The sequence below is a fragment of the Chiloscyllium plagiosum genome, unplaced genomic scaffold (assembly GCF_037043375.1).
Source record: "Chiloscyllium plagiosum isolate Xiang-an unplaced genomic scaffold, Cpla_swu_hap1 HiC_scaffold_2, whole genome shotgun sequence".
Classification (NCBI taxonomy): Eukaryota; Metazoa; Chordata; class Chondrichthyes; order Orectolobiformes; family Hemiscylliidae; genus Chiloscyllium; species Chiloscyllium plagiosum.
This window is the reverse complement of record NW_028270140.1, coordinates 151,982,476-152,054,564: the sequence shown is the minus strand read 5'-3', so window position 1 is coordinate 152,054,564 and position 72,089 is coordinate 151,982,476. Positions and strand designations below refer to the sequence as shown.

Here is a 72,089-nt window from a genome sequence, read left to right as displayed (position 1 = left end):
GATTAATATAGGATATCTGGCTGGTATGGAAGTGTTGGACTGAAGGGTCTATGGCCATGTTGTACGTCTCTATGACTCTAAAAACATTTACGATATTATACATTTCAATCAAGTGATCCCTGTTGTGTGTAAATTACTACAAGCTTCATTTAATTTGGATACATATTAAGAAATCTTCGAGACAATGAAATTTTGAACGACATTCTCAAAGTTTATTGCATATAGCAATAAGACTCCTTAAAAAACGAGTTAAGCCTCATGATTCAACTTAGCTAGTCCCTGATTTTTAGTGGAATTTAGTCTACGATTCTAACCAATAGCGTCTGTCTCTGATTATCCAAGGTCCAATCCTTTTGCTGAATTGTTCTCTGGAGTTCTGCTCCTGAAAAATTCTGAAGGTGAATTCTTAATGGATTTTACTTCATGTAGAGTTTCAATGTGACATTATTGAGTATCCGTTAGATCCTTTCATCCACAAAATCCATGAGTGATCAAGTCTTGAACTTGCCTTCTTATCAGGAGTAGCTTCCTTGTTCCTTGACACATTTGGTGTTAACTATCTCCTGTCTCCAGGAACTACATGTTGATGTTGCTTTGACTCTTTCTTCCTGGGGATGGATAATTATCATGTTGCTTTTAACTCCTTGAGAACAGTTCCTCCTTGTCTCTTTCATCTCAGGGCCAGTTTATTCCAGAGAGAGTCATTGTTTATTTTTTCAACCCCTGAACAGTTAGTAAAGTTTGAAGTTTACAGTCTCACAGTCCCTCATTATTCTAAACTCCAGGGGAAACAAACCCAGCCTGTCCTCCCTCTCCTCATGAGACAACCTGCTTCTCAATCTCAGAAACCTCCTTTGAGCCAGCACCAATATCCTTCATTATGTCCAGCATTTGAGATATGGTCTCAGAAATACTCTGTATAACTGAAACAAAACATTGATACACTTATATCCAATTCCTCCTTTATTCTAGGATAGAATGCTGTTAACCTCCCTGATGACATGGTGCAAGTAAGGACTGCAGGACTTGATTCTCCTGCTCCTCGGATGCTGCCTGACCTGCTGTGCTTTTCCAGAACCAGACTCTTGACTCTGATCACAATGGTGCATCTGTTGACTAACCTTTTGTGACCTACCTCCCACCACACCTCAGAATTCTGCAGTCATTCTCTAAATAATTCTCTACTTTTCCCCATGTTTAGTGTGTCTGCCCTGCCAATGTCTGTACTCTGTGATCAATACAGGCGAATCCAACTCTCCTGTTCAGTCCTTTAACCAGATTATGGCAACATTATCACATTGTCTGCGACATCTTGCAGGAATGAATTAGTTGACTACCAATATAAAAATAGAGTGCTTCATCTGCTGTAAAGGGTTAGTGAGTTTGGAAGATTTGTAGCTCAGGCTGAGGACAGAGGACTCCTGTCCAAAGAAATGGGCACAGAGGCAAAGGCAATGAAAGAAGAGATCAACACCATGTCGTGTCTGAACTTTGGTGAGGTGGGAGTGCAAAGTGATTAAAACTGAGACCTTTGCTGAGTGCAGAACATTCAGCATCGGAGAAGGGATAGTGAATGTCCAACAAGAGGTGGAGGGAGGAGAATGGGGAGAGACAAGTGGGACAGTGGGTGGAGGAAGGTTCCAGAGGGGTGGGGGTAACTCTGAGTTGTTGCAGCTTGTGTTAATGCCTGAAAGGAAGAGAAAAAGTTTCATGTTATCTGTTGAACGAGCCAGAGAATGAAGTCGAACCTGGGGCTGAGGACAACTTTGAGACAGTGTGAAGGGGTGCTGATGGAGAGAGAGGTTAAGAGTGTGTATATGATGGCACATAGCACTGAGTGTGGGTCTCAGGATGTGGTGAGAGCAGCTGTCTGAGGAGTGATGGACATCATGGGTGATCCTGGGATCCTGGGTGGATTCAAAACACAAAGGATGAAACTCTTTCACTGTTTGTGTCAATAAATGACTCCGTCCCCTCACACCAATCCCTCTCATCCCTATAGCCTCGGTGCTAACACATGCTGCCTGACTACCAGCCTTTGGCCTTATCGAGAGTAGTGGGGACAAGGTAGGAGAGCAGAACTGAGCCAGAACCAGATCAGTTATGGTCTTAATGAATTGCAGAGGAAACTCGATGGGCCATAGGGCTTGCCCCTGCTGTGAAGTACGATATACATATCTTCTTTAAATTGAAGCAGATGAGGTTCAAAGTTACTGGCTGTGTGGTTTGGAAATTGGCTTTGGGCCAGGAAGCAGAGCGCTGTGGTCTGTGGTTTTATTTCAGACTGGAGGGAAGTTTGCAGAGCTGGTGATATAATTCTCTTCTTGATCTTTGTGAATGATCTGCACTCAGGGATACAGGACAAACTCCAATGTTTGCAGATGACACAAAATTCAAAAACGCAGTGAAGAGTGAGGAAAGTGCTCACAGGCTCTGGGGCATATAGGCTGGTGAAATGGCCAGCCAAATGAAAGTTAACACTGGGAAAAGTGAAGTGACACATCATGATAGGAAGAACAAAGAGAAGTGCGATAAATGGTGCAATTTTACAATGGTTACAGGAACAGGAAGTTAGCAGAAATGCACATTGAGAAGTCTTTGAAGCTTGGAAGTTTAATGAAATGGATTAAAATAGGCAAAAGAAATGTTTGTTTTTGTTGAATAGCATATAGAGTAGAAAAGCAAGGATGGACATTTCCAAAACATCAGTTCGAGCCCAGCTGGAGAAACATGACCAATTCTGTGCACTATCCTATAAGGACGATGTTTTTGTACAAAGCAGATGAATCGAATGGTTCCAGAGAAGAGAGACTTCAGTTCTTTGGAGGAACTGGTGTTGTCTTTACAACAGAGAAGATTCAGGGGAGATTTGATTGGGCTGTGCCAATTCAAGAACAGTCTTTCGAAAGTAAGTCATGAGCAACTGTTTCCAAAGGCAATCTTTCAGTTGCATCACATTTGCTATAAATTCAGTGTCTTACGATCTGATACTCCACAACCACCTGACGAAGGAACAGTGCTCCGAAACCTAGTGCTTCCAAATAAACCTGCTGGACTCTAACCTGGTGTTGTGTGATTTTTACTTCTTGAACCACTGCAGTCCACGTGCTGGTGGCAGACCCACAATGCCTTTAGGGAGTGAATTCCAGGATTTTGACCTAACAAGAGAAAAGGAGTGATGCTATATTTCCGAGCCACTATGGTGAGTGCCTTGGAGGTGAATTTGCAGGTGGTGGTGTTCCCATTTATCATCTGCCACTGAACGTTTAGCTGGAGGTAGTAGTGGGTTGGGAAGGTGCTGTCTGAGGATTTTTGGTGAATGTTAGAAGTTTATCAGGGATGCGAAGGAAACTTTTTCACTCGGAGGATGGTGGGAATCTGGAAGTCATTGCTTGTAAGGGTGACACAGACAGAAACTCTCTGTTTAAGAAGTGTTTAGATGTGCACTTGTGATGTCGATGTATTCGGCAATGGGGCAAGTGCTGGATAATCGAATTAGAATAGGTGATGGTTGGTTTTGACCAGCATGGAATCAATGGGCCAAAGGGCCTTTTACTGTGCTCTAGATCTCTATGACTCTATGATTAAGACCATAAGACCATAAGACATAGGAGCGGAAGTAAGGCCATTTGGCCCATCGAGTCCACTCCGCCATTCAATCATGGCTGATGGGCATTTCAACTCCACTTACCCGCATTCTCTCCGTAGCCCTTAATTCCTTGTGACATCAAGACCATTAGGGGTTGTTGTAGTACAGTGATAATGTCCCTCCTTCAAAGCCAGGAGGTCTAGATGAAGTCCCACCTGATCCAGAGGTGTGTAATAATATCTCTAATCATTGTGTTTGGAAAATATCTCCAGGAAAGTATTACTCACTAGAAATACCTGACAATGGGCATCAAAGTGTCACATCTTAGCATGGTGAGGGGATGGTAAATGGGATCTGGAAGGGGTAGCATAAAAGGTATGCCTTAGCAAGGGAGGAGAAAGTGAGGTCTGCAGATGCTGGATATCAAAGCTGAAACTTTATTGCTGGAACAGCACAGCAGGTCAGGCAGCATCCAGGGAACAGGAGATTCGACGTTTCGGGCACAGGCCCTTCTTCAGGAATGAGCAGAGAGTGTTCAGCAGGAGAAGATAAAAGGTAGGGAGGAGGGATTTGGAGGAGGGGCGTTGGAAATGTGATAGGTGGAAAGAGGTCAAGGTGAGGGTGATAGGTCGGAGTAGGATGGAGGCGGAGAGGTCAAGAAGAAGACTGTAGGTCAGGAAGGCGGTGCCGGGCTGGAGGGATTCGGCTGAGACAAGGTGGGGGGAGGGGGGATGAAGAAACTGGTGAAGTCCAAGTTCATCCCCTGTGGTTGGAGGGTTCCCAGTCGGAAGATAAGACGCTCCTCCTCCGACCGTCGCATTGTTGTGGTTTGGCGGTGGATGAGTCCAATGACCTGCATATCCTCGGTGGAGTGGGAGGGGGAGTTGAAATGCTGTGCTACAGGGTGGTTGGGTTGGTTCGTCCGGGTGGCCCAGAGGTGCTCTCTGAATCGCTCCGCAAGTAGGCGGCCTGTCTCCCCAATATAGAGGAGGCCACACCGGCTGCAGCGGATACAGTAGATGATGTGGGTGGAGGTGCAGGTGAATCTGTGGCGGATATGGAAGTTTCCTTTGGGGCCTTGGAGAGAAGTGAGGGGGGAGGTGTGGGCGCAAGTGTTGCACCTCCTGCGGTTGCAAGGGAAGGTGCCGGAAGTGGAGGTTGGGTCGGTGGGGGGTGTGGATCTGACAAGGGAGTCGCGGAGGGAGTGGTCTCTACGGAAAGCTGATAGGGGAGGGGAGGGAAATATATCCTTGGTGCTGGGGTCAGTTTGGAGGTGGCGGAAGTGACGGCGGATGATGCGCTGTACATGGAGATTGGTGGGGTGGTAGGTGAGGACCAGTGGGGTTCTGTCCTGGTGGCGGTTGGAGGGGCGGGGCTCAAGGGCGGAGGAGTGGGAAGTGGAGGAGATGCGGTGGAGGGCACCGTCGACCACGTCGGGGGGGAAATTGCGGTCCTTGAAGAAGGAGGCCATCTGTGTTGTACGTATTTTGAACTGGTCCTCCTGGGAGCAGATGCGGCGGAGACGAAGGAATTGGGAGAATGGGATGGCGTTTTTGCAGGGGGCAGGATGGGAGGAGGTGTAGTCCAGTTAGCTATGGGAGTCGGTTGGTTTGTAGTAGATGTCCGTGTTGATTCGGTCGCCTGAGATAGAAACAGAAAGGTCGAGGAAGGGGAGGGAGGAGTCCGAGACTGTCCAGGTGAATTTGAGGTCGGGGTGGAAGGTGTTAGTGTAGTGGATGAACTGTTCAACCTCCTCGTGGGAGCACGAGGTAGCGCCGATACAGTCATCTATGTAGCGAAGGAAATGATGGGGGGTGGGGCCAGTGTAGTTGCGGAAGATGGATTGTTCCACATATCCTACGAAGAGGCAGGCATAGCTGGGGCCCATGCGGGTGCCCATGGCTACTTCTTTTGTTTGGAGAAAGTGGGAGGATTGGAAAGAGAAGTTGTTCAGGGTGAGGACCAGTTCGGTCAGTCGAAGGAGGGTGTCGGTGGAAGGGTACTGGGTGGTACGGCGGGAAAGGAAGAAGCGGAGTGCTTTGAGTCCTTCGTGATGGGGGATGGAGGTGTACAGGGACTGGATGTCCATGGTGAAGATGAGGCGTTGGGGACCGGGGAAGCGGAAATCCTGGAGGAGGTGGAGGGCGTGGGTGGTGTCACGAACGTAGGTGGGGAGTTCTTGGACTAATGGGGACAGGACCGTGTCGAGGTATGCCGAGATGAGTTCGGTTGGGCAGGAGCAGGCTGAGACGATGGGTCGTCCAGGGCAGTCAGGTTTGTGGATTTTGGGCAGGAGGTAGAAGCGGGAGGTGCGGGGTTGTGGGACTATGAGGTTGGAGGCGGTGGATGGGAGATCCCCTGAGGTGATGAGGTTATGGATGGTCTGGGAGATGATGGTTTGGTGGTGGGGGTTGGGGTCATGGTCAAGGGGGCAGTAGGAGGAGGTATCTGCGAGCTGGCGTTTGGCCTCAGCGGTGTAAAGGTCAGTGCGCCAAACTACTACTGCGCCTCCCTTGTCAGCTGGTTTGATGGTGAGGTTGGGGTTGGAACGGAGGGAGTGGAGGGCTGCGCGTTCCGAGGGTGAGAGGTTGGAGTGGGTGGGAGGGGTGTGGGAGTTCAGGTAGCGGTTAATATCGCGGCGGCAGTTTGCTATGAAGAGGTCGAGGGCAGGTAGGAGGCCAGCACGGGGTGTCCAGGTGGACGGGGTGTGTTGGAGGTGGGAGAAGGGGTCGTCAGAGGGTGGGCGAGAGTCTTGATTGAAGAAGAAGGCACGGAGGCGAAGGCGGCGGAAGAATTGTTCGATGTCACTCCGTGTATTGAATTCATTGACCCGAGAACGTGTGGGAACGAAGGTGAGACCTCTGCTGAGGACTGATCTTTCATCCTCAGAGAGGGGCAAGTCTGGAGTGATGGTGAACACACGGCAGGGCGGGGAGCTAGGACCTGGTGTGGGACTGGAGCTGGATGTGGGGGCGGGGTTAGGCCTGGGGGCAGGGACAGAGTTCGGCATGGGGGCGGAGTTGGACATGGTGATGGAGACCGGCGGGGGGGGCGGGGTTAGGCGCGGTGACGGAACTGGGCCGGGGGGCGGGGTTAGGCGCGGTGACGGAACTCGGCCGGGGGGCGGGGTTAGGCGCGGTGGCGGAACGCGGCGTGGGGGCGGAGTTAGGCGCGGTGACGGAACGCAGCGGGGGGGCGGTGTTAGGCGTGGTGGCGGAACGCGGCCGGGGGGGCGGGGTTAGGCGTGGTGACGGAACGCGGCGGGGGGGCGGGGTTAGGCGCGGTGACGGAACGCAGCGGGGGGGCGGTGTTAGGCGTGGTGGCGGAACGCGGCGGGGGGGCGGGGTTAGGCGTGGTGACGGAACGCGGCGGGGGGGCGGGGTTAGGCGTGGTGACGGAACGCAGCGGGGTGGCGGAGACACATGCGGCGATGTGGTCCAAATGTAGATTGCTGACGTCACTGGGGGCGGAAGTAGCTGCGGCGACCACGGAGACAGAGTTTTTCCCCATACTCGCGGAGGTTTCCAATCTGTTGGCGATTGTCTTCATGACGATCGCAGAGCAGGTTGTCTGTGCGGCGATCCCGGAGGCGGTTGTTTGGGCCGCGATCATGAAGGTTGCGAGGTCGGTGGGGGCGGAAGTGACGTCATCGGCGGCGGCGTCTGCGGCTATTGCCGCGGGCGCTGTAGCGGCCGCGTGTGTAATGGCGCCGGACTGGTTTGGGAGGCCGATGGAAGTTTCTGGAACGGTTGAGGAATCCGGAGTTTGGGGGTAAGTGCATGAAAGGTTTTGGTACTTACTGCCTTTAATTTCCGATATGGCTAGAAAGAACTGTTTGTTCAGTCTATGGATTCTTCTGTAAATGAAGAACAGTAGAGGTCCTTTACAGGTCTGTGAGAGAGTTGTCCTGAGCTGGGGTAGGTCGAGTTGCAGGGAATGTAGGTACCGGCGCATGGCTGCAAGCGGGGAGTGGAGGATCCGGAGGGAGGTCCGTTGCTGGAGGCTGCGGATTTGTTGCAGGTACTGGTTGTCCTGGTTGGGTCCAAATTGTGTTGGTCGGAAGGTGATCTGGAGTCCATGGGGGATCAGTCGGTTCCGTAGGCAGGTGCTGAGAAAGGAGATATGGCTGTGGTAACGAGTCTGCTTCAGAATATGGCTGAAGAGCTTCTGTGCAGAGGAGATGACCTGGGGTGTGCAGTGAGAGAGGGACTCACTGAAATCTTTGTAGAGAGAGGCAGAGAGCTTCTTCAAGGAAGGCATCCTTGTAAGAGGATTCGCAGTAGGTTGAAATCTTCGAGGAGAAAGTGAAGTCTGCAGATGCTGGAGATCAAAGTTGAAACTTTATTGCTGGAACAGCACAGCAGGTCAGGCAGCATCATGGAATCAGGAACCCCCATGGGAAGGCATCTGAGACTTCCCGACTTGGAGAATGTGGAAAGATCGTTTATGCTCTTCTTTTTTAGAGAATTTCTAGATACAAACATAATTTGTGATCCCACACCTTGTAAGTTAACTCTGTGAGACCTGAAGTCATCATTCTGCACCACACTCTTTCTCAGGTCAGAATATCCTTCCCAAAGTGTGGTGCCCAGAATGGCTCGTGAGTTGAAAAAGGCATAAAATTAAAGATTGTCCTTCTCAGGTTCAAATTCTTCCACAGCATTGGGTCTGTCATCCTCATATACTCACAATATTTCCAAATCTGGCCCCTCCATATCCCTTCCTGTAAATGTAAACTCACCATAGTCCCAGAGGGCATCGGGCTGTTCTCTCATTAGAGAGAGATGTGTGGTGGTGGTTTCACCGGACTGTAATAGTAACATCACTGGGATCTAATTTTCAATCTCCAAGACTGTGAGAATCCCTGTCCAAACCTCTCCAACTCTCTTTCCCCCACTTAAGTCGCTCCTTAAGACATGCGTGTTGGAACACCATCTGTCCAAATAACTCCGAATATGGTTTGATGTCTGATTCTCATGCAGTTCATCGAACATTTTCCAATGGTAAAGCTGTGATGTGAATCCAGGATTCTGTACGATTCTTTGATTCTAGAGTCAGAAAGCTAATGCAGTAAGGCAGTTTCAGAGTGGATACTGTTTGTATTACAGCTCAGCCTGATTCCTGTACCTATGCCAGCATCGTGTTTGACAGCAATAGAAAAGGGAACCAGCTACATACTTTTTTCCACATTGATGTTTCTAAACATTTAAAATACGTCCTCCTCACTAACACACTGTTCTCTTTCAGTTCAAGGTGAGAAGACTCTCCTGGTTGCTGATTCAGAAAAGAGTGAGTCAGGTTTGTCATGTCAAAATCCTAATCCTAATCCTTTCTCATTTCCCAATCCCGAAAGCCCGTTCTCCCATGTGTGGGACAGTGCTAGTTTGGCTTCGGTGATCCATTTTCTTGTTATTTGAGATCCCAACTCTGGGTGGCTGGTTTATGGAGATTTAATCACATGACCTTAAAGCCTCATTCCCTCCCCACGATCCTGTTGTCATTGGCCGATCAACCTGTCCATCTTTCTTGTGGTGTGATTTTACTGCACCAATCAGAAAGCAAACAGACTCTCTGTTACCCTATTACATAATACATAACTGTCTCTCAAAAGGTTTGTCTCTCCCAATGTTTTTGTGAGGGTCAGAAAAAGAATGAGGGGAAAAATGTTCAACTGATGAAGTAAATATTTCCTTTTTCCCAATTACTCTGACACTGACTGATGTAATTACTGTAATTACTCTCAAACTAAAATTATAATTATAATCAGTTCGATTTATGTATTTTTCCAGTGGATGTAACCTATGCAGCTGCGATGAACACACATTAGGAGTGAATAAGTACTGACCCTGTGTAACTGAGATTGCATTGTTTCCCAGATCAAATTCAAGGAACTTCATGGGATTCACCAGCTTGAAAACATGACATTATTATGCTTCAAAAGTACTTGTTTTAGTTCTGTGCCTTTTTATCTTGGTGTAATTTTAATTGTGGACTGAAACATATCAGAATTGTTTGAAAGCCAAGGATTGTTTAAGGGTTACTGCATGTTTTTGAAAGCAAGTAACCTGACACTCATTATGCGTACTGTTTACACAGCTGCTGGGTCAGACAGTAGCGGAAGAAGGTGTAGATGAGCTGGACACAAAGGGTGTGTACAAATGGAGATTCAGCTGGCAACAAGTATCTGATTGGTCTGTGGACGAATGACCAGTAATCACTGACAAAGATCTTCTTGCTGCCAAATACTTTGTGATTGGTTCCAGGTAACTAAACAGTTTGTGGATATGAACAAGACAGTGAGAAGCCATCAGACCTCCACCATCTGAGGAATTGTTTATCATCAGCTCCATTTCCTGCAGTAAAAGCTACTTTAAATTGAAGGAAAACAACTGATCTTCCTTTACTCCAGTAGTTGCAGTAAGCTCTGACCTTTAGTGGGTAAGTATGACCTTTTATAAGCCACTCTGTATACATTGTAAACCATTGGCAGCATCCAGAGAAGGAAGACAAAGAATGAACGTTTTGATCTATCATGAGAATCATTTCGACAGATCCTATGTATAGGACCACTGAAACTACCTTGTACACATGCACATTTAAAGTGGGGTTTATGAGGATCTTAGAGTTGTGATAAGTAGTTGTTAATAGTTTGTTATTATTTCTCTGGAAGTAGAGTGAATTTATTTGTAATAAATAGTAATCCTTGTAAGTACAGAAACCTGGTCTGTGCTTTCTGTCAACTTGGATCGAAAACGCCAAGTAAATTGGAGAATGTTGTGAACTTCTAAAAAAAGCTTCACCATTTTGCATGACCCCAGAAAGAGTGAGGCTTGATTTCCAATCTGCTACCTCAGTGAGGTGTAACGATCTCCATCTATATGTAATATGGGATTGACGTATGTGTGTGCTGTATCGGTACGTTCTATATACATTTTCTGTATCTCTATCAATGTCTTTCCCTTGATGTGGGTCAGCTTTTATTGCTTATTCCTTGAGAAGATTGTGCTGGATATCCAGCTGTGTCGAGGGTGTTTTTAATAATGGTTTTCTGGATCACTCAGGGAGCATGAAGAAATGGAAACATGCACATTTATATCATGTTAATGAGCTTGACCCTCAATCTCTCTGCCCTAGAAAGGCAATAATTAAAATCACTGAGTCTCATTTTGCAGATTTTAAATTGTTCCAGACAATTTGCAAACTTCCAATTTAAGTTTAAAAAAACATTTATTCCTTTCAGTCTCTTTCTTCTGTTTTCATTTCTCAACAAACAGCAATATGCAAACAACCAGTTATTAGTTTTATTGACAAAAGGGTAACTAGGGAGAGAACAGGGCCCCTCAAAGATCAGCAAGGCGGCCTTTGTGTGGAGCCGCAGAAAAAAGGGGAGATATTAATTGAGTATTTTGCAGCAGTATTTAATGTGAAAAAGGACATGGAAGATATAGAATGTGGGGAAATAGATGGTGACACCTTGCAAAATGTCCAGATTACAGAGGAGGAAGTGCTGGAAGTCATGAAAATGCATAAAGGTGGATAAATCCCTAGGACCTTATCAGGTGTGCTCTAGAACTCTGTGGGAAGCTAGAGAAGTGATTGCTGGGCCTCTTGCTGAGATATTTGCATCATTGATAGTCACAGGTGAAGTGCCGGAAGACTAGAGGTTGGCAAACGTGGTGCCACTGTTTAAGAAGGGCGGTAAAGACAAGCCAGGGAACTATAGACCAGTGAGCTTGACCTCAGTGATGGGCATGTTCTTGGAGGGAATCCTGAGGGACAGGATGTACATGTATTTGGAAAGGCAAATACTGATTCGGGATAGTCAACATGGCTTTGTGCGTGGGAAATCATGTCTCACAAACTTGATTGAGCTTTTTGAATAAGGAACAAAGAGGATTGATGAGGGCAGAGCGGTAGATGTGATCTATATGGACTTCAGTGAGGCGTTCGACAAGGTTCCCCATGGGAGACTGGTGAGCAAGGTTAGATCTCATGGAATACAGGGAGAGATAGTCAATTGGATACAGAACTGGCTCAAAGATAGTAGACAGAGGGTGGTGGTGGAGGGTTGTTTTTCAGACTGGAGTCCTGTGACCAGTGGAGTGCCACAAGGACCGGTGCTGGGTCCTCTACTTTTTGTCATTTAAATGACAAAATACTGTCATAAATGATTTGGATGTGAGCATAAGAAGTACAGTTAGTAAGTTTGCAGATGACACCAAAATTGGAGGTGTAGTGGACAGCGAAGAAGGTTACCTCAGATTACACCAGGATCTGGACCAAGTGGGCCAATGGGCTGAGAAGTGGCAGATGGAGTTTAATTCAAATAAATGCGAGGTGCTGCATTTTGGGAAAGCAAATCTGAGCAGGAGTTATACACTTAATGGTAAGGTCCTGGGGAGTGTTGCTGAACAAAAAGACCTTAGAGTCCAGGTTCACAGTTCCTTGAAAGTGGAGTCAGAGGTAGATAGGATAGTGAAGAAGGCATTTGGTATGCTTTCATTTATTGGTCAGAGCATTGAGTATTGGAGTTGGGAGGTCATGTTGCAGCTGTACAGGACATTGGTGAGGCCACTGTTGGAATATTGCATTCAATTCTGGTCTCCTTCCTATCAGAAAGATGTTGTGAAACTTGAAAGGGTTCAGAAAAGATTTCAAGGATGTGCCACGATTGGAAGATTTGAGCTACAGGGACAGACTGAACAGGCTGGGGCTGTTTTCCATGAAATGTCGGAGGCTGATTGGTGACCTTACAGAGGTTTACAAAATTATAAGGGGCATGGATAGGATAAATAGACAAAGTCTTTTCCCTGGGGTCGGGGAGTCCAGAACGAGAGGGCATAGTTTCAGGGTGAGAGGGGAAAGATATAACAGAGACCTAAGGGGCAACTTTTTCACACAGATTGTTGGAACGTGTATGGAATGAGCTGCCAGAAGAAGTGGTGGAGGCTGGTACAATTGCAACATTTAAGAGGCATTTGGATGGGTATATGAATAGGAAGGGTTTGGAGGGGTATGGGCCGGGTGCTGGCAGGTGGGACGAGATTGGGTTGGGATATCTGGTCAGCATGGACGGGTTGGACCAAAGGGTCTGTTTCCATGCTGTACATCTCTATGACTCTATGACTCTATGACAATGATTCATGGATAAACATTGAGCAGGTCACCAGGGAGAACTTTGAATAGTCACCACTGGTTCATGTGGGCCTCCCCCTGTTGTCACAGCTAATGCTGCTGAGATTATGGGTGGAATCTTACAGGGGCCTGAGTGATGAGCCAAGGTCAAATTTGTGGTGGAATCAGATGAGAAGTGCGTTGAGGTCTATCCCAGTATCGGGAGCATCTCGCTGCATCTTTTATGGATTTGCTGAGCAGTGAGGCAGGTCTCTCACTGGGCAGGAGCAAATTAGGAATTAAGGGGCATTATAACTTTTTAAATGTCTTATTACTGCCCGAACCTTACTGACTAACATTCAGCTTCCTGTCTTACCAAACATGCCGAACAAGCTAGAAGGGCTTATGGCCGAAACGTCGATTCTCCTGTTCCTTTGATGCTGCCTGACCTGCTGCGCTTTCCCAGCAACACTCTAATCGAGACCCTGAATCCTTAACATGGAGGACAGAGCAGGTACCTGGAGACTTCAGCTCACCATTAGCTGTGAGGAGCCTCCCCGCTGCTCACCAACAAATAGCGTCTCAGGGAATGATCCACATGCATCGTCCACACACATCATCCACAGACATTGGCATCCCGACATTTACCAACCCCTCTCCATCTTCATGGCAGCTCTCTGATACATTGACGGGTCACTTTGGAAGCACAGACCCACATTGAGGGCAATTAACATTGAAAGATTATTGCAGGCAGAGGGACAGGCACGCAGCTCCTTGATTGGACCAGGCTCCATCTCGGGGTTTAATCACCAAGCCTTGTTTGCAGATGGACTACGACCACAAATAATCCATGGTCAGCCACTAGTGGTCCCCATTAGCAGCTGTTTATTCTTCCAGGCTGACCTTTACCATTCCATTTGCCTGTCAGATTTCTCTCTCTCTCTCTCTCTCTCTCTCGGTTCTCTCTTCAGCTATCATTTACTCCTTCTCCTTCCCTCCACCCCTTCGTTGACAGACATACCAACCTTTTCCCAGCTTTAATCAGTTCTGAACAATGATCATTGGCCCTGAAACATTAACTCTGCTTTCTCTCTACAGATGCTGCACCCTTCAGTCTAACACCTGCAGCATGTGCCAGCTGCCCACACAAGCAAACACACTGCATGTCTATTGAACTAGATGGCCTTGTCAGAAACTGAGTGGGGCTGGACCTCAGGCCAGTTAAATGAAGGAGTCACCTGCTCAGGCCAGGCACCATTAGCAAATCTGTCTGCCTGCAGTCCAGGGAGAGGGTGACAGTCAGTGCTGTGGAGCCAGCAGCTTCAGTCAGGAGAACCTCGTGTTGTTAGTCCGGGAGTGGTTAGGGGTCTGACCAGTCATGCTCCAGGGGCTGTCAGTCAAAGTCACTCAGAGATTTTGGGGTGAATACAGTCCTACGGACTGGTCCATTGATCGTTCTGGAGGCACAGAGATGGAATCATTGCTGAAAGGGGTGGGGGAGTTGAGGCCTGGTGGGGAAAGGCAGAGGGACCTGTGGAGGTTGGGACAAGAATGATGGTCGGCGAGGGCATCTCAAGGTGTATGGGGGGAGGGGGATGAATATGGATCAGCACCAGAGGGTATGTCAGGCCATGGGGTGGGGGAGTGGCTCACGTTGTCAGTGACCACCTTCATGGCCTCCACTGGGGGAATGTAGAGGGGCAGAGTAGACATCACTGAGGTGTAATGTCAGGGCTCGGGGCAGGCAGGACAGTCATTGATGAAGTTCATTGTGGTGGGGCTTCACATCTGAAAATGTGTGGACAGGGTCTGTCAGGTAGTGTGAGGTATAAAGGGGACATGGAGGTGTGAAACCGTGTACCTAGTGATCTGGCAGAGCCCAATGCTGACAGTGTCCACCGTGAATTGCATTCCCTGCCAGCACTTACCACTCTCTAAATATGAAATGGAACTGGGAAATGGCTGGGCCAGTGACCCAGGATAGATGGGGACAATGTCACTCTGACAGTAAAAGCCTGGGATCCACCTCTACTGGATGCCAGGACATTGAAGGATCAATTACATGAAGCAGGTGTTTGCAAACTCCAGTTACATTTAATTTGCAGTCATTTCATCATCCGTTTGCAAACCACGCAGAGCACACATGGAGAGGGGTCATCTGCTGGGTCAGAGTAATTGGCACCTTGCCTTTGGTGTTGCCAATTGAACACTGGCTCCTCAATGATGCAGATGCTAATTGTCACAGACTTAGAAAGAGGTGAATGTTGGCCAAAGATGAACCATTATTTGTGCAACACCCAATGGTGCTGACATCATCTCTCATGTCAGTGTAACAATAGTCTGAGAAAGGGTCACCGTACCCGGAACATTAATCCTGATTTCTCTTCACAGATGCTGTCAGACCTGCTGAGCTTTTCCAACAACTTCCCTTTTTGTTTCTGATTTACAGCATCCACAGTTCTTTCAGGTTTTATTTAACAATTGTCTGCACTGAATGTGGTGAGGGCACATGGGATCCTGGTCTTTCAGTGGTTTCCTGGTGAGTGGTGAGTTGTTTCAGGAATAGCTCTTGGTAAAATCGGGATAGAATTGGATGTGCGGGATGCCACAGGAACGGGGTAGGTAATGATGTGCATTTGGTAAGATGAAGTGAGAAGTCTCACTTGTCCTCACAGCGGGAGTCTCTCCAAAAATCCTGAGGCAACTTGTACACCAACAAAGCAATGCAAGATTCAGCTCAAACAATTAACCACATTGTGTCGAACCAAATCCAGACACAGGCCTGACCTGGGAAAGACAGCAGATTCCGTTCCTTGAAGGACATTCATGAACCTATTGGTAATAAATGCTGGCCCAACCCACGTCCCATATCCCATCAACACATAATAAACATTTTCTGAACACGTTTTGTAAATCCTGGTATTCGACAGCGATCCCTTTCTCCATGTTGATTGTCACTTCCTTAAAGAACTCTAATAAATTCATAAAACATTATTTCCCTTTCAACAAACCATGTTGACTCTGCCTGATTGCATTGTGATTATCTAAATCCTGATACCACCTCCTTAATAATGGATCTCAGCATTTTCCCATGGACAGCATAAAGTCTGAACACCCAGACACTTTCAGCAAATTAATCTTTGTGCTCTTTCTTTTTGACAATCCATGAAATCAAATTGATTTAATTAATAACCCAAGAATGTTGTAAAAATAAAAACCAAATCTCCAAAGGAAGTGTGCTGATTGTCATTAAAATGTCATCCCCTGAATGATGCACTGCAGCTCCTGCAATGCCGAGTGTTCAAAGCTGGCTGGACATATCGCTGTGGGTATTGCAATGTCTCTTTATACTCGTTGTTTTAAAATAATCAATATAATGTCATTGTGGTGGAGATAGTGCCCTCCCACCTGTCACAGTTAGCATTTAACACAGGAACAGGAAGCTTGTTACAGCTGTCAGCCATCCTCAGTTGAGTCAGGGAGACAGCCTTTCTCAGGGGCTCCTGGTGCACCCAGCCGAGTGCAGCCTCCGATCTGTCCTGGCCCTGCTTGGGGCAGTCAGAGTCAGGATGCTCTCCACATAAGGGATGAGGAACCGAATGATCAGCAGCACACTCTCCGTCTTGACTCTTTCTGCCCCTTTGCAGGTTGTTTTTCTCCTGGAATGAGAGAGAGGCAGGTAACAATGCTCAAAAAAACTTAGTGCTGCTTGGACTTACCAAAATGACACAAGATACAGCCCAAAGCGTCAGGTGTCTGAGAAGGAAAGTATGGAAACTAAAGAAATAACATGCAAACCACACACTGGCTTCAGCATCCACAACTGATTTCTTTGTTCTATTTAGACCTGTGCTTGGTTTTGAAGTCAAACCAGACTCACTGAATTTGTATCTTTCTCCACATGGATTAGTGATTAACTCAGCAGAGATCTGTGACCCTGGCTCACCCCTTATCCCCACAATGTGTGCTCAGGATGGACAGTCCAGGATAGCAGCCTCCATCTGTGTCCCCAGTCACTGTCCCTTCAGCAATACGGGGGGATCTGGGTTACCAGGGAGAAGGAGCGAAACTCTTTATCTGATCCTGTGCTCTTCCTGTCCTGGGATTGTTAGATGGGGACATTTTTAAGGAATCTTTATTTTCCATTTCCTTTCAGTTTTGAAAGAGTAGGGATTGCCTCATTCTATATCAGACCTTGTGATGTTCCTGCCCTGGGAGTGTTTGATGGAGATAATGTCAAGGGTGCTTTCCTTCAGGTTATTTTCAGTTTTAAAAAGTAGAAGGAACATGACTCTGTATCCAATCCTGTGCTGGGTTTAAACAGAATTATAAAACTTTATAATAAAAACACTGAGAGAAAACATTGAAGAAATGCTTGGCATATCTTGTCTCATTAGCTAAAGAGTGTTAACAGTAGGAGTAGGTACAAAATTTGAATATTGCAAATTTTATACCAGAATCAAGTGTATTTTATCGAAAAAGAAGAATAAAATTTGATAGAGATAGCAAATACAATGAACAATAGAATTCAAGGAGTTCTCAGAGATCAACAAACCTGGGACATGACCAAAAGAGAACAGCTATTAACTTTGGAATACAACATTGAAAAATCCCCAGCCTAGAGAAAACAATGATTGTTAAAAGACAAAGGAAACCCAGGATTATCTCGAGGAATGCCCATCATTGATCAGGTGTTTTACAGGAGTGGTCCGATGGAGGGGAATGGGAGGACACAGCAACTATTTTGGGTATGATCATTGTAACATATTGTACAAAAAGACTGTTTTTGACTGCAAAAATCAGAGTGTGTCATTGATCTCTCTTCCGGCCCGAGCTGCAGGTTAAGGGATCGATTGTGTTCTCACGTTGAAGCCAGATTCGGGGATGATCCTTTGGCCCTCTCCGTGCATTCACCAGTTTCTGATTGAATAAAAGTCAGCCACGTCCCTGAATCCTGTCTGCCTCCTGACTCTGTCTCCAGTCTGGGTTCTCGCTCCTACAGATTGACGAGACAACGAGGAATCTCAGCTTGAAGCCGGGATGTACCACCCCTCTTAGATTATGGTGCATGAAAAGCCAGGGCAAAAAAAACGTTTAATTGGAGTGAGCAGGCGGAGACAGAATTACAGGTCGGGGTGGACAGGGGGTGCCCGGCACGCGACAGCATGAGACAAAGAGACACCAAGAGACTCGGGTGGGAGAATGCAAGATAAAGAGAGACCAAGAGTCTTGAGCAAGGGACAGTGTGAAAACAAAGAGAGCAAGGGAGACCCTAAGGCATGAAGAAGTAACAAAGAGGATTGATGGGGGCAGAGCGGTAGATGTGATCTATATGGACTTCAGTAAGGCATTCGACAAGGTTCCCCATGGGAGACTGGTGAGCAAGGTTAGATCTCATGGAATACAGGGAGAACTAGCCATTTGGATTCAGAAAGAGGAGGGCGAACAACCAGAAATCATGTTACATATTGGCACCAATGATATAGCCAGGAATAGGATTGAGGATATAAAATGTTAGGGTGGAAGCTGCAGAGCAGGACGAATAGGGTAGTGTTCTCAGGTTTACGACTGGTGCCATGAGATAGCGAGGCGAGGAACAGGGAGCAGGCACAACTTAACCCATGGCTGCGCAGCTGGTGTCGGAGGGAGGGCTTCAGATATGTAGATAATTGGGATGTCTTCTGGGGAAGGTGAGACCTGTACATGAAGGACGGTTTGCACCTGAACTGGAAGGGGACCAATGTCCTGGGTGGAAGGTTTGCTCGAGTGGTTCAGGAGGGTTTAAACCAGTATGGCAGGTGGGGTGGGAACCTGAGCTATACACCGGTGGTGAGAGCTGATGGAGATGAGGCAATAGCAAGAGGTAGCACAGCCAGTGGGAAGGTATTTCCTGGGAAAGAACCAAGGGATTGGTTAAAGTATGTTTGCTTTAATGCAAGGAGCATCAGGAATAAAAGTGATGAGCTTAGGGCATGGATCAGTACCTGGTGCTGTGATGTTGTGGCCATAACAGAGATGTGGGTTTCTCAGGGGCAGGAATGGTTGCTGGATGTTCCAGGGTTTAGAACATTTAAAAAGAATAGGGAGGGGGGAAAAAGAGGAGGGGGTGTAGCACTGCTAATCAGAGAGGGTATCACAGCTACAGAAGTTACCATTGTCAAGGAGGGTCTGCCTATTGAGTCAGTATGGGTGGAAATTAGGAACAGTAAGGGAGCAGTCACCTCATTAGGGGTTTACGACAGGCCCCCCAATAGCAGCAGGGAGATTGAAGAAAGCATAGGACGGCAGATTTTGGAAAAGAATGAATGTTGTCGGGTTGTTGTAATGGGTGATTTTAACTTTCCCAATATTGATTGGAACCTCCTTCGAGCAGAAGATTTGAATGAAGCTGTTTTTGTAAGGGGTGTTCAGGAGGGTTTCCTACCTCAGTACATTGACAGGCCGACAAGGGTAGAGGCCATTTTGGATTTGGTGCACGGCAATGAGCCGGGGCAGGTGACAGATCTTGTGGTGGGAAAGCATTTTGGTGATAGTGACCACAACTGCCCCACATGCTACATAGCTATGGAGAAGAAGAGAAGCAGGCACAATGGGAGGATATTTAATTGGGGAAAAGGAAATATGATACTATCAGGCGTGAGTTGGGGAGCATGGACTGGGAGCAATTGTTCCATGGAAAGGGCACTATAGACATGTGGAGAGTGTTTAAGGATCAGTTGTTGTGAGTGATGCATAAATGTGTTCCTCTGAGACAGGCAAGAAGGGGTAAGATAAAGGAACCTTGGATGACGAGAGCGGAGGCGCTTCTCATCAGAAGAAAGAAGGCGGCTTACGAAAGGTGGAGGAAGCAAGGGTCTTGCTCAGCTCTAGAGGATTACAGGCAGGCGAGGAAAGAGCTCAAAAATGATCTGAGGAGAGCTAGGAGGAGGTATGAGAAAGGCTTGGCAGGAAGGATTAGGGAGAATCCAAAGGCATTTTACATGTATGTGAGCAATAAGAGAATGATCAAAAAAAGAGTAGGGCTGATCAGGGATAGCATAGGGAACTTGTGTATAGAGTCTGAGGAGGTAGGGGAGGCCCTAAATGAGTTTATGCTTCTGTCTTTACTAAAGAAAAGGACCTTGTAGTGAATGAAATCATTGAGGAGCAGGTACACATGCTGGAATGGATAGAGATTGAGGAAGCTGATGTGCTGAAAATTTTGACAAACATGAAGATTGACAAGGCGCCAGGGCCAGACCAGATTTGTCCTCGGCTGCTTTGGGAAGTGAGAAATGTGATTGCTTCACAGCTTGCGAAGATCTTTGCATTCTCGCTCTCCACCAGAGTCATACCTGAGGACTGAAGAGAGGCAAATGTAATTCCACTCTTCAAGAAAGGAAATAGGGAAATCCCCGGCAATTACAGACCAGTCAGTCTCACGTCTATCGTCTGCAAGGTGTTAGAAAGGATTCTAAGGGATAGGATTTATGACCATCTGGAAGAGCATGGTTTGATTAAATGCAGTCAGCATGGCTTTGTGAGGGGCAGGTCATGCCTCACAAAACTTATTGAGTTCTTTGAGGATGTTACGAGACAAGTTGATGAGGGTCGAGCAGTAAATGTGGTATATATGGACTTCAGTAAGGCTTTTGATAAGGTTCCCCATGGTAGGCTCGTTCAGAAGGTCAGGAGGAATGGGATATAGGGAAATTTAGCTGTCTGGATACAGAATTGGCTGGTCGACAGAAGACAGCGAGTGGTAGTGGAAGGAAGGTATTCTGCCTGGAGGTGAGCGGTGTTCCATAGGGCTCTGTTCTTGGGCCTCTACTCTTTGTAATTTCTAACAATGACTTGGATGAGGAGATTGAAGGATGGGTTAGCAAGTTTGCAGATGACACAAAGTTTGGAGGTGTTGTTGACAGTATCGAGGACTGTTGTAGGCTGCAGCGTGACATTGACAGGATGCAGAGATGGGCTGAGAGGTGGCAGATGGAGTTCAACCTGGATAAATGTGAAGTGATGCATTTTGGAAGGTTGAACTTGAAAGTTGAGTACAGGATTAAAGACAGGATTGAGTTTAAGAGCCGTGAGATCTTGTTGCAGCTCTATAAAACTTTGGTTCGACTGCACTTGGAATACTGTGTCCAGTTCTGGTCGCCCCATTTATAGGAAAGATTTTGAATTAGTGGTGCTGGAAGAACACAGCAATTCAGGCAGCATCCGAGGAGCAGCAAAATTGACGTTTCGGGCAAAAGCCCTTCATCAGGAATAAAGGCAGACAGCCAGAAGCATGGAGAGATAAGCTAGAGGAGTGTGGGGGTGGGGAGAAAGTAGCATAGAGTACAATAGGTGAGTGGGGGAGGGGATGAAGGTGATAGGTCAGAGAGGAGGGTGGAGTGGATAGGTGGAAAAGAAGGTAGGCAGGTAGGACAAGTTGCCTGAACTGCTGTGCTCTTCCAGCACCACTAATCCAAAATCTGGTTTCCAGCATCTGCAGTCATTGCTTTTACGTATTATAGGAAAGATGTGGATGCGTTGGAGAGGGTTCAGAGGAGGTTTACCAGGGTGCTGCCTGGAATGGAGGGCTTATCTTACAAAGAGAGGTTGACTGAGCTTGGACTTTTTTCATTGGAAAAAAGAAGGAAGAGAGGGGACCTAATTGAGGTGTATAAGATAATGAGAGGCATAGATAGAGTTGATAGCCAGAGACTTTTTCCCAGGGCAGAAATTGTTAACATGAGGCGTCATATTTTTAATGTCAAGGTGCTTTCCTTCTGGTTAATTTCAATTTTAAAAAGTAGAAGGAGTTTTACTCTGGATCCAACCCCGAGCTGTGGCTGTCCTGGGAGTGTTTGATGGAGATGGTGTTGAAAGAGCTTTATTCTGTCTCTAACACTGTCCTGCCCCAACTGATGCTGAAGCTGTTGATTTTGAGATTTGTGTTGGAAGCTGATGTAACATCTCCCTTTCTCAACGGTTGCTGTGGTTGGCGCCTCAGTTTTATAATAGCTTTGTCATTCTCTCAGCTCCTACTGACCGTACACAGACTTCCCGTTTGTTGTTCGTATCGTGTATGATTGCCTCACATTTATTTGGCAGGAAGTCAAGTAACTTCTGTATTTTTCTGTAAAAGGACAAGAGTAAGCGAGTGAGAAGGATGAAATGGTGAAGTATTAACGATGAGGTCTCTCTATGTTTGTCTTTCTGCAGTCCTGCTGTCAGTCTCAGTACGGGGTCACAGTAAGTACTTTCTAATACTGACCTTTCAAATCCACTTTGTTCATCATGGAATTGCCTCCTCCTTGATGGTCTGTTGCTGTCTGGTATTTAGTTCCCAAACTGTTCCTGCTCAGCACGATGTGCCTTTTCCTTCACTGCGGTTTCTACATCAGGGAGAAATCATTTGTTTTATCAAAAATGAAAGCAGTGACAATTGACTATTCCGAGCGTGATGATTTATTCCTTCATGTTTTCCTTGTAGATTCATGAATCTTAGACATTTACAGCGTAGAAGGAGGCCATTTTGGGTCATCATGTCTGTATCAGTCAACAATGACCTCACTCGACTTCTCCCATTTTGCTGCTCTCCATCTAAAAGCCTTCTTAACCAACTTATTGAGGGCTTTAATGAAATTAGTGGAGTGGAGATCGCGGTGGGAGGTGGGACTCAGTTGGAGGGAATTTTGAAAATAATAAAAAAGGGATGCTGTTCAGAGGGTCAATGTGGATTTGTTGGGTCAAATCTCCTGTTTTCACACTGCAGGGATTCGGAAAATAGAAATGACAGAGCAGAGGTGCAGGCTACTGAAGAGGCAAATAGAGATGCAAATGAACATTGAAGTACAAATGTTAGCAGCGTTTGTAACTCAACCGCCCTTTCAGGCAGTGTGTTCCAGACTCTTATTAACCTCTCCATGAGGAAGAATCTGTTAAGTCTCCTCCCACTTCTATCTCCGACCTTAAATCTATCTTTCCTGTTTACTGACCACAGTATGAATGAAGAAAGGACCTTCTTGCCTATCCTATTTGAGCACTCATAATTATCCATATTTTATTAGTTTTCCTGTCAACCAATCAAAAAAAAAGAGAGAGCAGATAATGCATGGTAGTGAAGAGGTGAATGATAATCAAAGTGTGATGGGAAGGGGTCGGAGATGTATGGACAAAGATACAAGAGGTGAGGCCACATTGGATTTGGTACGAGAGAGTCATGTATTAGGTGTAGACAACTGGGATCAAGTGAATCTCTTGAAGAGTATAAGGCCTGTAGGGGCATTCTTATGAGGGATATCAGGAGGGTAAAAAGTGGACATCAGATAACCTCAGCTGATCAGGCTGAGCATAAGTCAAAGATATTCTACAAAGTCATTAGAAGCCAGAGAGCATCCAGGGAGGGAATAGGGCCTCTTCCAGATCAATGAGGTCATCTATGTGTAGAACCAGAGGAGAGGGGGGGATATCCTAAACAAATATTTTGCATCAGTTTTTACTGTGGAGAATGAAATTGACGCAAGGGAACTCGGGCAAATAAATATTAATGTCTTGAAGGAATTCACTTTACTGAAGAGGAAGTGTTGGAGCTCCTGAAAAACATAAAAGTGGCTTTGTGCAGGGGAAATCATGTGTCACAAACTTGACTGAGCTTTTTGAAAATGTAACCAAAAGACAAGTGAGGGCAGAGGGGGAGATATTGTTTACATGAACTTGTGTAAAGCTGTTGTCAAAGTTCCACATGGTGGACTAATTAGTGAAGTTAGGTGGCATGGGATTCAGGGAGAGAAGGCCAGTTGGATACAAAATTTGCTTGATGGTAAGAGACAGAGTGTCGTGATGGGGTTTGTTTTTACATTGTACCATGTGACCTCATTTGAGGAACATTCTAAGATATCATCCATCTTCTGTCAGTGATTAACTCCTTCATCAATGTTGCAACACCCCCTCCTCTTTGACATTCCCCCTACCCCTACATGTCTAATCTCACAGTGCGATAGCCCAGAACATTGTGCTGTCAATCCTGTCACACCCTCAACCATGTCTCTGTGATAACAACAATATCTCATCCCCACTCATTAATCTACGCCCTCAGCTCGTCTGCCTTACTCAGAAGTAAATGCCATCCAACCATGCCACACTCCCTTATGCCCTCACTTGACGATATTCACACTGCCTTCTGGATTTACTTGGATTGCCTTCTCATCGTCAGTTAGCTCAGTTGGCTGGACAGTTGGTCTGTGATGTGGAGTGATGCCAACAAGGGATGTTTAATTCCCATATTGTCTGAGGTGACCATGAAGTTCCAATCTTCTCAACCTTGCCCCTTGTCTGAGGCAGAGTGACCCTCAGGTTAAATCATTACCAGGCATAACTTCCGTGAACGAGACAGGAGTTCTCTCGCACAATGATGAGTTTACCTTTTTACTTCAGTTTACTTTCTTCCATCTTCATGTCTCTCTGTATCCACCTCCACCCCCACCCCCACAATGCTTCCACTGCATCCCCCATCCCTCTGCTATGACTGATTAATGAGCCAGTTTGCTGAAGGCTGGCTCGGTAATAGATTAGAAAGTGATGGGCCATAGAAAACGTTCTGCAGGGAGGGCCCTGAGTCCTGCTCTTCAGATAACTCTGGGTCTCCTGGAACAATGGAGAGTTCAGAAAACTCTCAAGCACCAAACCCTCTCTTCAACCAACAGCAACAACCCCCACAGTCTAACCTCAGGATGTTTACAAAAACCACCCAAAGCCCTCTGTTGTATCCAGCCTGGAGCTCATTCCACACTGTCACTAGTCTGTTCAGAAATCACAATTGTATCATATCATACCTTTTCTCACGAAATAACAGATTCAATGTTTTACCTCACTGTTTAGTGTCTGTGCTGATGTCTTATATTCTCTCTCTCTCTCCCCTCACAGCAGATTCTGGTAATGGCTGGTCAATGACAATCGCGGATGGAGTGAGGGCTGAAGAAGGAGGCTCCGCTGTCTTTCCCTGCAGCTTCACCCACCCTGACACTCACCTCACACTCACCGGCTCCATCTTATGGTACAAGGAGGAAACACAGGCTTTAATCTTTAAGTGTACGTCTCCTGGTCCAGACCATTCCCAGGGTGAGCTGTGTGAGAATGTGATACAGCGGGACGGTGGGAATCGATTCAGATTCGTGGGGAACCTCAGCAACAAAGATGCCTCAATAATGATGGAGGGACTGAGCTGGGAGGATGCTGGGTCCTATTGGTGTTGTGTGGATCTCAATATTGACAAGTTTGGATCTGGAAAAGGAACACGCTTGAAAGTGAAAGGTGAGGAACAATGTTTGGATGTGTCACTGCCCTGACAGCTCAATGGGAACAGGCTCCACCTGGTCTGGGAGCTCTCGGGTTGGCTCCTTCTACTGGGCTCTTCCAGTTGGTGTCAGGGAGGAGGCAGTGAGAAGGACAGAGACAGAGAGGCACAAAGAGAGAGAGAGAGAGAGAGAGAGAGACAAAGAGAGAAAGAGACATGACTGGGATTTAGAGACCATTCCATCACCATCTTTGAAACCTCCCAAAGTCACACTCATTCATTATCACGTTCAAACTGGCTTCATTGCTCTGGGATGGGGAACAGAGAAAACATCACTGACAATCCAAGCTCCAAGATCCCCACCAATGAAGGTCCAGCTTTATCAGCATTGGGTGAGGACAAGAGAGACCTGGCACCTCCTGAACCCTCATTGGATGAGCTCATCTCAGGGTGAAGGAACTCTCAGCTCACATTGGCCGAGAACCTCACTGTTGCTATCCTCCACCTCTATTGGCTGAGGAGAAAATGGTGGGAGCTGTCCTTGCCAGAGGCTAATGTCCTGGGGATTGTGGCAGTTTGTGAAATTTGAATTTGAAAATATCTAAAACTGAAAACTAGTCTAATAATGACCGTGTAACCATCACCATTAAAAAAGAATCTGGGTTAATCATGTCCTTTTGGGAGGGAAATCTGCTATCCTTACCCGATCTGACCTACATGTGACTCCATACCCACAGTTATGTGTTTGACTCTTAACTGCCCCTCAGTTGTGGATAAGGAGTGAACCCAGGAGTGCAAATGAAACTATGGCTGCAAGAGCAGGTCACAGGCTAAGAATCCTATGAATTAATACACCTCCTGACTGCAAAGCCTCTTGGCCAGTCAGGAGTGTGATGAAATACTTCCCACTTGCCTGGAACTGTGCAGGAAAATATATCACTGCTCTGTCATTATTACTGGGTCAAAGACCTGGAAATCCCACCCTAACATCATTGTGGGAATAAAAATAACTATCAAATGCACTGCAGCAAGACAGCAACATTCCCTCCACCAGCACCTTCCAAAGTAGGGACCTTGAAGACCTCAGTGAAAAATGAAATCGGATACAGGCCATCCTGACTTGGAACTGTCTTTTCATTTCCAAGGGGATGTGAGTGTCCCATGCACAGTCAGTCTTTACTGGCCAGCCCTGGAGAAGGAATGGTGAGCTGCCTTCTTGAACTGCTGTATTCCCTCAGCTGCAGAGACATTCACGATACGGTTGGTAAAGGATTTCCAAGGCTTTGTCCCAGTGACACTGAAGGAATGATGAAATATTCCCAAATCAGGATGGTGAGTGTCTTGGAGGGAAGCTTGTAGGTGGAGATGTTCTCCTGTATCCCATGTTCATCAGTGAACAACCATCCCCACTTCTGACCTTATGGTGGAGGGAGGGTCATTGATGATGCAGCTAAAGATGGTTAGACCAAGGACACACTAACCTGAGGAACTCCTGTAGAGATGTGTTCTGGAGCTAAGATGACTGATCTCCAAGAACAACAACCAGCTTCCTCTGTGCCAGGTCTGACTGAAACCCACGGAGGTTTCAATCTGGATTCCCACTGGATTCAGTTTTGCTCAGGTTCCTTGATGTACACTCGCTCAAATACAGCCTTGATGTTAACAACAGGCACATTCGCCTGTACCTGTCTTTTTGTTTTTTCCGTTGTTTACCTATTATTTACTATCTGTGCTACTTAACTCTGTGATCTGCCTGTACTGCTCACAAGACAAAGCTTTTTGCCGTGCCTCGGTACATGTGACAATAAATTCAATTCAATTCGATTCGATTCAATTCGATTCGATTCAATTCAATTCAGTCACTGACAGCTTCCAGCAGTTTAATTGGCCAAATTGAAAATATGTAACATTTCACTGCAAACGAGATACCTCAGTTGTTTTGAGCATGATTTGAATCTAAACAATCCGATTAAATTATCCCCCAGAATACTAAAACTCAATCGAGTTTGAATTTATTGTTTTTTGCCAACCTCAAACTAATGAGACAATCTGATGTTTGGGGTATAAAAAAAAAGCAGATATGTTGAAAGTTCGACAGAGAGTAACTGCCATTGAGAGACTGCCGTACAAAACACTCTCAATCAAAGGGACCTTCTTCACATGAAACATCTTTGCAGTGAAAGACAGAAGTCGACCCAGAAGATCTTTAGCTGAAAGAAGAAACACACTGACAATAACAGCCACTGTGTGGTTTTGTAATGAAGCTGATGTAATGTTAATACAGGTGGTTATTGGAACAGTATATTGTTATAGAGTTGGAGGCAGATAGCAAGCAGTTGTGGGAAAGTTAAAAATCACACAACACCAGGTTATAGTCCAACAGGTTTAATTGGAAGCATACTAGCTTTCGGAGCATGGGATACAGGAGAACATCTCCACCTACAAGCTTCCCTCCAAGACACTCACCATCCTGATTTGGGAATATTTCATCATTCCTTCAGTGTCACTGGGACAAAGCCTTGGAAATCCTTTACCAACCGTATTGTGAATGTCTCTGCAGCTGAGGGAATACAGCAGTTCAAGAAGGCAGCTCACCATTCCTTCTCCAGCGCTGGCCAATAAAGGCTGGCTGTGCATGGGACACCCACATCCCCTTGGACAATGAAAAGATAGTTGTGTTGGCCTGGGATGCACAAAGATGTTGTTAACTTTTGCCGTATGTGTCATACAGGCAAGTGGTCGGTGAGCCAAAGCAGTGAACCCAACACCTTTGTTGCCAGTTCCCACATTTGAAGAACCTTTCACGTGGGTTATGATGATTGTGTAGGTTCCCTCCCTATAACTATAAGTGGGAACCAGTACTTGCTAAACATAATGGGTGTGCCTCCCAGATTTCCGGATGCAATTCCATTACGGAGCATTAAGGCAAAAAGGGTGGTAGAGGAGTTAGTAGCTTTCTTCACTTGGTATGAGCTACCCAGAGAGACTCAGTCAGATCATTGTCTAATTTTATTGCTCAGCTGTTGAAAGAAGTCATGGATAGATTAGGCATAAAGCACATTAAACCAAGTGCATATCATCCTGAAACTCAGGGAGCTTTGGAAAGGTGGCATCAGACCCTGATGACCATGTTAAGAGTGTGCTGTCAGGATTACCTGAATGATTGGGATGAAGGTATCCCATTCATATTGTTTGCATTAGAGATGGCTCAAATGAATCAACTCAGTTCACTCCCTTTGAGTTAATATCCGGACATGAAGTGAGAGGTACTTTGAAATTAATTAAAGAGAAATTGACAGGACTGAAGTCGGAGGTCACACACTTGGATTATGTATCAGAGGTGAGAGAGAGATTAAATCAGGCAGGTGAGTTAGCTAAACAGCACTGAAAGAGGGTGCAGTGTAGATTGAAGCAGGTGGCAGATAAACACTCCGAAATTCAGACATTTTCCCGTGGGGATGATGTGTTAGTATTGTTACCAATAACAGAATATCCTCTCAAAGTCAGGTTCAGTGGTCCGTGACAAATTGAGAAAAAAGTTGAGTCAGGTAAACTATCAGGTAAAGATGCTGGACAGGAAAAACAGGGAACTGGAGGAACAGTGTTAGTTACTGCCCCACAGGGTGAGGAATCAAATCTCATGTTGTGCAGTTTGATTACCTTAAAATGCCTGAAACAATGAAGAAGTCCTTGAGGAGTGGGATAGGTGAGTGAACAATCTGTCCCAGGGACAAAGAACCAGTGGAAAGGATTGTTGCAGCAGTACAAGGACATATGCAGGAATAAGATGGAGAGGCCTGATCCTCTTGTGCATGAGGTAGAAGTAGGGAATGCTGTTCCAATAAAACACACCTACAGGCTTAATCCTTTCAACGCCACACAGGTCCAGAAGGAAGTGGATGCAATGCTCAATGAAGCTATCATCGAACTGAGTCAAAGCAAGTGGAGTTCGATGATCGTTTTAGTTACCAAACCTGACGGGATTCAACAATTTTGCGTTGACCATTGGAAGGTTAAGGCCATTACAAAAGCAAACTCAGATCAATACTAAAATTGGAGGACTGTATAGAGAAAGTTGGACAAGCCCCTAACATCACAAAGTTGGACTTACTGTTTGGGTATTGTCATCCCTTTATCAGAGAAAGTGAAATAAATTTCTGCGTTTGTCACCCCAAATGGGTTATGTCAATTCAAAGTGCTTACCTTTTGAATGAAGAACATACCAGCCACATTTAAAAGGCTCGTGAACAGAGGTGTGGCTGTGTTAACAAACTGTGCAGTATATCTGGATGATGCAGTGATCTTTAGTGAGTCATGGAAAGATCACATGGTACAGTTGGCACACAGTTCTTTGAACGATTAAGAGAAGCAAAATGGTAATAAAATTAAAGAAAACACAATTTGCGAAGGCAGAGGAGACATTATTGGGACATAACATCGGTCATGAAATGTTGGCCCTCAGGAATGCAAAGACAAAGACCATCGAGGAATTTCCACAAACAACCTCAAAGAAAGAAGTGCTTTGATTTTGGGGACTAAGTGGATTCTACTGGAAGTTTGTTCCAAATGTCAGCAGGGTAGTGACTTCACTCACGGATTTCCTAAAGAAGACCACGACATTTCGGTGGATGGAACAATGCCAGGAGGCACTTGACAATGTAAGAGTTGTATTAACTGTGGCACCAGTTTTAGCTGCACCAAATGTTGCAATCAAAGTTGCAATCGATGCTCATGATATTGGACTTGAGGCTGTACTGCTGCAGGAAGATGATGATGGAATTGAATAGCCAGTCGGTTACTTTTCAAAGAAACCCAATACCCACCAGAGAAAAATATTCTACCATCGAAAAGGAATTATTAAGTTTGGTACTGGCCATACAACATTATCACAAATTTAACGGATAAATTTTAAATAATGTTGAACAGATAACAATGTTATACATATGTGTGTGGAAATCAATATGAACTTAAATTAATATCCTATGTATTTCACTTTCATCGGGTTAAGAATTAGGCAAAAAATGGAGACATCTTTTCATTATGATGGTTCATTTTTTTTCTTCAGGGGAGTTGTTATGAAGTTGAAGCTGCGTACTGTACCTTTAAGCGAGAGTGAAAGCTGTTCTACACTGAGAATGTGCAGGCACCTAACATGTGACTAACGAGCAGTCTCAGAGTGTACTGGAAAATTGAAAATATGTAACATTTAGCGGAAAATTAGATACCTCAATTGTTTTGACGATAATTTGAGTCTAACCAATCAGTGTAAATTATGCCCCGGATACTAAAACCCAATCAAGTTTGAATTTATTGTTTTTGCCAACTTCAAAACAATGAAACCACCTGATGTTTGGGGTATAAAAAAAGCAGACATTTTGAAAGTTAGACAGAGAGTAACTGCCATTGAGAAACTGCCATTCAAAACATTCTGTACCAAAGGTACCTTTCTCATATGAAACATCTTTGCAGTGAAAGACAGAAGACAACTCAGGGAGATCTTGAGCTGAAAGAAGAAACACATCAATAATAACAGCCACTGTGTGGTTTTGTAATGAAGCTGATGTAACTTTAATACGGATGGTTATTGGAACAGTAGATTGTTATAGAGTTGGAGACAGATAGCGAGCAGTTTAGGGAAAGGAGGCTAAGAGTTGGAAATAGTTGTTGTTTAATGTTCACTTCTCGAGTCAAAGAATAAATTGATTTTTAATATAAAAGTGAATTTTGGGAGTCCTCTCTTCCTCATACTTTAACAGATGGCGATGCGAGGTGAGCTTTTCTGGGTGTTTGGTTTAATTAGCAGAAGGCTTCACCGCCGTCTCGTAACAGCAGCTTCACCTGGGCAATCAGGATGGACAATACATGCACATAATCCGGGCCAGTGACACCCATGATGGAATAAAACAAAAGCAGAAATAAATTAAACAAAGAACATCCTGAGGAAAAACCAAAACCAAAACTGCAGATGCTGCAAATCGGAAACAAAAATGGAAATTGTCAGAAAAGCTCAGCAGGTCTGGCAGCACCTGTGGAGAGAAATCAGAGTTAACGTTTCAGGCAGAGTGACCCTTCCTCAAGATGCTGAGGAGTTTGACAAGACAGATTCTGAGAGGATATTTGGTCTTGTGAACAGAAGTCAAACAGGGGAACAATTGCATAATAATGGAATTTCTATGTAAATTGAGATGAGGAAACATTTAACCTCACAGCTCCTCTTTTAAGTTGATGAAGCAAAGAGCCACATGGCTGATTATCCCCCTCCTCCTGCACCTAAATATCTTACTTAATATAGAAAACTTTAATCTGGACTCTGAGCTTAAATTAACCTGTGCTCATTTCAAAGGTCACAGCTTGGTGCTGGTGAATGGTTACATTAGGAATGACACCAGGGGGTTCTCCTTCTCACAAAGTGTGGTCAATACTTTGAATGTGTTTGCTGGACAGAGTGAGGGGGAAGGCTGTAAAATCCTTGACCTCGTTTAAAGAAAATTAACTTTGAGCAATGGGTGGAGGGTTTTGCATGAATGAATTCAGGAGGGTTCAATGGATCCGATCTGTGAGTATCTTCAGCAGCCACACGGCACCAGGTTATAGTCCAACAGGTTTATTTGAAATAACAAGGTTCAGAGCACTGCCCCTGCATCAGGTGAAGTCTGGTGCAGTGTGACTTCTGACTTTGTCCACCTCAGTGCAACACTGGCACCTCCACACCGTGTAAATATCTTGTAACCAAGATTTGGAGATGCCGGTGTTGGACTGCGGTCGACAAAGTTAAAAATCACACAACACCAGGTTATAGTCCAACAGGTTTATTTGGAAGCACTGCTTTTGGAGCGCTGCTCCTTCATCAGGTGGGTGTGAAGTATAAGATTGTAAGATACAGAATTTATAGCAAAGGTTTATAGTGTGATGTAACTGAAATTACATATTGAAAAAGATCTGGATTGTTTGTTAAGTCTCTCATCCTTTGGAATGACCATGTTGGCTTCAATTCTTTTATATGTAAATCACAAAACATTTTTAAAAAAGTTCCATTCTCAAATGAACTTTAACAATTGGTGTCTGTCAGCCCAGACAATGTATTGAAGGTGTGAGCTCCCCTGGGTGATACTGTCTGTGCCACAACGTTTAGACTGATTCTAATCTTAAAAAATGAATTTATAGAATTTTACATGGATTTTTGAGCAAAGTAAAATGTTACTCTGGAAGTACAAATTCACCCCCACAAACATATATGTGCATGCGTGCATGTGCGCATGTGCATATGTGTGTGGGGCGGGGATGTGGAAGGAGGGGAGGGGGATGGTTGTGAATGTCTGTGAGGAGTTGTGCCTGTGTGTGAGTGTAAGTATAAAGTCTGTGAGAGGGTGCATGTGTGAGTGTGGCAGTGTATGTGTGAGCGTATCAGAGAGGGTCTGCATCAGTATGTGTGTGTGTGTATGTGTATAGTGTGATGGGATCACCTGTAGTGTGACATGAACCCAAGATCCCGGATGAGGCCATCCCCATGGGTACCGAACTCTGCTCGGCCACTTTTCGTTGCTGCCAGACCCGATGTCCGCCTTGGAGGATGGTCACCTGAAAGTCCAAGGTTGAATGTCCCAGACTGCTGTATGTGGCAGGTACTCATGCAACTCAGCCAACATTGTCTCTCTCTTTCGCTGCAGGCAAGGATGCCCTGAGGCAAGCTACATTGGTGAGACCAAGCAGAAGCTACGGCAACGGATGGATGTGCACTGTACAACAATCAACAGACAGGAGTGCTCCCCCCCGCCCACCGCCCCCAGTCAGAGAACACTTCAGCGGTCCTGCACACACGGACATACACACAAGTATACAGAGACACACACAAATATACAGAGACACACACATACACAGACACACACACTCCTCCAGACACACATACAGGCGCAGATGCTCTTTCATAAGCTCACAAATACACTCCCACAATCACACATTCATCCTCTTTCAGACTTATACCCCTTTATACTCATACACAGACACTTGCGTGCACACTTTCACAGACACTAACAACCACCCCCTAACAAACACACACACACACATGCACACAAACACATATTAGTTTGTGGGGTGAAGTTGTACTTTCAGAATTTCATCAAACTTTGTTCAAAAAACTGCATGAATCCATGTAAGTTTCTATAGTTATTTTTTAGATTAGAATCAGTCTAAACATTGTGGCACAGACAGTATCACACAGGGGAGCTCACACTTTCAATACATTATCTGGGCTGACAGACACCAATTGTTAAAGTTCACTTGAGAATGTAACTTTTAAAAGAAAATTGTGATTTACATTTTAAAGAACTGAAACCAACATGGTCACTCTAACGGATGAGAGACTGAACAAATTATCCTGGTCTTTTTCAACATATAATTTCAGTTACATCACACTATAAACATTTGCTATAAATTCTGTGTCTTACAATCTTATACTCCACAATCACCTGATGAAGGAGCAGCGCTCCGAAAGCTAGTGCTTCAAAATAAACCTGTTGGACTATAACCTGGTGATGTCTGATTTTTAATCTTGTAATCAAGGTTTTCAAATTGAGTGGCGAGGAGACATTTTGATCAGGGTGACTCTTCCTGGGGAATGTCGAGGACAGACCTGTTAGAGATATGAGTGGAGTCTTTAATTGTTCATTTTATTGTGAAGTTGAAAGGAATGTAACATATTGAAATAAGACCTTCTGCACACTGACCTCATCCATTCTGATGTTTGTCCTTTCCTTTGATGCTCAAGGAGATGTCTCAGTGGTGAGTGGGACAGAGGGAGATTCAGTTACTTTACCCTGTATCTTCGAGACCAGATCCTACCCTCCCCTGACCACTGTTACCTGGATGAGGAAGGAGCCCTACCAACACATCATTACATTTACAGCCCAATCACAGGGAAATTGGACATCTGTACACGGTGGAAATCGGTACGAGCTCATCGGGAACCCAGAGGAGGGAAATGCCTCGACCAGGATAAACCAGCTGAGTGTGAGGGACAATCACACTTACCTGTGTCTGGTGGAATACAGGTCAAGATTCAATCTTTTGTATCTGATCCAGAAAGAGACTCGGTTGCAGGTACATGGTAAGAAACCGTTACCACATTCTTCAGCCTGTAGAAGGTGCACGGTGAGAGTGGAACAGATTCTGTGAATGCTTTGTGATTTGATTTTCTGGTGAAAGGACATGGAACTAAAACATGAACACTATTTCTCTCCATCGGTATTGTCTGCCCTGCTGAGTGTTTGCAGCATTTTGATGTTTATTTAAAATGTCCAGCATCTGTAGTATTTTAGCTTTTGGTTTCAAATTTAATTTTTTTCAATATTTAATGTTCTGTGATGTGCTGATATTTTTTAGGCGCTTCTGATGTCAGTATTGAAAGACATTGACACACTCAGAATATTTAGTTCAATCTCCAAATGACCCAAAGTTATACTGACATTAAGATCATCTCCTTGAACAGGAAGGTGCTACAGACTAATGTGTCCCTCTTGGATCCAACCTTCATCAGGAACAGTTCCATCAATGCAAGTACATTCCCCCAGTGTCCATCTGACTGTGTGAGGCATCACAGCCACGTGGGACCTATCTTAGCCCTGCATTCACCCTTGTGCTATAACAGGAATTGGTGATGTACTGTTACTGTTACTGTCACTGGGTGACTAATCCAGACACCCAATCCGGGGGCCATGGGTTCAAATCCCACCACAGCAGCAGGTGACTTTTTTAAAAAATCTGGTATTTTAAAAAAAAGCTAACCTAATGGCTGCATTTGACCATTGTTGAAATTTGGAAAAGCTGATCTGATTCAATCGTACATTTTAGGGAATCTGGGGTTTGGTTCAGTTAGCTGGACGGTTGGTTTGCAAAGCAGTGTGATGCCAATAGTTTAGATTAGATTAGATTAGATTACAGTGTGGAAACAGGCCCTTCGGCCCAACAAGTCCACACCGACCCGCCGAAGCGAAACCCACCCATACCCCTACATTTACCCCTTACCTAACACTACGGGCAATTTAGTATGGCCAATTCACCTAACCTGCACATCTTTGTGACTGTGGGAGGAAACCGGAGCACCCGGAGGAAACCCACGCAGACACGGGGAGAACGTGCAAACTCCACACAGTCAGTCGCCTGAGTCGGGAATTGAACCCGGGTCTCTGGCGCTGCGAGGCAGCAGTGCTAACCACTGTGCCACCGTGCCGCCCACAATAGTGTGGGTTCAATCCCCACATTGGCTCAGGTGACCATGAAGCACCCTCCTTCTCAACTCTCCCCTCACTGAGGTGTGGTGGCCCTCAGGTTAAACCACCACCAATTGTCTCTCTCTCTCAAGAGAAAGCAGCCCATGGTCTGGTAATAATATGGCAACTTGATTTAGAGAATGAAATCTGCCATTCACACTCAGTGTCATGTGTTGCCATATGCACAATCTTGAGCCCTCTCTCTCCATCAGCACCACCTCACACAGGCTCAGGGCTGCTCATAATTCACCAACTCTGCACAGTCCACTTCTAACTCTGTATTGGGAAAACAAAACACAGACTGGGTGATTACTTTGCAGAACAGAAATGTTCTCCCCACAAAAATGATTCTCAGCATCCAGTTGCCTGCCATTTCCACACACCACTCTTTGGGGACCCAGTGACCTTCTGGACTCAATATTGCGGTGAATAATTTCAGGGCCTCAGCACCTTCTCCTACCTCCTTCCCCCAACCCCCACACACCAGGCCTTGTCATCACATGGGCTGCTACCAAAACAATCCATTGTCAGTGACGAATGGTCCCCATCAGCCGCTGTTCATTCTCCCAGGCTGACCTTTCCCCTTTCGTTTGTCTGTCCAATTGTTTTTGTCTCTGTCTGGGATCCGTTTCCACTGAGTGTTTACTCCTGCCCCCTCACCCCCCTCCCCATCTTCAGCATCTATACCAACCTTTTCCCAGCTACAATCAGTTATAGAGTCATACAGCACAGGAGCAGACCCTTCAGTTCAATGAGTCCACACTGACCATAATCCCATACTAAAGTAGTCCCACCTGCCTTCACGTGGCCCATATCCCTCCAAACATTTCTTTTTCATGAAATTATCTAAATGCCTTTTAAACGCTGTAACTATCCCCAAATCCACCATTTCCTCTGGAAGTTCATTCCACATGTACCACTCTCTGTGTAAAATGAAAACTGCCCCTTACAGGCATAGAGTCATAGAGATGTGCAGCATGGAAACAGACCCTTCGGTCCAACCCGTCCATGCCGACCAGATATCCCAACCCAATCTCGTTCCACCTGCCAGCACCCGGCCCATTTCCCTCCAAACCCTTCCTATTCATATACCCATCCAAATGCCTCTTAAATGTTGCAATTCTAACAACCTCCACCACTTCATCTGGCAGCTCATTCCATACACATACCACCCTCTGTGTGAAAAAGATGCCCCTTAGGTCTGTTTTATATCTTTCCCCTCTCACCCTAAACCTATGCCCTCTAGTTCTGGACTCTCAGACCTCAGAGAAAAAATCTTGCCTATTTATCCTATCCATGCCTCTCGTAATTTTGTAAACCTCTATAAGGTCACCCCTCAGCCTCCTTCCTTATGTCTTTTTAAAATCTTTCTCCTCTCACCTTAAAGATATGCCCCAGTCTTGAAATCTCCCACCTGAGCAAAAAGACACCTGCCATTCACCTTATCTATATTCCTCATGCTTTTATCGATCTTGATAAGGTCACCTCTCAACCTTGTACGCTCCAGTGAGAAATGTCCTAGTCGCTCCAGCCTCTTCCGATAACTCAAGGCCTGCTTTATTTCCAACATACCGGTAAACCTCTTCTCCAGCTAAATGATATCCTTGCAATAACAGGGTGACCAGAACTGGACACAATAGAGGCCTCACCAGCATCCTGTCCAACCTGAACATAACATCCCAACTCCGATTATCAAAGGTCTGAGCAATGAAGGTAAGTGTGCTGAACCACCGTATATATAGATAATGCAAATTTGGAAGAATTCTGTACCTGAATCCCTAGGTCTCTGTTCTACAGCACTACCCAAGGCCCTACTTTTAATTGTGTAAGTCTTCCCTTTGTTTGTTTTCCCAAAGTGCAATACCTCACACTTATCTTAAACTCCATCTGTCACTCTTCAGCCCATTGACCCATTTGATTATGATCTTTTTGTATTCTAAGATAACCTTCTTCACTGTTCAATATTCTATCAATTTTGGTATCAACCACAAACTTGCAAAACATGCTTTTTGTAGTCTCATCGAAATTGTTGATATAAATGACTGACAAAAGTGGGCCCAGCCCTGATCCCCGTGGAACCCTGCTGGTCACAGGCCTCCAGAACAAAACCCTCCCTCCACCGTCACTGTCTGTCTTCTGCCTTTCAGCCAATTGTGCATCCACTTGCAAAGCTCACCCTGAATCCCATGGGATCTAACTTCACTAATTAGTCTACCATGCTGAACCTTGTCAAAGGATTTACCAAAGTCTAAGTAAACAATGTTAACCCCTCTGCCCTCATCAATTTTCTTGTTTACTTCTTCAAAAAACTCCATCAAGTTTGTGAGACACGATATCCCTCGCACAAAACCATCCCAAATCATTCCTTGCCTCTCCAAATTCATATAAATCCAAAATTTCGGAACAACTTACTCACCACCGAAGTCAGACTCACAGGTCTGAAGTTCCCAGGCTTCTCCTGACATTCCTTCTTGAACATTAGCCACACTCCAGTCATTCAGCACCTGACTGTTATTTATGGATGATACAAATGTTCCTGCAGGGGGCCCAGCAATTTCCTCATAACTTCTGACAAAGTCCTGGGATTGAGTAGATCACGTCTCAGAGATTTATATTTATATTTTCGAAGACCTCTAACAATTCCTCTTCTGTAATACAAGCTGTTTTCAAAATTTTAATACTGATTTCTCAGAGTTCTCTGGCTTCCACTTCTTTCTCCACAGTAAAAACTGACACAAAATGTTCATTTGATATCTCTCCCATCTCCTGAGGGGTGGCATGATGGCTCAGTGGTTAGCACTGGCACCAGGGACCTGAGTTCAATTCCAGCCTCAGGCAGCTGGAGTTTGCATGTTCTCCCTGTGTGGTGAGGGTTTCCTCCCACAGTCCAAAGATGTGCAGGTTAGGTGAATTGGCCATGCGACGTTGCCCATAGTGTTAGGTGAATTAGTCAGTGGAAATGGGTCTGGGTGGGTTACTCTTTCGAGGGTCGGAATGGGTTTGTTGGGCTGAAGGGCCTTTTATCACATTAGGTTAGATTAGTTACAATGTGAAAACAGGCCCTTCAGCCCAACAAGTCCACACCGACCCGCCGAAGCGCAACCCACCCAGACCCATTCTCGTACATTTACCCCTTCACCTAACACTACGGTCAATTTTAGCTTAGCCAATTCACCAAACCTGCACATTTTGTGGACTATGGGAGGAAACCGGAGCACCCGGAGGAGACCCACGCAGACACGGCGAGAATGTGCAAACTCCACACAGACAGTCGCCTGAGGCGTAGAATTGAACCCGGGTCTCTGGCACTGTGAGGGAGCAGTGCTGACCACTGTGCCACCGTGCCGCCCTCATTGTAGGGAATCTAAAACACAAAGGCAACCTCTTTGTTTTTTAAGGAGACTTACACTCTATCTCTTGTTGCTGTCTTGGTCTTAATGTACTTATAGAATCCCTTTGGATTATCCTTAACCTTATTTGCCGAGGCTACCCATATCCTTTCTTTAACTTCCTGATCTCCCTCTTATGAATGACCTGACACTCATTATACAGTGCAAGAGATCCATTTGGATCCAGTTGTTTATATTGAGTATATGATTCTTTTTTATCCCTGACTGGAACCTCCATCTCTTTAATCACCCATTGTTCCTGAAAGCAGTACAGTTGAAACCATCCTTTGTGAATGGTCTTTTCTGTCTCAGAAGAGATCGCAGTGATCCAAGAATCTGAATCCCTGAACATTACACACCTCTTCAGCCATTGATTTGTCTCCTTTATCCTTTTGTTCCCTAATCTGAGCTTGGCTCAGGGAGTAAACCAGAGATTACTACTTTTGAGGGTCTGTTTTTTATATCTTCTACCTAACCTCTGATATTCACTTTGCAAAGCCTTTACTCTTTCCCTAACTATGTCATTCCCATCAATGTGTACAAAAACGTCCAGTGTCTCACTCTTCTCTTTAACAGTATGTGTCAATCATTTTGCAATGTCCTTAATCCTAGCACCAAGAAAACAGTACAATATCCTAGATTCATGCTCACTGCTGCAGAACCTCCTGTCTGTGCCCTTGACAGGAGAGTCACCTACAATAATTATTCTTTTAAATTTTGTCAAACCCCTCCAAATATAAGATTCATTCTTACAGTCCCTTCTAATTTCCTCTGAGAGATTATCCTTTCAACAGTATGAGAGATTTCTGAACTACCTTCTTACCTTTCCTGACAGTCATCCTTCTATCTGACTGATCCTGCTGTGTTATCAGCTCTCGAAATCTACTGGCCGTCTAACTCTGCGTCTCTTGTATGCCCTCAATGTCATTAAGTCTAAAAAGAAGCAACTTACAACAGCATATTATCTCTAAAATAAACTACCTTTCTTTATCCAAAGAGTTAATATTAAGCACAAGTGGTCCAGCAGACAGCTATCAATGTCCTGATTAAAAGGAAAATCCCACGTGTCAGCCTGTCCAAGAGCTCTGTAAACACAACTTGGTTTGAAACAAAACATTCCTCAGCAATTTAAAAAAAAATGCTTCAGTGAGTTTAAAAACATCTCTCTCATAATTTCATAGTGGAAAAAGACTGAACAGTCCACATGTGGGCCTATCCAAAACTTCCATTGAGAAAACTCCATTTCATAAAAAATTGTGTCAGTTTTTTTTGCTTCTTTTGCATTTTTGACGAGAAAAAAGCTAAAAATTAATCAAATAAAAAGCTTATATCCTGAAATTTAGTAAACGTAAGAAATCTGAAAGTAAATCTGGAAATAAATCTGAATCTCAGGAGCAGCTGCAAGATCCACACTCCTCTCAGTCCACTGTTTTTAATCATTTTATTTCTGAAGAAGTGTCACTGGACCCAAAACATTAACTCTACTTTCTCTGCAGAGATGCCACCATACCTGCTGAGTTTTTCCTGCAAGTGTCAGGTCAGTGGAAGCGAGTGTGAGTCCTGGAGGTTGGGTCAGGGGCTGTATGAGGAACAGCACTAGGTCCCATGATTTCTGTCCCTAGCCCTATCTACACGTGAATGCTGACCCACTGAATTATATTTGCCGGCTGGGTAAGGAATCACCTATGATGCTGGGGACATCTTCTGGGTCAAGTTATTTGGGAATACTTCAGCCCTAACATTTGCACTGATGAGCAGGGCTCCCCCTCATTGAAGATGGGGATGGGGATGAGGTACAAAGGTAAACTGGCCAAAAATATAAAGGAGGATAGTAAAAGCTTTTTTAGGTATGTGAAAGGCAAAAAAATGGTTAGGACTAAAATTGGACCCTTGAAGACAGAAGCAGGGGAATATATTATGGGGAACAAAGAAATGGCAGAAGAATTGAATTGGTACTTCAGATCTGTGTTCACTGGGGAAGACACAAGCAATCTCCCTGAGGTAATAGTGGCTGAAGGACCTGAACTGAAGGGAATTTATATTTGCCAGGAATTGGTGTTGGAGAGACTGTTAAGTCTGAAGGTTGATAAGTCCCCGGGGCCTGATGGTCTACATCCCAGGGTACTGAAAGGAGGTGGCTCGAGAAATCGTGATGCGTTGGTGATTATTTTCCGGAGTTCGATAGATTCAGGATCAGTTCCTACGGATTGGAGGGTGGCTAATGTTGTACCACTTTTTAAGAAAGGAACGAGTGAAAGCAGGAAATTATAGACCAGTTAGTCTGACCGAGATGGTTGGAAATATGCTGGAGTCTATTATAAAGGATGAAATTACGACACATCTGGATAGCAGTAACAGAATAGGTCAGAGTCAGCATGGATTTATGAAGGGGAAATCATGTTTGACTAATCTTCTGGAATTTTTTGAGGATGTAACTCTGAAGATGGACGAGGGAGATCCAGCAGATGTAGTGTACCTGGACTTTCAGAAAGCCTTTGATAAAGTCCCACATTGGAGGTTAGTGAGCAAAATTAGGGTGCATGGTATTGGGGGCAAAGTACTAACTTGGATTGAAAGTTGGTTGGCTGACAGGAAGCAAAGAGTAGTGATAAACGGCTCCATTTCGGAATGGTAGGCAGCTTTTTACTATATGTATTAATGATATAGAAGATGGTATTAGTAATAACATTAGCAAATTTGCTGATGACACTAAGCTGGGTGGCAGGGTGAAATGTGAGGAGGATGTTAGAAGATTACAGGGTGACCTCGACAGGTTAGATGAGTGGACAGATGCATGGCAGATGCAGTTTAATGTGGATAAATGTATGGTTATCCACTTTGGTGGTAAGAACAGGAAGGCAGATTACTACCTAAATGGAGTCAAGTTAGGTAAAGGGGCAGTACAAAAAGATCTGTACACCAGTCAATGAAGGTAAGCATGTAGGTACAGCAGGTGGTGAAGAAGGCTAATAGCATGCTGGCCTTCATAACAAGAGGGATTGAGTATAGAAGCAAAGGAGTTCTTCTGCAGTTTGTACAGGGCCCTGGTGAGACCACACCTAGAGTATTGTGTGCAGTTCTGGTCTCCAAATTTGAGGAAAGACATTCTGGCTATTGAGGGAGTGCAGCATAGGTTCACGAGGTCAATTCCTGGAATGGCAGGACTACCTTACGCTGAAAGACTGGAGCAACTGGGCTTGTATAGCCTTGAGTTTAGGAGACTGAGAGGAGATCTGATTGAGACATATAAGATAATTAAAGGATTTGACACTCTGGCGGCAGGAAACATGTTTCCGCTGATGGGTGAGTGCCGAACCAGAGGACACAGCTTAAAAATAAAGGGTAGACCATTTAGGACAGAGATGAGGAGAAACTTCTTCACCCAGAGAGTGTTGGGAGTGTGGAATGCTCTGCCCCAGAGGGCAGTGGAGGCTCAGTCTCTGAATTCATTTAAGAAAGAGTTGGATAGAGCTCTCAAGGATAGTGGAATCAAGGGTTATGGGGATAAGGCAGGAACAGGATACTGATTAAGGATGATCAGCCATGATCATATTGAATGGTGGTGCAGGCTCAAAGGGCAGAATGGCCTACTCCTGCACCTGCTGTCTATTGTCTATCGTCTATTTGTGGAGACTCATACTCCTGTTAGTTGCTTAATTGTCCTCAACTATTCATAACTGCATGTGACCGGTCTGCTGAGCTTATATCTGATGCACTGACAGTGGAATCACTTCACCCAGAGCATCAATTGCTGCTCATGCTGTTTGACATGGAAGTAACCCTGTTTTATAGCTGATATCTCATTTTCAGGTTTGATGGTGCTGTTCCTGGCATCCCCTCCTGCATTGTTCATTGAACCAGGATTGATGTCCTGACTTGATGTTAATGGCTGAGTGGGGGAAAATTACAGGCCATGAGTTTCAACTGTACTGCTTTCAGGAACGGGTGAATAAAGAGATGGAGGTTCCAGGCTGAAGAGGTGTGTAATGTTCAGGGATTCAGATTCTTGGATCACTGCGATCTCTTCTGAGACAGAAAAGACCATTCACAAAGGATGGTTTCAACTGTACTGCTTTCAGGAACAACAGGTGAATAAAGAGATGGAGGTTCCAGTCAGGGATAGGAGAGAATCATATACTAAATATAAACAACTGGATCCAAATGGATCTCTTGCACTGTATAATGAGTGTCAGGCCATTCATAAGAGGGAGATCAGGAAGTTAAAGAAAGGATATGGGTAGCCTCGGCAAATAAGGTTAAAGGTAATCCAAAGGGATTCTATAAGTACATTAAGACCAAGACAGCAACAAGAGATAGAGTGTAAGTCTCCTTAAAAAACAAAGAGATTGCCTTTGCAATGGCGGAATGGGGGAAAATTACAGGCCATGAGTTTAGAGAGTGTGTTACAGCCCAATTCTGCTGTACTGATGGCCCACAGTGTCTCAGGGATCCCAGTGTTGACTTGCTCAATCTGTTCAAAGACTATCCCATTTAACACAGGGCTAGTGCGATACATGATGGGGATATACCTCAATGTGATGATGGGACTTTGTCTCCACAGGACTGTGTGGTAGTTACTCCTCCCAATCCTATAATAGGCAGATAGACGGCTGAGGACAAGGTCAAGCTTTTTTCTCTTGTTGGTTCCCTCACCCCCCGCCACAGACCCAGTCCAAGAGCTATGTCATTTCAGATTCCACCAGCTCAGGCAGTAGTAAAACTGCTGAGTCTGTCTTGGTGTTCGACAGTGACGTCTCCCACCCAGAGTACATTCTGTGCCAGTGTTGACCTCAGTGCTTCCTCCAAGTGGTGATAAACATGATCAGAAGCCTGGGAGTGGGGGGATTGTGGCAGTGGGTAGTCATCCGGAGATTTCCTTGCTCATGTTGACCTGATGCCATCGGACTTCATGATAATGTTTTGAGTTAAGAAAGTTCTGCTTTGCAACTGCTGTCTGATTGGTTGAACTGTGCTGTTACAAAGCTATACGTTCCTGAAGTATCTGAAAGTGTAAAGTATCTAGAGCCTACAGAGAGAAAGCAGTCAGCTCTGCCTCTCCCCCATCACTGTAGAGAAAAGCAGAGAAAACACAAGTAATCTGAAAAGAAAAGTTCTGAGTTCACCTGATTGGCCGTTGGGTTTGAAGTATGCCCATCACTGTCCAGAACACAGCATCTCATTGCCGCGAAACAACACAAGGACTGTGAGAGAGAGCGATCCTTCCATCTTGTGGTCAGGACTTTTATTTTCAGGACTTATACACTGACTAGTGAGGTACTGGGGAGTGTTGCCAAACAAAGAGACCTTGGTGTGCAGGTTCATTGTTCTTTGAAAGTGGAGTCAAAGGGTAGACTGGTTAATGAAGGAAGCATTTGGTAAACTCACTTTTATTGTTGAATGCACTGAGTATAGGAATGAGGAGGTCTTGTCATGGCTGTAAAGGTTGCTGGTTAGACCACTTTTGGAATACTGCATTCATCTCTGGCCTCCCTGCTGTAGGAAAGATGTTGAGAAACTCAAAAGGGTTCAGAAAAGATATTCCGGATATCTGATGGGCATGGACAAGTTGGACTGAAGGGTCTGGTTCTATGCTGCACATACCTATAACTTTCCTTTCACATTTTGTACTGGTTTCATCCAAACTCAGTGTCTCCCTTTGCCATTGATGTGGGAGTTTCAGAGTTGAATCTGTTGCTGTGGGACTGGAGTCACATGCAGGTCAGAGTGGGTAAGGACGGTATTTCCCTTTTCTAAAGAACATCAGTGAACCAGATGGATTTTTTCCAACAATTGATCATGGTTTCATGGTTCCCATTAGACTGGTGTTTAATTCCTGATGTAATAACTGAATTGAATTTCCAGCAGCTGCCATGGTGGGAACTGAAACTCTGTCCCCAGTGTATTGGATTGCTCATGAATTTTCATTACTATTTGTTCACTACCTCTCATTATAGCTGCGAACCCTGTTCTCACTAAATAACACACTCAGAATAGAGTCTCCAAGTTGCAGTTCCACACACTGATGTCTGACCCAGTGCTGTGTTCATATCCTCTCTCTCCCTGTCTTTCGCCTCACAGTGGTTTCTGCTAAGGGTGAGAACATAGAACATAGAACATTACAGCGCAGTACAGGCCCTTCGGCCCTCGATGTTGCGCCGACCAGTCATACCAATCTGAAGCCCATCTAACCTACACTATTCCATGTACGTCCATATGTTTGTCCAATGACGACTTAAATGCACTTCAAGCAGGCGAATCTACTACCGTTGCAGGCAAAGCATTCCATACCCTTACTCCTCTCGGAGTAAAGAAACTACCTCTGACATCTGTCCTATACCTATCACCCCTCAATTTAAAGCTATGCCCCCTCATGCTCGCCGTCACCATTCTTGGAAAAAGGCTTTCCCTGTCCACCCTATTTAACCCTCTGATTATCTTTTATTTCTCTATTAAGTCCCCTCTCAACCTTCTTCTCTCTAACAAAAACAGCCTCAAATCCCTCAGCCTTTCCTCGTAAGACCTTCCCTCCATCCCAAGCAACATTCTAGTAAACTTCCTCTGCACCCTTTCCAAAGCTTCCACATCCTTCTTATAATGTGGTGACCAGAATTGTACACAATACGCCAAGTGCGGCCGCACCAGAGTTTTGTACAGCTGTAGCATAACCTCATAGCTCCGGAAATCGATCCCTCTATTAATAAAAGCTAAAACACTGTATGCCTTCTTAACAACCATGTCAACCTGGGTGGCAAGTTTCAAGGATCTGTGTACATGGACACCGAGATCTCTCTGCTCATCTGCACTACCAAGAATCTTACCATTAGCCCAGTACTTTGCATTCCGGTTACTCCAACCAAAGTGAATCACCTCACATTTGTCCACATTAAACTCCATTTGCCACCTCTCAGCCCAGCTCTGTAACTTATCTATGTGTTTCTATCATCTACAACATCCTTCGTCACTATCCACAACTCCACCGACCTTAGTGTCATCTGCGAATTTACTAACCCACCCTTCCACGCACTCATCCAGGTCATTTGTAAAAATGACGAACAGCAGTGGACCCAACACCGACCCTTGCGGTACACCACTAGTAACTGGACTCCAGGATGAACATTTCCCATCAGCCACCACCTTCTGTCTTCTTTCAGCAAGCCATTTACTGATCCAAACAGCTTTATCTCCCACAATTCCATTTCTCCGCATTTTGTGCAATAGCCTACTGTGGGGAATCTTATCGAACGCTTTGCTGAAATCCATATACACCACATCAACCGGTTTACTCTCATCTACCTGTTTGGTCACCTTCTCCAAGAACTCAATAAGGTTTGTGAGGCACGACCTACTCTTCACAAAACCGTGATGACTATTCCGAATCAAATTATTCTTTTCTAGATGATATCAATCCTATCTCTTATAACCTTTTTCAACACTTTACCAACAACTGAAGTAAGGCTCACTGGTCTATAATTACCAGGGTTGTCTCTACTCCCCTTCTTGAATGGGTGAACCATATTTGCTATCCTCCAGTCTTCTGGCACTATTCCTGTAGACAATGATGATTTAAAGAACAATGTCAAATGCTCGACAATCTCCTCCCTGGCTTCCCAGAGGATCCCAGGATAAATCCCATCCGTCCCGGGGGACTTAACTATTTTCACACTCTGCAGGATTGCTAATACCCCTTCCTTGTGAACCTCAATCCCACCTAATTCCTGAAGAAGGGCCTGTGCCCGAAACGTCGAATCTCCTGTTCCCTGGATGCTGCCTGACCTGCTGTGCTGTTCCAGCAATAAAGTTTCAACTTTGATCTCCAGCATCTGCAGACCTCACTTTCTCCTCAATCCCACCTAGCCTAGTAGCCTGTATCTCAGTATTCTCCTTGACAACATTGTCATTTTCTAGAGAGAATACTGTCGAAAAATATTCATTTAGTTCTTCCCCTATCTCCTCTGACTCCACACACAACTTCCCACTACTGTCCTTGGTTGGCCCTTGATTGGTCAATGACAGTCGTGGATGGAGTGGGGGCTGAGGAAGGAGGCTCCGCTGTCTTACCCTGCAGCTTCACCCACCCTGACACTCACCTCACACTCACCAGCTCCATCATATGGATTAAATCTGGCACAGGTGCTATCTTTACCTGTATATATCCTGATCCAGACCATTCCCAGGGTGAGCTGTGTGAGAATGTGATACAGCGGGATTCAGATTCATGGGGAGCATCAGCAACAACGATGTCTCAATAATGATGGTGGGACTGAGCCAGGAGGATGCTGGTCCCTATCAGTGTCGTGTGGAGCTCAATATTGATAGTTTTCAAACAACGCCTCCAACAACGCAGGAAGTTGAAGGTAAGGAACAATGTTTGAGTGGTGTCACTGTCCCAATGGCACAATGGAAACAGGGTCCACCTGGACCGGGAGCTCTCGGGTTGGCTCCTTCTCTTGGGCTCTTTCAGTTGGTCTCAGGCAGGAGACAGTGAGAAGGAGAGAGAGAGAGAGATGAGGCTGGGATTTATGGACCATTCCATCACTGTGTCTGAAACTTCCCAGTCTCCCATCAACTGGCTAATTTGTTGTGTTCAAACTGGCTTCAGTGTTCTGAGGTAGGGACCAGAGAAAACATCACCAAGGATGCAAGCTCCAAGATCCACCTGGTTCCATGTTCCCTATGGGCAATATGGAGCCAATAACAGGGATCTCAAGGAGGGATCTGGATAAAGGAAGTCGGTGGTCAGAGTGCATCGGTTTTTGAAGATGTCAGGACATGTTTGAGAATGTGGTTGGAAAAGCAAATGGGATTTCCAGGTTTCAGAAATGGAAGTGTTGAGAACTGAGGCAGGGAGCCCATAAGACATAGGAACAGAAGAAGGCCATTCAGCCCATTGAGTCTGTTCCACATTCAATGAGATCATGACTGAGATGATAAACGTCAATTCCCCATTCTTGCTTTATCTTCACAAACCTCGATTCCGTGAATGATTAAACATTTGTCTATCTCAGCCTTGGCTATACTTAATGACCCAACATTAACTGCTGTCTGTGGTAAAGTAGTCCAGAGATTCACTACCCTCTTAGAGAAAACTTTCCTCTCATCTGAAATGTGTAACCCCTCATTCTGAGCTGATGCCCTCTGTTCCTGACAAGGGGGACAACCACGCTGCACCCACCTTATCAAGCACCCGAAGCATCTTTAATGTCTCAATGTGGTCACTTGTCATTCTTCTGTAATCCATCAAGCACAGGCTCAATCTTGTCAAACGCTGCCCATAAGACAGCCCCTCCCTACCTGGCATCAACTAATTGAATCTTCTCTGGACTGCCTCCAATGCCAGTTTCTCTTTCCTTTGATAAGGGACCAAAACTATCCACAATATTCCAGCTGTGAGCTAACTAGTGTCTGGTAAAACCTCCCCACTTTAAAATTCTATTCCATTTGAAATAAAGGTCAGCATTCCATTGACCTTCCCTACTCTCTGCTGAATGTTTTTGTGAAACTTCCATATTCTTCTGTTGTGTAACTTTCTGCAGGCTTTCTCTGTTTCACTAATATTCAGCCTCTCTATTCTTTGTGCCAAATGTATAACCTTACATTTTCCATATTATATTCCAACTGCCAAGTTTTTCCCACTTATTTAACCTGTCGACATCTCTCTGCAGCTTCTTTATTTCATCCTCATCACTTGCCTTCTCACCTACATTTTTGTCATCAGCAAACTTGGCTCCAGTACATTCACTGACCTCGTCCAAATCATTAATGTATATTTTAATAAATGTGGCCTCATCTCAGATCCTGTGATACACCACTAATTACAGTTTGCTGGCTGGATACCACTCCCGTCTTATCCCAACTCTCTGTTTTCTAACAGTTAGTCAATTCTCTCTCCATGTTCGTATACTACCACCAGCACCATAGAATCTAATCGCATTAAGGAGTTTAATGTGTTGCACCTTTTGAAATATATTTTAAAAACATATGAAACATCCACCGATTCCCCTTTATCTATCCAACTTGTCACCACCTCAAAGAATTCAAGATAATTTCCCCTTTATGAAGTCATGTTGACTCTGCTTGCTCATATTATACATTTCTAAATGTTCTGCCAAGACATCCTTAGTTTTGATCTCACATTTTCCCAATAACAGTCATTAGCTAGTTGCTCTACAGAGTCATAGAGATGTTCAGCACGAAAACAGACCCTTCGGTCCAACTCATCCATGCTGACCAGATTTCCTAAATTAATCTCGTCCCTTTTGCCAGTGCTTGGGCCATGTCTCTCTAAACCCTTCCTATTCATATACCTATCCAGATGCCTTTTAAATTTTGTAATTGTACCAGCCTCCACCACTTCGTCTGACATCTCATTCCATACACGCACCACCTTCAGCGTGAAAAAGTTGCCCCTTATGTCCATTTTAAATGTTTCCCCTCTCAGCCTAAACTTATGCCCTCTCGTTCTAAACTTTCCCACACCAGGAAAAAGGCCTTGTCTATTTCCCTGATGAGATTGCCAAGACTATGCCGTGGAAATGCTTAATTTGCTTCAAACACAGCACTTGGAGCAACATATCTGATGGAAAGTTATTGGCCTGAAATGTTAACTCTGTTTCTGACTCCACATAGGATGCCAGACCTGCTGAGTTTCTCCAGCACCTTCTTTTTATTTCCAATTTTCTGCATCCCCATTTTTTCACTTTCATTTTTGCTGATGTATTTATCTCAAATTACGCCCCCAATTCTCACTCTCCTTCTCCCAATTTGCACGGCATTCCATCATGTATTGTAGGAGAAAGTGAGGACTGCAGATGCTGGAGATCAGAGCTGAAAATGTGTTGCTGGAAAAGCGCAGCAGGTCAGGCAGCATCCAAGGAGCAGGAGAATCGACGTTTCGGGCATGAGCCCTTCTTCAAGAAGAAGATTCCTGAAGAAGGGCTCATGCTCAAAACGTCAATTCTCCTGCTCCTTGGATGCTGCCTGACCTGCTGCGCTTTTCCAGCAACGCATCATGTATTGTACTCAGCTATCCACACAGTGACCTTCAGAAGTCTAACCAGATGTTTGTTACTGTAGTTGATGGAAACCTTGTCGCAATGTCCCAGTAAACTATATCCAGCCTGCTGCCTGATGCAGTCCCTTCTTTTTTCCTGCCATCTTGAAAGGAAACATCCGCCATCCCCAGTGAGACCACATTGCTTCAGAACTCCAAGTGATGGACACATTGGGTAAGTTTGTTTTCTGTCTCCTTTCCTTGAAACACAAGAGTGTTACTTTGGGAGATTTCCAATTCTCTGGGACCTTTCCAAAGATTCTTGGAAGTTTAACACCTGTGTGTTTATTGTCTCTTCAATAACTTCCTTTAATACTCTAGATTCATCCAGTCAGGTCCAGGGGACCAATTGGTCTTTAACTCCATCAGTTTCCTTCGCGGTTTTTCTGTCATGATAGTTATTAGACATAGAGACATATACAGCATGGAAACAGACCCTTCAGCCCAACTCATCCCCGGCAACCAGATATCCTAATTAATCCAGTCTCATTTGATAGCACTTGGCCCATTTCCTTCTAAACCCTCCTATTCATACAGGCATCACCCTCTGCATGTAAAAGGTCCCATTTAAATCTTTCCCCTATCCCCTTAAACCTCTGCCCTCTAGTTTTGGACTCCCGTACCCTGGGGAAAAGACCTTGACTATTCACCCCATCCATGCCCCACATGATTTTATGAACTTCTAAAAGCTCAGCCCTCAGCCTCTGATGCACCAGGGGAAACAGCCCAAACCTATCCAGTCTATCCCTATATTCAAACACTCCAACCCTGGCAACATCCTTCCATATACTTCCTGAACCTTTTTGAATTTCACAAAGTCTTTCCGATAGCAGGGAGACTAAAAGTGAATGCAGTATTTCAAAAGTGGCCTAGCCAGTGTCCTGTTGAGTAACAACATGACCTCCCAACTCTTACACTCAATGCACTGACCAAGAAAGGCAAGCATACCAAACACCCTCTTCAGTCCCCTGTCTACCTGTGACTCCACTTTCAAAGAACAAGACCTCTTTGTTCAGCAACACTCCCCAGGACCTTATCACTGAGTGTATAAGGCCTGCACTGATTTGCCCGACTAAAAGGTAACATCTCACATTCTTCTAAATTAAACTGTATCTGCCATTCCTCAGCCCATCGTCCCATCTGATCAAAGTCCTGTTGCACTCTGAGATAACCTTCTTTGCTGTTCAGTATACCACCGATTTTGGTGTCATCTGCAAACGTACTAAACATAGCTCCTGTATTCAAATCCAAATCATTGATACAATCGTGGAACATGAAGCTGTCAGTCCTGATCATCCCTGCGCTATGTTTCTGTAATAGCTGTGATATCCCAGTCTCATCTTCCCAACCATGCCCTGAGTTCATCTGCCTCACATCTCAGTCTGCTTACATTGTAATAAGTGCATGCTAATTGATCAGTTCGATCTTGTTCTCTGCTTTGCTCCTGCCTGCACTGACTACTTGACTTGTTCCTTTTCCCAAGTGCACCATCTCAGAATGATCCCTTTTCTCACTATCACCCTGCAATCCCCCACAACCCTCACCTTTCACTTCCATCCTGGTTGGCTCCAGTAAATCTCTCCTTCCTGTACAGCTTCAACTCGTCTTTCTTATAAAGGACACTTCTACCCCAGAAGAGATTCTAATGATCTGAAAGTTTGTATTCTCCCCTGTACCAGCTTCTCAGCCAATCATTTATCTGCTTTATCCTCCTATTCGTAGGATCACTTGCACGTGGTACCAGGAATAATCCAAATATTACTGCACTCAAGGACCTACTTTTTAGTCTCCTGCCTATCTTACTATATTCTCTCCTCACAATCCAATCTTTTTCTCTTCCTATCTCATTGGTTCTAATGTGTACAACAACCTCCTGTTGGTCTCCCCCTTCCCTTTAAGAATATTCTGCACCCTCTCCGAGACAGTCTTGACCTTGGCACTGAGGAGGCAAGACACCATTCTGATATCTCACTGCAGCCCACTGAAACGACTATCTGTGCCTCTGACTGGAGACTCACTTGGAACTTGACCTACCCCCCGTTACAGTCGAGCCAGTCTCAGTCCCAGAAAGTTGGCTGCCCGTGCTGCTTCCTCTGAGAGCCCATCACTCCCTACAATTTCCAAAACAGCATACTTGTATTTATTGTATTTATTCTTGTCCTTTTGCCCTTGAATAGTTATTAAGTTTGGGATGCTTTTCATGCCTTTTACTGTGGAAACTGCTAAAAATGATTTATTCAGCTCCTCTCCCATTTCTTGTTCCTGATGATTATTTCCCAGACCTTACTCTCGAAGGGGTCTGTGGTCACTCTGGCCCTTTTCTTCCTTTTTAGATATTTGCTCTCTCGCACGCTCTCTCTCTCTCTCATGATTTTACTTGCAAGTTTACACTCAGAGTGTATTTTCTCTGACTTTATTATAATTTGGTCATCTTTTGTTGGTTGTTAAAATTTCTTTGGTTTACCATTAGTATTTGTCACGTTATATGTTCCTTCTTTCAACTCGATACTATACTGAACTTCCCTGGTTAACCCTGATTGGCTTATCCACTTCCCAGAATGCTTCTTCTCACTGGATTGTCCCTTTGCTGTGGAGCCATGAACTATTTTGTTCCAAGTCTGCGTTGTTCCTCAGCTGTTTTTGCTGCTATCCTGCTCCTACAGCTCACTCCAGCCAGTTCTGCCCTCATTCCCTTCAATAAGCTCAGCACAGTTACTGCCAACTAAAGCTCCTCCCCCTCAAACTGAGTATTAAATTCTATCGTTTTATGGTGACAGATTCCAGGGTATTTCTCACTCTGGCATTGTTTATTAAACCTGAATCATGACACATCACCAAACCCAAACTAGCCTGATCCCTGGTTGGATCTACAGAACATTGTTCTCAGAGACTGCCTTCAATATGTCTCTGAATTCTTCCTCATGGCTCCCTCTGCTAATCTGACTATCCCAATATGCATGAAGATTAAAGTCACCCATGATTAATGTACTGCTTCTGTTACATGCCCTTTACTATCTGCTGATTTATTCCCGTCCCCACTGTGACAATACTGCTCCTTTGACAAGGATATTCTGTCCTTGGTTTTTTGAGAGGGGTTGTAAACAGAGAAGTTTTAGGGCCTATTTGATTATACATAACAGATACTGCCTCAGAAATCAGCCTTTCAATTTAAAACAGAAAAGAATTATGCAATGAAAGGGAAGTCGCCAGTTATTCCAGCTCAGCTTTTTCTGGTTTGGTTTGGTTTAGCAAGCAGTCAGTTTTATGAGGTTGCTGGACAAAGAAACAGCTCCATGTTGATCCTCTCTCTCCCTCTCTCTCTCTCTGACATCTCTCCTGTGTGAACCAGTGTTTGATTGTAGTTTTTTTGCCAAGAGAGTGTTCATGGGGACGTTTCAAGTATTTGGAACAGCATCATTCAGTTGCAATCGAGGCGATTGGGTTTTTAAATAATTCTGGGATTCTAAATGTGTTTTTCTTTTGTTCGTGTGTAAATAAATACTGTTTTCTTTAAAAGTGAGTGGTTGGGCCAGCTGCATCTCTCCTGGATTATCCAATCGACATTTGTTTAAAACAACTCAATAAGTTAGGGTCTGGGCGAAGTTCCTGAAATGTTTTGAGGGGGTGTGGCCTGGTCCATGACACCCACCATATAGCTACTGCTATGGGTCCTATGGATTACTCCCACAACATCTTATTGCCGTTTTTGTTACTTATGGAAGGAACCATATGGAAGGCTGATCCATACAATGATAGAATTAGACAGGATGGAAGAGGCCCTTGAGCCCATGCATTCTACACCAACAAAAACATCGCTCTAAGTCTGAAACCGTCCAACTTTCCAGCGTTTGCTCCATAGCCTTGTATGTTACATAGAACACAGAACAGTACAGCACAGTACAGGCCCTTCAGCCCACGATGTTGTGCTGAGCATTTATCTTAATCTTGGATCAAAATATCCTCCACACCCTCAATCTTCTGCCATTCTTGCGTTTGTCTAACAGTCGCTGGAATATCCCTAATGTTTCTGACTTTACTACCACTGCCTTCCACATATCCACGAGTCTCTGCATAAATAAACTACCTCTGACATCTCCCCTATACCTCCCTCCAATCACCTTAAAATGATGACCCCTTGTGACAGCCATTTCTGCCTTGAGAAGAGTCTCTGGCTATCTACTCTATCTATGCCTCTCATTACCTTGTATATCTCTATCAAGTCACCTCTCTTCCTGCTTCTCTCCAGTGCAAAAAGCCCTCGCTCACCCAACCTCTCTTCATAAGACAAGTCGTCCAATCCAGGGTGTATCCTGGCAAATCTCCTCTGCATCCTCTCTAAAGCATCTACATCCTTCCAGTAATGAGGCAACCCAGAACTGGACATAATATTCCAAGTATGGTCTAACCAGGATTTTATAGAGCTGCAGCAAAACCTTGCGACTCTTAAACTCAACTCCCTCCGTTAATGAAAGCCAAAACACCATCCGCCTTCTTCACAATGCTATCAACTTGGGTGGCAACATTGAGGGATCTCTGGACATGGACCCCAAGATTCTCTGTTCCTCCACACTGTCAAGAATCCTGTCTTTAACCTTGTATTCACCATTCAAAGTCGAACTTTCAAAATGCACCACTTCGCATTTATTCAGGTTGAACTCCATCTGCCACTTCTCAGCCCAGATCTGCATCTGTCAATGGCTTGTTGTAGCCTCCAACAGCACTCTACACTCACTATAACACCACCGGCATCGGCAAACTTACTAACCAACCCTGATACGTCATCATTCGTGTCATTTATAAAAACTACAAAGAGCAGAGGCCCAAGAACAGATCCCTGTGGAACACCACTGGTCACTGGCTTCTCGGTGGAATACTTTCCATTCACTACCACTTGCTGTCTTCATTCAGCGAGCCAATTTTGTATCCAGACAGCCACATTTCCCTGTATCTCATACCTCCTAACTGTCTGAATTAATCGACTATCAAATACCTTACTGAAATCCATTAACACCACATCCACTGCTCGACCTTCATCAATTTATCTCATCACATCCTCAAAGAACCCAATCAGGCTTGTGAGGCATCACCTGCCCCTCACAAAGCCACGCTGACAATCTTTAACCAAACTATGTTCTTCCAAATAGTCCTAAATCCTTTCCAGTAAGTTGCTTACCACAGACGTCAGACTGACAGGTTTGTAATTCCCAGAGATTTTTCTATTCCTTTTCTTGAATAGAGGAACAACATTCGCCTCCCTCCAATCATCCATTACTACTCCCATGGAGAGTGAGGATTCAGAGATCAATCTCATTCCTTGTTTCCCGTAGTAACCTTGGATATATCTGATCTGGCCCTGGACACTTATCTCTCTTGATGCTTCCCAGAATTTCTAGCACATCCACTTTCTTAACATCAATCTGCTCAAGCCTATTAACCTGGTCCATGGTGTTCTCATTATCAACAAGGTGCCTATATCGAGTGAATACTGAAGCAAAAAACTCATTTAGGGCCTCCCCTACCTCCTCAGACTCCAGGCACAAATTCCCTCCACTATCCCTGATTGGCCCTACCCTCTCTCTGGTCATTCTCCTATTCCTCATCTAAATATAGAATGCCTTTGTGTTTTCTCTAATCCTTCCCACCAAAGCTTTTTTGTGCCGCCTCCTAATTCTCTTCAGTCCATTTTTGAGTTCTTCCCTAGCTACCCTGTAATCCTCGAAAGCTGTGCCAGATCCTTGCTTCCTCAACCTTACATAAGCTTCCTTCTTCCTCTTGATGAGAAGCTCCTCTTCTCTTGTCATCCAAGGCTCCTTCACCTTACCATTCTTTGCCTGTCTCATTAGGACAAAGTTATCCAACACTCGCAACAAGTGCTCCTTAAAGAGCCTCCACATTTCTGTTGTGCATTTCCTTTAGAACAGGTGCATCGAGAATGTGAGAGAGAAATGTTTACGCAGTGAGTGCTGACAACTGACAGTCACCAACATCAGCAGAGGGGCGTGTGGAGACAGTCATTGATTTCAGAATTAAACCTGATAGGCCCTTGAAGGAAGTGAACTGGCAGGGCTTGGAGGGTGAATCGAGCAGATGAGTGGGTCTCACCTGGATTGTTCCATGTGGAGCTAACCAGGACCCAGTGGGTTAAATGACCTCCTTCTTGTCGTCAATCCAATAATTGGCATTGACTGAGGACAAGACAGGGCAAGTACCTTCCAATCCCTTACTGAGTGAGCACATTGTGGAACTTCAGGTCTCATTGGCCGAGAATATGTGAAGTGCCACCTCCCTACCTCTCATTGGCTGAGAATGTCAGAGTGTTGTTACCTTCCCATCCTGATTGGTTCAGAGCCAGTTGGGGGCTGCTCATTGCTGAAGATTGAGAAATGACTTTATTGAAACTTGCAAGATCCTGAGGGGTCTTGAGGGAGTAGATGCTGAGAGGATGTGGGTGAATCTGAAACTCATTTCACATTAGGATGGAGATCGAGAGAGATTCCTCCTTTCCGAGGATGATTAATTTATAAAGCTGGTACAGCATGGAGCTAATTCCTCCCCCTGCCTCCCCAAGCATCCCAACACCACCATCCCCTAAAACTCATAGAAGTGGTCGGTGCTGAGGGAAATCTTCAACAGACCTCAATCGAACTGTGTTCATGACATAGGTAATGGTTGGGAATTAGTGAAAGACTATGTTCAGGTTAATATCAGGAATGTTCACCTTCACACAGACACCTGTTCAATCATTGGAATGGGATTTCAGGACAGAGTGAAGGAGCACAGACTGGAGTATAGGGCTGGGGAATGAAAAACAATCATTTTTAGTGAAGTTGGGAGGGATGTTGGGCCCAGAATGAATGAATTCATGTGGGTTCAGTCCTTTTTCTAATCTGAAAGTATCCCATGAATGAGTAAATCAAAATGAGGGGGTTGAAAGTGAGTGATTTTCATCATGGTGATTCCTCTAGGGAACTATAATAGCCTGTTCCAGACTTGTGAGAAATATGTGTGGGGTGTTTAATTACTCATCTGATTGTGAAGTTGAAAGAAATGGAACAAACTGAATTCAGAACTTCTGGGCACTGACCTCATCCATTCTGATGTTTGTCCTTGCCTCAGCTGCTCAGGGAAATGCCTCAGTGGTGAGTGGGACAGAGGGAGATTCAGTTACTTTACCCTGTATCTTCAGGAGCTGGGACTCCCAAACCCTGACCACTGTTACCTGGATGAGGAAGGAGCCCTATCAACACGTCATTACATTTAGAGCCCAATCACAGGGAACTTGGACAACTGTACACGATGGAAATCGGTATGAGCTCATCGGGAACCCAGAGGAGGGAAATGCCTCAACCTGGATAAACCAGCTGAGAGTGAGGGACAATCACACTTACCTGTGTCTGGTGGAATACAGGTCAGAACCTGATTCTCAGTATCTGATCCAGAAGGAGACTCAGGTGTGGGTTTATGGTAAGAAATCATTGTGGGGGGACAACAATTGATGGTATTATCGATGGATGGTTAATCCAACACCCAGGTAATGTTCTGGGCAGAAGGATTCAAATCCTACCATGGCAGATGTGGAATTCGAAATTATAAAATTCTCAAAGTAAGAGTGAAAAGCTGACTATGTGACCACTGTTTATTGTTGTAAAAACCCATCTGGTTCACTAATGATCTTTTGTGAAGGGAACTTTCATCCTAACCTGGCCTGGCCTACTTGTGACTCCAGACACACAGCAATGTGGTTTATTCTTAACTAATAGGGATGGGTAATAAACGCTGCCCTACCCAATGTCCTTCTCATCCCGTAATTGAATGAATATTAAAAAGTATTCAGTCTGTAGAGGGTGTACAGTGAGACTGTAGCAGGTTATGCAAATGTTTAATGATTTGGTCATTGAAACTAAAATATAAACCCTGTTTCTCTCCGCAGGTGGGGTCTGGCCTGCTGAGTATTTACAGCATTTTGATTTTTATTTCTAATTTCCAACATCTGCAGTATTTTGCATTTGTGTTTGAAATTTGACTTTTTAAACAGTTAATGTAATTTGATGTGTTGATCCTTTTAGGTACATTCTGATGTCAGTATTGAAAGGCATTGACACACTCAGAACATTCAGTCCAATCCCCAAACGATCCAAAGTTTAACTGACAATGAGATCATCTCCTCGAGCTGCAGACTAATGGGTCCCTCTTGGTTACAATGAAAGTGTTCACACCTTCATCAGGAATAGTTCCATCAGTGCAAGCACATTTCCCCAGTTTCTGTCTGACTGTGTGAGGCATCACAGCCACGTGGGACCTATCCTAACCCTGCATTCACACATGGGTTATAAAAGGCGGTGGTGGTATACTGCTACTGTCACTGGGTAACTAATCCAGACACTCATGTCTGGGGCCATGAGTTCAAATCCTACCACAGCAGAAGGTGAAAGATGAATGAAATTTTAAACATTTGGAATTTGAATGAAAAGCTAACCTTATGGTCACATGTGACCACTGCTGATAGTTGGGAAAGCTCATCTGACTCAGCCAGGTCCTTTACAGTATGAAATCTGCCTTCCTTACTTGGTCTGGCCTACATGTAGGGCACAGGACAGGGTGGGATGGTAGATCAGTGCTCAGTAATGGGTGCCCTTGTGTTGGTGAGTCAAGGCTGGGTCCAGGAAATACCCTGCAGAATGTTTTAAAGTATCCATCTAACCTTATATTCTGAGTCACAGAATTAAGCGGTTGCCTCCTTCAGGGGTTGTTCTGATCTGCAATGCACGGCCTGAAAGGCCAATGGAAATAAATTTAATAGAGTGATCTTTCAGGCGATAATTGGGTAAGTATTTGGAGGGGAGCAACTTCCTGGTCTGTGGGAAACAGCAGGTGAGAGTGTTGAACTGGTTTGCTCCATTGCAGAACATCCTGTTTGTACATTTAACCTCTTGCTGTGTAACCCTGCTACAGGTTTCACTGCAGCAACATGGAGGTATTCCTGAATAATGCTGTTCTTGCTGTTTTCCAGTGAAGAGGACTGAGCCCACCACTGTATATCTGCCAGTCATTCCAATGCTTCTCATCCTGCCCATCTGCTTCATAATCTTCATCAACTTCAGGAACAAAGGAGGTGGGTTCATGGAGAATGAGGTTTAATAAAACAGTATGGTTCTGACATAACCAGAGGGAGGGGTGCACAGGAGATGCACCAGGATGTTGCCTGGGATGGAGTTTTCTTGTGAGTGATTTAACATTGGGATGTTTCACAAGGAGATCCATTTAAACCCATTCCATTGAACTCTGATGGATCAATCCCCATTCTCCTCCCATCACTGTTGAATCTCAATGCACTAAAATGTCTTTTCATTCACTCCCATTTGACAGAATCGTAACAAATCACATCTTTTGCATTCATTCCCACTTTGTACAGACTCTCAAACAGAACAGAAAGGAAATTGCAGTTCACCACAATAGTCTTGTGTGCTTTATTGTTCAAGTGGCTTTCGAGAGTTTGCTGGATAAAGGCATAGACATGGTGGCTCAGATAGTCTGAGTAACAGAGCTATATTTGGGGAGGAATGGTAACATGGACTCCTCTTCTGGCCTGTGCAGTGAGTGCAATGTTCAGGCACTGGTCTGTTTTGGGACTGCCCTCATTACCTGTCTTTGCTCTGGCTGAACAAATTGAACAGGCAGGATGTCTTAGGCATATTGAAGGCCTCAGAATCCTGAGCTCAGTTACGTTAGTGCTGAAGACCCTGAGAAGTTTAAGTTCTGATCCTTATCTTCATGGCCTCTCCCTCTGTATCTCTGTCAGTTGTATTTTGGCTTCATAGAGAGAAGTTTTGATACAGGAGCAGGAATGTCTTGCTGTAATTGTACAAGGTCTTGGAGAAACCACACCTGGAGTATTGGGTGCGGTTCTGGTCCCCTTATCTGAGGAAGGATGTTCTGGCATTGGACAGAGTGCAATGAAGGTTTCTCAGACAGACTCCTGGGATTTCAGGGCTGATGTATGAAGAGAGATTGGATCGGTTAGGATGGTATTCACTGGAGTTTGGAAGAATGAGGGGGATCTCAGGGAAATGTGTGAAATTTCAATAAAAGCTGACGAGGTAAATGTAGGAAAGATGTTTCCGATGACCGGGGAGACAAGAACCAATGGTCACTGTCAAAGGATATGGGGTAGGCCATTCAGGATTGACATGGAGAGTAATCCCTTTGGAGTTACTGTGATCCTGTGGAGTTCCCTGCCACAGAAAGCAGTTGAGGCCAAAGCAAGGAATGTTTTTAAGAAGGAGTTAGAGTTCTTGAGGATAAAGGGATGAAAGTGTATGGGGGGAAACATTTCCAATCGTGGAGACAATGTGACAAATTTGTTCATAATTTTACAAAATATTTATGCATCTTTTTTTCTCTTTAGGGTGTTCACAGCAAATCAAGAGTACGACACCTTTGAAAAGGTGAGATAGTCAGTGACTGACACGAGAGTAGTGGTGGAAATGCCCTGAGTCGAGAGTGTGGTGTTGGAAAAGCACCGCAGGTCAGGCAGCATCCGAGGAGCAGGAGGATCTCACTTTCGCTGAGTAGAAATGCTCGAGTTCAGGGTTGTATTGAATATCTCCTTTTCATAGACAAAATGCAGCCTCCTGCCGATGAGCTCCGAATGTGTTTTTTCCTTCTTACAAGTTGCTCAAACAGTCACTGGGAAAGTGGGAGGTAAATGACAGGTAAATAATTTCTGAGCAGAATTGGTCAATTTCTGGCTGTTTGTAAATCTCCAGCTCCAGGTTCATCTGTGGTCTCTCGTCTGCAAATCAATCTACAATTCATCCTTGTGTAAAACGAAAGTGTTCCCCATTTTTCTCACAGTGGTCACTTTGAGTTGTAATGGCTGTTTTATGGAGGGAAAGATTGGAATGTTATCACTTGCAGTGAGTGCTGAGGATAAAAATGACCTTTTTTGTGAATCCTACTTTTTCTCCCTTGCCCTCTGAGCAGCTGAATTTCCACTGGGTGGGAATGTGATTTCCTGATCATCCCCCACTTTCCAAAATTTCCATGCTCTGTAGCATCCTCCAAAGTTACAGCAGATGGGAAGCCCTTGCAGGAATTTTCCCCTCATCTCCAACACCCTCCCTCCCTGCCTTGTAACCAGTTGCTCAAAGCTGACCCTTGGGTGCTTTGATACATTCTGGTACCAAGGTAGAACTGTTTCTGGTGGTGAATTATTCAAGGGTGACATGGGTGATTTGTGTCTAAATCTGAACATTTTGTTTATTCATTTACCGGTCGTGAGCATCTCTGATTGGACCAGCATTGACTACCTGTCTTCAGTTTCCCTTGAGAAGGTGGTGGTGAGCTGCCTTCATGAACTGCTCCAGTCGGTGTTCTGGAAGTAAGAGCCACAGAGCCCTTAGGGAGGGATTTCCAAGATTTTGATCCAGCAACAGTTCCCCACCACCTTCTCATGGACAACTAGGAGCAGCCAGACCGACCCATGACCTGTGAGGGGATAAGCAAAAAGATAGGATTCTTGTTACTGTGACCTGGGATTATTGCCATTAACTTCCTCTGAATATTAATGTTCCTTGTATGTTTTTCAGGAATGATCCAGGGTCATCCAGCATTCCTCAGCCTAATCAGGCCCAGCAGCCGTTGGCCCCAGGTACTGGCGGTACTCGAACTGACCAATCACCATCCATTTCAGACACTGTAACATCGAGTGTGTGAAGCATCAACACAGTGGACAGACATGCAGTGATAGAGTACCACCCTCACTGTACAGCCTGACCACTTTGGACTAACTTTCTTCCCATTCAGTGTGACCCAGTGAAAAGCAGCATGTTTCCCATTGAGAGCATCACTACTTCTCTTTTGGTTTCCTCACTTTTGGTTTGGAACTGTGATTTTAAAGTTGAGAATTAAAGTTTGAAAAACAGGTTGTTTGACGAAAGATGAGAGAAGAAAAGGGAAACATTTGCTGTTGGAATATGGTCTGGAAAAATAATGCAGGTTAATTCAAGGTCATTGTCATTGTCATCGGTGATTACTCACTCATGAGTGTTATCATCTACTGAGGAAATTTGTGCCCGTTTTCATGGGTTCTGTGGGTCCTTGTGTGAATCCTGGAGCCACATCTCCAACCACATATTTGTTGGGTGTTTCCCAGATGTGGAACAAAGAACAAAGAAAATTACAGCACAGGAACAGGCCCTTCAGCCCTCCAAGCCTGTACTGATCCAGATCCTTTGTCTAAACCTGTCACCTATTTTCTAAGGATCTTTGCCCCTCTGCGCTCTGCCCATTCATGTCTCTGTCTAGATACATCTTAAATGTATTGTGCCCACCTCTACCACCTCCGCTGGCAATCCGTTCCAGGCACTTGCCACCAATCTGCATAAAGAACCTTCCGCACATATCTCCCTTAATCTTAGAACATAGAGCATCGAACAAAACAGCACAGAACAGGCCCTTCGGCCTTCAATGTTGTGTTGACCTGTAAAATATTCTAAGCCCATCCGCCTACACTATCACATCATTATCCATGTGCTTATCCAAGGATTGTTTAAATCTCCCTAATATGGCTGAGTTAACTACATTAGCAGGTAGGGCATTCCATGCCCTTCCCACTGAGTAAAGAACCTGCCTCTAAAATCTGTCTTAAATCGATCACCCCTCAATTTGTAGTTATGCCCCCTCGTACAAGCTGATGTCATCATCCTAGGAAAAAGACTCTCACTTTCTACCCTAACTAATCCTCTGATCATCTTGTATGTCTTTATCAAATCCCCTCTTAGCCTTCTTCTTTCCAATGAGAACAGACCGAAGTCTCTCAGCCTTTCCTCATTAAGACCTTCCCTCCAGACCAGGCAACATCTTGGTAAATCTCTTCTGCAGCTTTTCCAATGCTTCCACATCCTTCCTGTAATGGGGCGACCAGAACTGTACACAATATTCCAAGTGCAGCCGCACTAGCATTTTGTATATTTGCAGCATGACATTGCAGCTGCAGAACTCAATCCCTCTCCCACTGAAATCTAACACACGGTATGCCTTCTTAACAGCACGATCAACCTGGGTGGCAACTTTCAGGTATCTATGTACATGGACTCCAAGATCCCTCTGCACATCCACACTACCAAGAATCTTTCCATTGACCCAGTACTCTGCCTTCCTGTTATTCTTCCCAATGTGAATCACCTCACATTTTGCTGCATTGAAGCCCATTTGTCACCTCTCAGCCCAGTTCTGCAGTTATCCAAGTCCCCCTGCAACCTGTAGCATTCTTCCACACTGTTCACCACACCACCAACTTCAGTGTTATCTGCAAACTTACTAACCCATCCACCTATGCCTACATTCAAGTCATTTATAAAAATAACTTCCAATTAAACTTGTTGGACTATAAACTGGTTTTGTGTGATTTTTAACTTTGTACACCCCAGTCCAACACTGGCATCTCCAAATTATAAAAATGACAAACAGCAGTGGTCCCAAAACAGATCGTTGTGGCACACCACGAGTAACTGGACTCCAGGCTAAGTATTTTCCATCAACCATCACTCATTGCCTCCTTTCAGAAAGCCAGTTTCTCATTCAAACTGCTAAATCACCCTCAATCCCATGCCTCTGCATGTTCTCCAACAGCCTACCATGTGGAAACTTATCAAAGGCTTCACTGAAGTCCATGTATACCACGTCAACTGCCCTACCGTCACCTACATGCTTGGTCACCTTCTCAAAACACTCAATGAGGTTTGTGAGACACGACCTGACCTTGACGAAATCATGTTGACTATCAGAAATCAAATTGTTGCCAGCTAGATGATTATAAATCTCATCTCTTATAATCTTTTCCAAAACCTTTCCTACAACAGAAGTAAGGCTCACTGGTCTATAATTACTTGGTCATCCCTCCTGCCCTCCTTGAACAAGGGCACAACATTTGCAATCCTCTAGTCCTGTGGTACTAAACCTGTAGACAATGATGACTCGAATATCAAAGCCAAAGCTTCTGCTATCTCCTCCATAACTTCCCAGAGAATCCTCGGATAAATCCCATCCAGCCCAGGGGGACTTGTCTACTTTCACTCTTTCTAGAATTGATCTTGTATCTCATTCATCTCCTCTGCAATGTTCTCCTTTTCCTGAGTGAAAACCGATGAGAAATGTTCATTTAGCACATCTCTGATCTCCACAGGGTCCACACTCAACTTCCCACTTCTGTCTTTGACTGGCCCTATTCCTACCCTAGTCATCCTTTTATTCCTCACACATCTATAGAAAGATTTAGGGTTCTCCTTTATTCTACCTGCTAAAAACTGCTCATGTCCTCTCTTTGCTCTTCTTAACTCTCTTTAAATCCTTCCTAGCTAATCTGTATCTCTCCATAGCTTCATCTGAACCATCTTGTCTCATCAACATATAAGCCTCCTTTTTACACTGAACAAGAGATGAAATTTCTATAGTAAACCACAGTTCCCTTACCTTACAACTTCCTCCCTGCCTGACAGGGACATACCTATCAAGGGCACGCAATATCTGTTCCTTAAACCAACTCCACATTTCCATTGTCCCCATCCCCTGCATTTTGATAACCCATTCTCTGCATCCTAATTCTTGACTAATCGTGTTCTTATTGCCCTTGCCCCATCGATAACTCTTGACTTGTGGCATGTACCTATCCCTTTCCATCGTTAAACTAAACATAACTGAATTATGGTCACTCTCTCCAAAGTGCTCACTTACAACTAAATCAAACACCTGGCCTGGTTCATTACCAAGCACCAGATCCAGTGTGGCCTCTCCTCTTGTCAGCCCCTCGACGTACTGTGTCAGGAAATGCTCCTGTACACATTGGACAAAAACTGATCCAACCGACGTACTAGAGTTATAGCATTTCCAGTCAATGTTGGGGAAATTAAAGTCCCCCATAATTAGATTAGATTAGATTACATTACAGTGTAGAAACAGGCCCTTTGGCCCAACAAGTCCACACCGACCCTCCGAAGCGAAACCCACCCATACCCCTACATTTACCCCTTACCTAACACTACGGGCAATTTAGCATGGCCAATTCACCTGACCCTGCACATCTTTTGGACTGTGGGAGGAAACCGGAGCACCCGGAGGAAACCCACGCAGACACGGGGAGAACGTGCAAACTCCACACAGTCAGTCGCCTGAGGCGGGAATTGAACCCGGGTCTCAGGCGCTGTGAGGCAGCAGTGCTAACCACTGTGCCACCGTGCCGCCCACACGGTGATCACCCTGTTCCTTTCACTCCTACCCAGAATCGTTTTGCCAATCCTCTCCTCCACCTCCCTGGAACTCTGCAGAGGCCTATAAAAAAAACTCCCAGCAGTATGACCTCTTCTCTCCTGTTTCTAACCTCAGCCCATACTACCTCAGGAGACGTGTCCTTGTCAAAAGTTCTTTCAGACACCATTATACTTTCCTTGATGAACAAGGCTACACCATCCCCTCTTTTACCGCCTTGCCTGTTCTTAATGAATGATCTGAATCCTGAAAACCTGCAACATCCCTTCCTCACCCTGGTCTATCCATGTATCCAAAATGGCCACAACATCGAAGTCCCAGGTACCCATCCGTGCTGCAAGCTCACCTATCGTATTCCGGATACTCCCGGCATTGAAGTCGACACACTTCTAACCAGCTTGCTGTCTGCCAGCACACTCCTGTGACCGTGAAATCCTGTCCCTGTCCTCCCTACTCTCATTCTCGTTTCTACTGGAACTACATCTCAGGTTCCCATCCCCTTGTTTAAACCCACCCGATTAGCACCAGCTAATTTTCCACCCAGGATATTAGTACCCCTCTGGTTCAAGTGAAGACCGTCCTGTTTGTGCAAGTCGCACCTTCCCCAGAATGAGCCCCAATTATCCAAGTACCTGAAATCCTCCCTCCTACACCATCTCTGTTCCACTGATATCGCTCCCTATTCCTTGCCTCGCGATCACGTGGAACGGGTAACAAACCAGTGATAACAACTCTGTTTGTTCTAGCTCTCAGGTTCCACCCGAGCTCCCTGAAATCCTGCCTTACATCCCTATCTCTCTTTCTAACTATGTTGTTGGTACCTACATGGACCACGACTTGCGGCTGGTCACCCTCTCCCTTCAGGACCCCAAAGATACGATCCGAGACATCATGGACCCTGGCACCTGGGAGGGACACACCAGCCGTGAGTCTCGTCAATTCCCAACAAAAAATCTTTTCCCTTGTCACTTTGAACTCATGACTCCTCGTAACTGAGACCCCACTCTGGGAAAAAGCTTCTTGCTATCCACCCTGTCTATACCTCTCGTGATTTTGTCGACCTCAGTCAGGTGCCCCTCAACCTCTGTCTTCCTCATGAAAATAATCCTAATCTGCTCAACCTCTTTTCATAGCGAGCACCCCATTATACCAGACAATATCCTGGTGAACCTCGTTTGCACTCTCTCCAAAGCATCCACATACTTTTGGTTACGTGGCGATCAGATGGGTACATAAGATTCCAAACGTGGCCGAACCAAAATCTGATACAACCATAACATGGTCTACCAACTCCTGTACTCAATACCCCGCCTGATAAAGGAAACCATGCTGTATACCTTCTCGAGCACTCTATCGAACTGCATTGTAACCTTCAGGGATCAATGGATCTTAACACCCAGATCTCTCTGTGCATTAATTTTCAGCTGGGCTTGTCCATTTACCATAATGTTTGCTCTTGAATTGAACCTTCCAAAATGCATCACCTCGCATTTGCCCGGATTAAACTCTACTTGCCATTTCTCTACTCAGCTCTCCAATTTATCTATACTCTGCTGAATTCTCTGACAGTCCCCTTCACTATCTGCTACTCCACCAATCTTAGTGTCATATGCAAACTTGAAATGAGCTGCCAGCGGAAGGAGTTGAGGTGGATACATTATCAACATTTAAAAGGCATTTGGGTAAATACGTGTCCAGGAAAGGATTAGTAGGATATGGGCCAAGTGCAGGGAAATGGGGTTAGTGTGGACAGACATTTTGGTGGGCATGGACCATTTTGGGGCAAAGGGCCTGTCTCTGTGCTGTAGGACTCCATGATTCTATAGCTCTATCTGCAGAAGCAGTCTGTATTGACCAGTGACTTTGGAATTCAAGCAAGACGTACATCCAATGTACCTGTAAGAGAACTCATCATCCAAGGATTTCATGAAGGCCTGACGTTTATCAGTAAAATGGTTATCAAACTGGAAAATCACAATTCTTTTAAGATGTGTTCTTTGCCATGTCTCAGTCAGAATCATTCAGTAATTTTGAGGATCATTGAATGATTTCTTTTCATTGTGTTGTGTATCCAGTGATAGTGAGGTGGATTTGGTTTGGCTTGCTATCCCTGTTTCATAACATTCCAGAAAGGGATCTGATTGGTTTCTTTAGATTATTATCTGAGCAATGAAGATTAAAACTCCTTTCCTCGGTCTCTGGCTCTAGATGGATTCTTGAACCATAACCATTTCTGATTTTCTGAATCGTCAGGCTCGTTCCTTGCTGTTTCGAGCTGTTTATGGCCGGTCTGTATTGGTCAAGGAAAAGAGTCCAGTCACACATCCCAAATGACTCCCATAGCTGGGCTGTTGAGGGGGCCCTGAAGATCAGGTTTATGCTCTGGGGAAATGGGGTTCAATTCTCACCACGGCAACTTGTGGAATTTAATTAATAAATCTGGAATTGAAGCCTTGTCTTCCTGATGGTGGCCATCTGAATTATCATTTGTTGCTCAAAAAAAACCTGTTTCACTAATGTCCTTCAGGGAAGCAAATCCACCTCCTTTCCCCCATCTGCCCTCCAGGTGACTTCAGATCCCACTTCAAACTTCAGTGTGACCTTTTAGGACAGATTGAATGCAATGTGTCTGACTCTGTCCTTGTCTCTGAAATGGCCAAGCAAGCCTCTCAGTTCAAGGACAGTTAGGGATGGGGAACAAATACAGGCCTTGCCAGCGAGACCCACATGCCTTGAATGAATGTTAAAAATCTACCTAATCTGTTCTCACTCTCTGCTCAGTCCCTGCACCCTCTAACACCTGGCCCTGCCTCACTTCACTCTCTCTACCCTTATTTCTCTTTGACCCTCCCCTAGCAACCAATATCCCACCTGCCCCAATCTCATCTCTGCAAGTACAGGAGGTCTGCTTTGTTGACGTTACCTTTGCCAAGTGTGTGCTTATGCGATGCTGCTGTATTGGAGCAGTTGATGGGCAGTTGTTAAATAATATATAATTTTGTTAAGTATTTTATTGAAGGTAAAGTAATGCCAATTCTTTTTCTCATTTGTATTTAAATTGTGATGTCAGAATAAATTGAGTTTTGGTTAAAGATGAATAGTTTGACTAATGGAATCACATCTCGAGTGCAATGCGTTGAACTTGCATTTAAACAAGAAAGAAGTTAGGATCGAAGCTATCTCCTTGATATGTTTTGAGGTGGTTTGATCTGGTCCATTACACTACACTTTGGATCTTCATATTACCTGCAAGTACTGAAATTCTGTCCTGTCCACTTGAGGCCAGGTCATAGACATAGCTCAGAAAGAGCCTTGTTTCAGCACACGTCCCTCCAGTCTGAAATACAAACACTCACCGCAGTGAATCGAAAAATTACAAAGAACGGTGGATCCTGGAAATCAGAAACAAAAACAGGAATTGCTGGTGAAACCCAGCCCAGCACCTTCTGCAGGTGGGGTACACAGAGTGAGCACATGCTCCAGGATGGTCTAATCTGGTTAGTGAATACATTCGAACACACACAGCCACACCAACATCTGACATCTTTTCTCTCAGACAGAAAGGAAAACATTTGCTTCCACAGAGAAAGGACAACGATATTCGTATCCTGGTAAAAGGAGTGACAGTGACATGTCTGTTTGAAGTTTCCTGTTTGTGAATGGTTCTCATTTCATATCCTCCCAACCCCTCAGTCACAGCAGCACTGTACCTGCGAGACCCTGACGGGATGAATGGCCCACTTCAGTTCCTGTGTCGTATGGTCTTCTTCCTGAACAACTTACTCAACTCCATCACAACTGGCCTTCAAGACCCATGCTGAGATGAAATAAAACTCAAAGCATCTGTTGTAGACTTTACCATATAAAACCCTCTCATTCACACAAATCACTCATTAAATCTACATCACATGAAGCACTGAAGACTTTATTAAATAAATATTTTGTATATGTCTGTCTGGAGGCACCGGAGAGTTCACACGGGGGAGAGACCTTTTCAATATTCAGGATGTAGGCAATGCTGGAAAAGTTCTGGAGAACTGATGTCCCATTAACATGTGTTCACTGATGGGGATAATTCAGGAGACCATTCAAATGTTCTCACTGTGGGACTGGGTTCAGGCGATCATCCCAGCTGACTGTACAACAGTGAGTTCAAACTGGGGAGAGGCTGTTCACCCACACAGAGTGTGGCAAGGGATACACTCAATCATCCCAGCTGCTGAGACACCAGCATGTTCACTATGACAAGAAACTTTTAAAAGTTCAGACTGTGGGAAAAGCAATAAATGTATTCAGCATCTGATGATCCATCACCACATTCGCACTGGGGAGAGACCGCTCTGGTGGTCTCACTGTGGGACTGGGTTCAGGCAATCATCTCACCTCACTGCACATCAACACTGCACATGTTCACAATGGGGAGAGACCATTCACTTGCTCGGAGTGTTGGAGTGGATTCATTCACTATTGATGCACCAGTGGGTTCAGTCTGATGAATGGCCCACCTCACATCCACCTAATTAAAAGACATTTTGGACCGGTACATGGTTCGGAAAGAGTGAGAGAGATATGGGTCAAACACAGGAAAATGGGACTGGTTCAGTTTAGGAAAACTTGCTGGAATGGACATGTTTGGCTCAAGCTGAAAAATGTGTTACTGGAAAAGCGCAGCATAACATTTTTTAGCTCAGTTGTCCAGCATCTGCAGTCCTCACTTTCTCCATGTAAGGCTAAAGGGCATGGTTCTGTGCTGTATGACTCTGTGACACTAAGTACCAATTAATTTTGGCCCAGATCATTGCCATTTAATGTTCCTCTTTTCTATAATTACCCTCACAGTGAAAGGGGTTGATGACGGGGTAAATGCTCCCCTCAGAGTAATTACCCTCACACTGAAGGGTAGGATGTTGGGGTAAATGTTTCCCTCACAGTAATTAACCTCACACTGAAGGGAAGGATGTTGGGGTAAATGCTCCCCTCGCAGTAATTACCCTCACACTGAAGGAAGCATGTTGGGGTAAATACTCCCCTCACTGTAATTACCCTCACACTGAAGGGAAGGATGTTGGGGTAAATGTTTCCCTCACAGTAATTACCCTCACACTGAAGGGAAGGATGTTGGGGTAAATGCTTTCCTCACAGTAATTACCCTCACACTGAAGTGAAGGATGTTGGGGTAAATGCTCCCCTCATAGTAATTACCCTCACACTGAAGTGAAGGATGTTGGGGTAAATGTTTCCCTCACAGTAATTACCCTCACACTGAAGGGAAGGATGTTGGGGTAAATGTTTCCCTCACAGTAATTACCCTCACACTGAAGGGAAGGATGTTGGGGTAAATGTTTCCCTCACAATAATTACCCTCACACTGAAGGGAAGGATGTTGGGGTAAATGTTTCCCTCACAGTAATTACCCTCACACTGAATGGAAGGATGTTGGGGTAAATGTTTCCCTCACAGTAATTACCCTCACACTGAAGGGAAGGATGTTGGGGTAAATGTTTCCCTCACAGTAATTACCCTCACACTGAAGGGAAGGATGTTGGGGTAAATGTTTCCCTCACAGTAATTACCCTCTCACTGAAGGGAAGGATGTTGGGGTAAATGTTTCCCTCACAGTAATTGCCCTCACACTGAAGGGAAGGATGTTGGGGTAAATGTTTCCCTCACAGTAATTACCCTCACACTGAAGGGAAGGATGTTGGGGTAAATGCTCCCCTCGCAGTAATTACCCTCACACTGAAGGAAGCATGTTGGGGTAAATACTCCCCTCACTGTAATTACCCTCACACTGAAGGGAAGGATGTTGGGGTAAATGCTTTCCTCACAGTAATTACCCTCACACTGAAGTGAAGGATGTTGGGGTAAATGCTCCCCTCATAGTAATTACCCTCACACTGAAGGGTAGGATGTTGGGGTAAATGTTTCCCTCACAGTAATTACCTTCACACTGAAGGGAAGGATGTTGGGGTAAATGTTTCCCTCACAGTAATTACCCTCACACTGAAGGGAATAATGTTGGGGTAAATGTTTCCCTCACAATAATTACCCTCACACTGAAGGGAAGGATGTTGGGGTAAATGTTTCCCTCACAGTAATTACCCTCACACTGAAGGGAAGGATGTTGGGGTAAATGTTTCCCTCACAGTAATTACCCTCACACTGAAGGGAAGGATGTTGGGGTAAATGTTTCCCCCACAGTAATTACCCTCACACTGAAGGGAAGGATGTTGGGGTAAATGTTTCCCTTTCCTGCATTTCTCCTCACACTGAACAGGCTGGAAAGGGAAGGCACAGGAGCAGAAAACGGTCAGTGACGATAATTATTCTTCAGCATATTTTATATACTATTCCATTTTGTGATGAATCTGAATGTTGAAAAGTAATCCTCTTCAATAACAGACAATTCTCCTTCAGTTCAAGCAGCAAGACTCTCTGGGTTGCTTGTTCAGACGCAAGTGAATCAGTCTTTCCTTTCAACTCCAATCCTAATTTCCTCTCCCTTTCTCCCTGATCCTCTATCTGCTCCCAGGCTCCAGAATCCCACTCACCCATGGACTGGACAGAACCAGTTGGGGCTGTGTGAGCTAGTTCCTTGCTCCTGGTATCTCCAACGCTGTTTAGTCAGATCATTGGGGGTTGATCCCACGACTTCCAAGCCCCAACTCCTCATCCCAGTGCTCTAGCATTGGTCTGCCAACCTGCCCATCTTCATTGGAGTGTTTGTTTTCTGCACCAATCAGAAAGGAAACAGATTCTCCATCATCCTATTAGATGGTGCTTGACCGTCTCTCCCAATGTGTTTATCCCGGCCAGGAAGAGAATGTTGGAAAAGAGGAGTTGAGGGCATCATGGTAAATTGGCTGGACGGTTATACAGAGAACCAGGAAATGTTCTGGGCACCTGGATTTGAATCACACCACAGGGGATGATGGAATTTATATATAAAACTATCTGGAATTAAGAGTCTAATAGTGACTCCAAACTCATTACCACTTGTCAGGAAATACCCATCTGGGTCAGTAATGTCCTTATGGACAGTAAATGCCATCCTTACAGGGACCGGCCTCCATGTGACTCCTGATGAATTCCTGGTGAAAGGCTTTTGCCTGCTTTTCAGATGCTGCCTGACCTGCTGTGCTTTTCCACCACC

The 72,089-nt window shown here is 44.8% G+C and overlaps 1 long non-coding RNA gene and 1 pseudogene across 1 annotated transcript; both read left to right on the top strand.

The window, feature by feature from the left end:
• Positions 1–24,899: 24,899 nt before the first annotated feature.
• Positions 24,900–33,838, top strand: LOC148152016 (uncharacterized). The gene is made up of 3 exons (XR_015759223.1): positions 24,900–24,985; positions 32,636–33,117; positions 33,733–33,838. It is a non-coding gene; the product is annotated as an uncharacterized LOC148152016 (long non-coding RNA).
• An 11,154-nt stretch (positions 33,839–44,992) lies between these two features.
• On the top strand, positions 44,993–63,253 carry LOC148152015 (polymeric immunoglobulin receptor-like; annotated as a pseudogene).
• The last annotated feature ends 8,836 nt before the right edge of the window (positions 63,254–72,089 follow it).